The sequence below is a fragment of the Caretta caretta genome, chromosome 6, assembly GCF_965140235.1.
Source record: "Caretta caretta isolate rCarCar2 chromosome 6, rCarCar1.hap1, whole genome shotgun sequence".
NCBI lineage: Eukaryota > Metazoa > Chordata > Testudines > Cheloniidae > Caretta > Caretta caretta.
The window spans coordinates 84,347,409-84,408,356 of NC_134211.1; the positions used below are offsets into that span (position 1 = coordinate 84,347,409).

The window sequence follows — 60,948 nt, forward strand, 5'->3', positions numbered from 1 at the left end:
CCTGCCAATGCATGCATCATGGTGCTAATGGGGCAGGTTCATGCGGTGGAACGCCGATTCTGGGCTCGGGAAACAACCACAGACTGGTGGGACCGCATAGTGTTGCAGGTCTGGGACGATGCCCAGTGGCTGCGAAACTTTCGCATGCGTAGGGGCACTTTCATGGAACTTTGTGACTTGCTTTCCCCTGCCCTGAAGCACATGAATACCAAGATGAGAGCAGCCCTCACAGTTGGGAAGCGAGTGGCGATAGCCCTGTGGAAGCTTGCAACGCCAGACAGCTACCGGTCAGTTGGGAATCAATTTGGAGTGGGCAAGTCTACTGTTGGGTCTGCTGTGATGCAAGTAGCCCACACAATCAAAGATCTGCTGCTATCAAGGGTAGTGACCCTGGGAAATGTGCAGGTCATAGTGGATGGCTTTGCTGCAATGGGATTCCCTAACTGTGGTGGGGCCATAGACGGAACCCATATCCCTATCTTGGCACCGGAGCACCAAGCCGGCGAGTACATAAACCGCAAGGGGTACTTTTCAATAGTGCTGCAAGCCCTGGTGGATCACAAGGGACGTTTCACCAACATCAACGTGGGATGGCCAGGAAAGGTACATGACGCTCGCATCTTCAGGAATTCTGGTCTCTTTCAAAAGCTGCAGGAAGGGACTTTATTCCCAGACCAGAAAATAACTGTTGGGGACGTTGAAATGCCTATATGTATCCTTGGGGACCCAGCCTACCCCTTAATGCCATGGCTCATGAAGCCGTACACAGGCAGCCTGGACAGTAGTCAGGAGCTGTTCAATTACAGGCTGAGCAAGTGCAGAATGGTGGTAGAATGTGCATTTGGACGTTTAAAGGCGCGCTGGCGCAGTTTACTGACTCGCTTAGACCTCAGCAAAACCAATATTCCCACTGTTATTACTGCTTGCTGTGTGCTCCACAAGATCACGGGGGAGACGTTTATGGCGGGGTGGGAGGTTGAGGCAAATCGCCTGGCTGCTGGTTACGCGCAGTCAGACACCAGGGCTGTTAGAAGAGCACAAGAGGGCACGGTACACATCAGAGAAGCTTTGAAAACAAGTTTCATGACTGGCCAGGCTACGGTGTGAAAGTTCTCTTTGTTTCTGCTTGATGAAACCCCCCGCCCCTTGGTTCACTCTACTTCCCTGCAAGCTAACCACCCTCCCCTCCTCCCTTTAATCATTGCTTGCAGAGGCAATAAAGTCATTGTTGCTTCACATTCATGCATTCTTTATTCATTCATCACACAAATAGGGGGATGACTACCAAGGTAGAGCAGGAGGGGTGGTGGAGGAGGGAAGGAAAATGCCACACAGCACTTTAAAAGTTTACAACTTTAAAATTTATTGAATGCCAGCCTTCTTTTTTTTGGACAATCCTCTGTGGTGGAGTGGCTGGTTGGCCGGTGGCCCCCCCCACCGCGTTCTTGGGCGTCTGGGTGTGGAGGCTATGGAACTTGGGGAGGAGGGCGGTTGGTTACACAGGGGCTGTAGTGGCAGTCTGTGCTCCAGCTGCCTTTGCTGCAGCTCAACCATACACTGGAGCATACTGGTTTGGTCCTCCAGCAGCCTCAGCATTGAATCCTGCCTCCTCTCATCACGCTGCCACCACATTTGAGCTTCAGCCCTGTCTTCAGCCCGCCACTTACTCCTCCCGGTTATTTTGTGCTTTCCCGCACTCTGACATTATTTGCCTCCACGCATTCATCTGTGCTCTGTCAGTGTGGGAGGACAGCATGAGCTCAGAGAACATTTCATCACAAGTGCATTTTTTTTTCTTTCTAATTTTCACTAGCCTTTGGGAAGGAGAAGATCCTGTGATCATTGAAACACATGCAGCTGGTGGAGAAAAAAAAAAAGGACAGCGGTATTTAAAAAGACACATTTTATAAAACAGTGGCTACAGTCTTTCAGGGTAAACCTTGCTGTTGACATTACATACATAACACATGTGCTTTCGTTACAAGGTCGCATTTTGCCTCCCCCCACCGCGTGGCTGCCCCCTCAACCCTCCCCCCTCCCCGTGGCTAACAGCGGGGAACATTTCTGTTCAGCCACAGGCAAACAGCTCAGCAGGAACGGGCTCCTCTGAATGTCCCCTGAAGAAAAGCACCCTATTTCAACCAGGAGACCGTGAATGATATCTCACTCTCCTGAGGATAACACAGAGAGATAAAGAACGGATGTTGTTTGAACACCAGCAAACATACACTGCAATGCTTTGTTGTACAATGATTCCCAAGTACGTGTTACTGGCCTGGAGTGGTAAAGTGTCCTACCATGAAGGACGCAATAAGGCTGCCCTCCCCAGAAACCTTTTGCAAAGGCTTTGGGAGTACATCCAGGAGAGCCGCGAATCCCAGGGCAAAGCAATCCTTTCACATGCTTGCTTTTAAACCATGTATAGTATTTTAAAAGGTACACTCACCGGAGGTTCCTTCTCCCCCTGCCAGGTCCAGGAAGCAGCTTTGGGTGGGTTCGGGGGGTACTGGCTCCAGGTCCAGGGTGAGAAGCAGTTCCTGGCTGTTGGGAAAACCGGTTTCTCCGCTTGCTTGCTGTGAGCTGTCTACAACCTCATCATCATCATCTTCTTCATCCCCAAAACCTGCTTCCATGTTGCCTCCATCTCCATTGAAGGAGTCAAACAACACAGCTGGGGTAGTGGTGGCTGAACCCCCTAAAATGGCATGCAGCTCATCATAGAAGCGGCATGTTTGGGGCTCTGACCCGGAGCGGCCATTCGCCCCTCTGGTTTTCTGGTAGGCTTGCCTCAGCTCCTTAAGTTTCACGCGGCACTGCTTCGGATCCCTGTTATGGCCTCTGTCCTTCATGCCCTCGGAGATTTTGACAAAGGTTTTGGCATTTCGAAAACTGGAACGGAGTTCTGATAGCACGGATTCCTCTCCCCATACAGCGATCAGATCCCGTACCTCCCATTCAGTCCATGCTGGAGCTCTTTTGCAATTCTGGGACTCCATCATGGTCACCTCTGCTGATGAGCTCTGCATGGTCACCTGCAGCTTGCCACGCTGGCCAAACAGGAAATGAGATTCAAAAGTTCGCAGTTCTTTTCCTGTCTACCTGGCCAGTGTATCTGAGTTGAGAGTGCTGTCCAGAGCGGTCACAATGGAGCACTCTGGGATAGCTCCCAGAGGCCTATACCATCGAATTGTGTCCACAGTACCCCAAATTTGACCCGGCAAGGCCGATTTAAGCGCTAATCCACTTGTCAAGGGTGGAGTACGGAAATCAATTTTAAGACCCCTTTAAGTCGAACTAAAGGGCTTCATCGTGTGGACGGGTGCAGGTTTACATCGATTTAACGCTGCTAAATTCGACCTAAAGTCCTAGTGTAGACCAGGGCTTAGAGACTAACAAATTTATTAGAGCATAAGCTTTCGTGAGCTACAGCTCACTTCATCGGATGCATAGAATGGAACATATATATATATATATATATATACACACACACACACACACACACACACACACATACAGATAAGTTGGAAGTTACCATACAAACTGTGAGAGGCTAATTAGTTAAGATGAGCTATTATCAGCAGGAGAAAAAAAACTTTTGTAGCGATAATCAAGATGGCCCATTTAGACAGTTGACAAGAAGGTGTGAGGCTACTTCGCTTAAGGAAATAGATTCAATATGTGTAATGACCCAGCCACTCCCAGTCTGTATTCAAACCCAAGTTAATGGTATCTAGTTTGCATATTAATTCAAGCTCAGCAGTTTCTCATTGGAGTCAACCTCTGTGGCCACTCAGTAAAAGATTTAAGGGTGGCAATTTTGCAGCAGAAAAGCTTCAAAAACAGACTCCAACGAGAAACTGCTGAGCTTGAATTACTTCAGAAAGCCTCCCCAGTACTGCCTAGGAAACCCACTTCACACAAATTGCCCCAAATGATTTTTTGAAGTTCCTAACGTTTACATTAGTCATGTCCCTAGAAAAGTTACATGCTGTCCCACAATAAAACATAAGCAATTGCATTTAAATACAATGGATTACCAAAGCTATTAAACCTAATTCAATAAACTTTATCTTAATTCCATAAGGTTTATTCTGGGTATTGCGGGATATTGTCAGTCTGCCACACCTAAATGTTAGAGGTTTGCTTATGCCCTGAAGTATGAGTATTTATATCACTTTTGCAATTTAAAAAATAATCCTTGCTTTTATAACTCTGGGTATTCTCATACATAGAAATGTCCAGGGTTTTTTTTTAACTCTGATAAACTGTTGGCCTGAATGAGCATCTTGAAGGGGCAACCTAAGGAAGGCTGCTTCCCCAGCTCCATCTCGCTAAGATAGATTGTAAAGTGACCCATCTAGACCACAGTATGGGTGGGATTTTGAAAAATGCTCTTTGTCGACCTAACTCTGCTTCCATTGAAGTAAAATGGGAGTGTTATTATTGACTCCAATGGGAGTTCAGTTAGGCCAGCTCTGATTTTATAAGTACAGTCAAGCCCATTTCACTGCTTAAACTATTCTGAACACCAGCCCTTCTTGTATTGCCCCAAAGCTATTATATCCATTTAATGAGTTGACATTGCATCATTTCCCATCACGTGAAAGCACAGTTATGCTCCCTCAGACAGTACTATTGTTAATTGTCATATGGAGCTTGAGTGAGATTTTCAGTATTTTGTAGCAAGGAATGTAGCTAAAGCCTGTTCTGTCATTTGAATTTAGTGTTTTATGTTTGTATGTGAACTTTCAAACCTGAGTTGATGAAGTGAATGAATGCTACTGTGGCTTGCTTTGGACGCAGTCAATCAGGAAATACTGCTCATCCACTTACGTATCCTGGCAGGAGCAAACAGAATTGTGCTAAGCCAAAGTGTTTCAAGAGTCATTGCACTGGCAACTGTTCATTCTCTCCAACAGGTTGGACAAGTCCCAAAGACAGGGATAGCTAAAATATTGGCCCAGCCTCGTGGGTAAATAGCCATCCTACAGTTTCCTAGAGGCCTCTTAACTATTCCACAAATTCTGAAGTGGGAGGTGGGAAATTCTGTATCCTCCCCTCCATTTTATTTCCTAAATGACAATGGCCCTAAAAACAAGCATAATCCTGCCATTGAAGTGAATGAAGAGTCCTTTTAAAACTCCAATGCATGACAGTCCCATTTGCTTGCAGAGCACTGGGTTTTCTTCCAAGTATGGGAATGACTCTCAGCTTTGGACAACTTCTCCACCAATGCTTTCCTATGGTTCTTACCCTCCTTTTCAGGACTTGCTTGTGCAACAGTGCCATTCTGCCTCTCTTCAGCACTTAGGCCTCGGAATATGACATTTTAAAATGTCCAAAAAATATTGGAATGCAACTTTCCCACAGTGTCTTGTTCGCTCCCCAGCCCAACCTCACTTCTACCATTATATATGTTGTAGCTCCACTCTTCCTACCTCTCCTCAAAAATGTTTCCTGCCCGCCTTGGCTTCTGCTCTCTTAGGTCCCACATCTCCTGGCACTAGAACCTCTTGGCTCATAGTAGTAGTAAATGGTATAAATACCAAGTATGTGGTGAATGATTTGTTCATATGCATGAAGCAGTAGAGCATACACAGTAAGGCAGTGTGAGGAACTGAATGACTTCTCATTATGTTGCAAAAATTTTAGCAAAACCCAGCAAGTAGCAAATTGCAAGATTTGCTGTTAATAAAGAAACACAGTCGCTTATCTATTATGGCTTAGATAGGAAGCTGTGCTGAGCTGAAGAGTTTAGCTCTTTTTAGATACCTCAGACATCCAGATTTTTTACATTGATTCTTTCTGGGACCTTCCTCTGCTCTTGTGTAGCTTCAGAATAGAGCATCATTTAAAAATCAATCAGACTTATACAAGAAGAGGATGACACCCTGACTCTCTCCTGGAACATGAAAACATATCAAGTTCAGGCTGTTGGAACAGGAAAACAACAACACAATACCAGCCTCTGTGCCTGCAACAATATTATTAGGGAAAGACCCTGTGCAATTTCAGTTTGATAGTGGGACCTCCTGCAAAAAATGTGATTCACTGGAGGGGTGAACTGGACTCGAACATTGTCATTGCAAAGAACAGTCAATCTATCAGACGATAGCCGTGTTAGTCTGTATCCACAAAAACAACAAGGAGTCCGGTGGCACGTTAAAGACTAACAGATTTATTTGGGCATAAGCTTTTGTGGGTAAAAAACTCACTTCTTCAGATGCATGGAGTGAAAGTTACAGATGCAGAGATAAATATACTGACACATGAAGAGAAGGGAGTTGCCTCACAAGTGGAGAACCAGTGCTGACAGGGCCAATTCGATCAGGGTGGATGTAGTCCACTCCCAACAACAGATGAGGAGGTGTCAATTCCAGGAGAGGCAAAGCTGCTTCTGTAATGAGCCAGCCACTCCCAGTCCCTATTCAAGCCCAAATTAATCGTGTTAAATTTGCAAATGAATTTTAGTTCTGTTGTTTCTCTTTGAAGTCTGTTTCTGAAGTTTTTTTGTTCAAGTATAGGTACTTTCAAATCTGTTATAGAATGTCCAGGAAGATTGAAGTGTTCTCCCACTGGCTTTTGTGTGTTACCATTCCTGATGTCCGATTTGTGTCCATTTATGCTTTTACATAGGGACTGTCCGGTTTGGTCAATGTACACGGCAGAGAGGCATTGCTAGCACATGATGGCATATATAACGTTAGTAGACATGCAGGTGAATGAGCCTCTGATAGTGTGGCCGATGTGGTTGGGTCCTCTGATTAGTCACAATCTAATAATGTACAATGAGAGCATAATATAGCCCATAGGAAAATGTGACCTCATACTAATTAACCTGAAAAATAACAGACAACTGAAGTTTGCAGTGGTGGATGGTAAGTACCACAGATACCTCTTGGGGAATATAGCCATGCAAGTCATGGATTTGATCAGAGTGCAGCAACAGAATTTTATAGCTACAAGGCATGAAGCAAAAAGAGGAGTCTCATAGACAACGGAACACATGGGGATGTTTTCAAAAGCAATGGGTGCCTCAAACGAAATCTGAGACTGGAAGTAGACCCAGAATGGAACCTGAGTGCTTACCAAGAAGGAAAATTCCAGTGGCATTATGTAATCCAGTATGCAAGAAGCTTGAAAGTCTGCAGCGCAGAAATATTATAGCACCTTCAGAGGCCAGTACAGGCTGGGTAAGCAGCATGATGTTGGTAAAGAAGCCATCAGGCAAATTATGCATCTGTATAGACTCAAAGCCACTGACTGGGGTATTGAAAAGATGTCACTGTCCACAATTGATGACGTCCTGCTAGAACTCTCCAAAGCCAGAATTTGTATTGTCTGTGCTGTGAGACATGGGTTTTGGCACATACGCCTGGATAAAGAGTCCAGCATGGTGACAACCTTTGCAACATCATTTGGTCATTACAGATGACTGTGAATGCCGGTGGGCATAGGCCCAACACCATAGGTATTCCAGGGAAGACTCACCCAAGTGTTGGAAAAACTGTCTGGGGTGAAAATAATTGCAGATGATTTTCTTATTGTTGAAGGGCACAGTGATACAAAAGCTGAACAAGACCACGACAGAAAACTACAAGCTTTTCTACAGCAATGCAGGGACAAGAACATAAAACTCAACCCAGAAAACATGATTCAAACTGTGTGAGGTCTCATTGGACATCTGCTCACAGTAGAGGGACAGAAAGCAGATCCCAATAAGATCATGCCAGCTCCAGTGGATGAGAATAGAGTACAACATTTCATAGGAATGATAAATTTTCTGTCCTCACCTACTTCCTGTAGCAAAACCCACAAGTCAGCTCAGAAGGCAGGATGTTGAATGGGACTGGGCAGGTTCCCAACAGCAAGCATTTGACACTCTGACACAAATGACAATGGATGTCCTTGTCCTGAAGTATTACTAGCCAGGAGAGCCACTGACCTGGGGGTGTATCGGAGAAAGGACTGGTCTTTCGCAGGAGCAGCCAGTCACCTAAGCCAGAAAAGGCCTGTCAGAGACTGAAGAGGGGTATCCCCAAACAGAAAGAGACTTTCTGGCTGTGGTATTTGTAGTGAAGAAAGTCCATTGGTACACCTATGGCCACCCAGTAATAGTACAATCAGACTACACACCCTTTCAGACAATCACTGCTCCAATGAGATCACAGCTTGTGTTGATGCACCTCCAGCACTACCAGGCAGAGATCAGATATTGTCCAGGAGGATTACTGGTGTTATTGTTGTGAACAGTCCAGAAGAGATGAGTTTTCAGGAGGGACTTAAATGAGGTGAGGATACGCATTTGGCAGACCAGAGCAGAGAGGACATTCAGTGCATAGACATCAGCATGGAGAAGGCTCAGAGTTGCTTGTGGGAAGGCAGGACAAATGGTGTGTCAAAGTTAGTATCATTAGTGGAGTAGAGGAGGCAGAAGGGTGACACAATAAGAGATTACATCGGATAAATACAGGAGATGGAGTTCTACAGGGTCTTGAAAGCAAAGGTGAGAAATGTTTTGTTGAAATATTTCCTTTGGTTTTAGATTGCTGAGTCTTGCTGGAGGGTAGTAGACACAAGGTGGTGGATCCATTACAAGCAATTCCGTGACGGTAATGCAGATTACAATCAGATCCACCAGCAGCTCCATATTCTTTCTGGGCAGCTTGCTAGCGATGTGCTGATTGTGAATCAGAGCATGCCTACTTTAATCAAGATAATATATGTCATCACTCTTGGTTTCTTTTTTACAATATTAAGAAAGAGAAAAGGGAAATAGGATGGCTTAGCTAATTAATAATGGGATACATGGACTTTCACTTCTAGGTCACTGATTCAAGTCCACAACAAGTCAAAAGTAGAGCTGATTGGGAATTATTCAACAAAATGTTTTTCTATCAGAAAATGCCAATTCAAAAATACGTATGCAAACAAATTTCAGTCTATGACTAGCTTGCTTTAGATATGTGATTTGGTCATCTAAGTCACATGATATTGTTTCAGACTGGATCACACATTTTCTAAACAGGAGAATAATTAAATTATATAAACAAATAGTGAATACTTCTATTTGTATGTGAAGATAAGGTATTCATATAAAGAATAGCCCCAAACTCTTGTGCAAACACCCATTCACTGAAGTGTTCATGAATAGTGAATAATAATCTTATCCTGGAGGAATCTTTAGAAGACAAAGGCATAAGATCCAATGTCTGAAATTTGACTGAGTAAAATCCAAACAGCAATGAAGATGTACATTTTAACAAGGAGGGTAATTAACCACTGGAATATATCAAGGAAATTGGTAAATACTCCGTAAGTTGGGGTCTTTAAATAAAAAATGGATTTTTTTTAAAAAGGTCTGGGATAAAATTTTCAAACAAACTTAAGTGACTTAACAGTCTAAATTTTCAACATATTTAGGCACTTAAGAACCTTAGGCTTCTCTTGACTTTCATTAAGACTAAGTCACTTAGGTACTTTTGAAAAATTATCTGTTCAACCACAAGTTAATGTGTTAGATACAGGAATCACTGGGTGAAATTCTATGGCCTGTGTGATTCAGGAGATCAGATTAGATTATCATTCTGGCCTTAATCTACAAATACAGGGAAACCAAACAATCATCTGGAATCAGAAACAATGTTCATAAGCACTATTTTTGCAGTACTCAACCAGGCCTACTAACAAATATGGAAGCTAAATAATTAAAGTAGCTTCTCACAAATTTAAGATCCCATCTGAAATCTATAATTAACTATAACAAGTTATGATGTGCCCTTTTCTGTTGCTTCATTCAAAAGCACAGAATAAGATTAGATTCCAAGCTGTGATAATTGTGTGGAAAAGGATTTGAAATTTTAGGACTTATGCTAGGTGACTGAGACGACCATCATGAAGTGAAGGGACTCCTGTACCCTGGAACTTGGTCCTCTACCAGTTCTGTCCTCTTGTCTGTAATATGTATATGATCAGAAATTATAAATGACAAAGATTCTGTCTGAAAATTCATAAATAAAGGCAAAAAATTGATTAAGCCTAAATTGGATGGACTTGTGCCTCAGTTTCCCATTTTACATATCTTTGCTCAGCAGATACTGAGCCTCACAGTTGACTTGCCTTGTCCTGCTCGCATTTTCAAACCTTCCACCAAAACAGTCAGCTTCAAGAAATTTGCTCTTTTCAAGTTCCATAGCAAACAGCCTCACAACTAAATAAATTAGTAGAAATTCGATTCTTTTTTCTTTTCCCTTCCTGAGCTTAACCTTCATAGGAAATGGAAAAGGATATCCGATTCCCTCATCATTGTGTCATTCATGGTTTGTGACATGGTAAATCTCATCTACAGAAGTCCTTCGGTGTGGATAATAATGATTTAAAGTTCAGCCTCATTTGTCTAAATGCATGTGAAGGTTTCAACATATATATTTGTAGCCAGACAGCCAGCCCCCCCCCCTCAGACCAGCATTGCTGGAAACACAGGAGGAAGCAGGAACAGGGCACTTAACATATATTCCAGCACAGCCTTTGAAGCACAGGTGTGCTGCTACAATGTGCCTCTGGGAACAGATACGACGATTAAGCTCACAGCAGGCAGAGGCCCTGTGACAGACATGGCTCTTAGCCCCTACTAAGTAGCGTGATGCACACACACCAACATCCTAGGTGGGAAAATATTTACCCTGATAAAAGAAATGTCCAGTAGTCGAAACTTATTGTTTCTCTCCCTTGCAAGTGTAAACTACTCTTGCAAAAGCTGGCGTCACCCCGACAGACCAGCCTCAATTTGGCATAAGAAAGGAGAAAGAGAATAAAGGAGTACAGAGGTATAAGTAGGGGACCTACAGCACCATGATTTTTGAGTGCTTTTCACTATCTATCTGCTGGTCAGATAAGTGACAGCCTCCCAAGGCTTCTGCAGCTAAGAGGGTCCCTAAGCCTTGTCCCTTATTCGTCTTTCCGTGGAATTGAGTGACCGATCCTGGCTTGGCACCGCTGGAATCGAGAGATGCAAGGAGGGTAAGAAGCACCCACACCTGATCTCCTATCTTTAGTGTACACATATTTTGAAATAGAGCTCTATACTTTGTTTTCTTTCTTTGGGATTGTGGCTTCAGTTTTGTAACTTGTTTGTGTGTGTAACATCTCTACATTTAAATAAGTAGGCACTAGCAATTTTGTAACCACATGATTAGAATCTAGCTTAATAAATTTTGGTAACCATTTATGCATAAGCCTGACTTGTTTTCTCTGGTTTACTGTAAAGCAGCCATCACAATTAAAGAACCTCAGCCGTTTTGGCTCTAAAGCCTGGCCATTAGGTGAGAGTACTAAGAGCCTAGCGTTGAGTTGTGCCGCCTCCACGGGGCAAACTCTTGGGGCACCTGTCAGTCAATCCTGGCTGCCCGCTGCGAAGGAGCTCTGAGCTCTAGCAGTTAAAGTCACGGGTGTGGAGAGGCTCTTAGTGCTGCCATTGGGGCACCTGTCAGTCAGTATTGACTGCCCGCTGCGAAGGAGCTCTGAGCTCTAGCAGTTAAAGTCACGGGTGGTTAGGACCTTGGGGCATCCGTCAGCCTAGCCCGGGCTGCCCGGCGCGAAGGGACAGTGCGTCCTAGCGGTTAAAGTCACGGATGGTATAAACGGGCATAGCTGGCACCTCACCAAACATCCTTGGCCGTCGGCTAACAATATTTCAAGGCGAAAGAGTCATCATGATGCCTGCCTGCCAAGAAAAAAAAAGGAGGGGAGGGTACATAGGAAATCCACACTATAAACAATGAGGTTAGTGAGAAGGAAAGGAATTCTTTTCCTAAATCAAACTCCATTTTATAGAAAGAGTAGATTGTAGTTACTATAAAAGCAGTAAAAGGCAATCTACACTTTTCTTAACTGTTTTCTAATTACCGAAGCTCAGCAGATAGTTAAACAATAAGACATGTGACGGTATGAAAATACAATGCACTAAAGTTTTAATTATGTTAATTTTAATTCATCTATAACAGAACCTTGTTATAGAGGATCTAGAATTATCAGTTATTATTGGTGCATACCTCAGAGATATCATCACATTACACAGCCAACAAGTGAGAGACAAGTAGTCTCATCAGTTGTAATATAATTCTCTGTGGTCCTTGAAAAAACAAAAGTTATTCCCCAATCCTATGTGTCATTCAGGTTCACAACCCTTGGGATTGTGTTTAAACTTCCCTTTCCTTGTCTTCTCACAACTGGCTCTTGCAAAACCTTGTTGTTTCCCCCTCATCTTGCTAAAATCTTCCTCTTTCCCTTAGTCACCATTGAATCATACCATGGCTCTATCCTGCCGGGACTATTCTATCATCCTCGTGTCAGGAATCCCCAACTCTCTCCTCTTCATTCTAATCATCATGCAGCAGCTACAGTTTTCTTCTGTTGCTACTTGGACCACTTGACACTCTCCCCATCCCCACTCTCAATTCCCTGCACTGGCTCCCAGACTCCATATAAAATTCAAACTCCTTGTCCTCAATTGTAGGGTTCTGCACCACTCTGTTTACATCTCATGTTGCTCCCCATGTTGTCTGCTGCCCACTCTTTTTCACCTGCTGCTCCTGTCTCCCTCATCCCACTCTCACCTTCATGCCCTCTCTCATGCTGCTTTCTTCACCTGGTACACACATGCCCATTTCTGTATATCAAGCATCCTCATTCTCCTCTTCCAACTCACTCATGAAAACAATCCTGTTGATCCTTGCTTTCTGCTGGTACGGTTTCTTCAAGAGTTCATTCTCCTCTCCCCTTTCCCAATCTCAGTCTCTATTAAAAGTGTCAGAACTTACATGATACTCTGTCTAATATGATCCATATTAGTTTTGTTTGTTTTATTTTTGTCCCTCCTTTCCCTACTCTCTTTATGTTCCATATCTAAATTAAAGCTGTACGCTACTTGAGACAGAGTTTGTTTATTAGTTTCTCTAAAGCACCATACAAAGTAGTGGTACTGTATAAACGTTTATTAGTAGTAGTAAGAATAATTCAACATCCCTGGTCCTCCATGGATCAGAGTTTAGGATGCAAGCTTTGTACTACACACTGTTTCTCTCTCTCTGATATTTATAGAACACCAATCAATATATTATCTAATCTCCCCAGATAGATGTGTCAGCCCAAGGAACAAGAAACAAAGTTGAACCTCTGTCTCTACATGTCTGCAGAAGGCATAAGGACTAAGTTACTGAGCCATCCCAAGCTACTAGCATTGGAGTCAGTTTCTACTATCTTTGTATGAGAGGTAGTAGAAGGGCTAGTAAATTAAAATAAATATTGCATTATAGGACAAAAGTTATGAGACAAAGTTCCACCATTCAAGTCTTCCTGAAATTAAATGTAGTTACAATAAAATTTAATTACATAATTCATATGCTGGCTTACTAAAAAAAAAAAGAAAAAAAATAGAGTCCAGGGATGAAATAGCTTCATAAATCCATTAAAGTAACTATAATACTTTTGATTTGCATAGTAGCTTTCATATGATCAGAAAGGATAGGTAATGATCCCTCAACAAGCAATAGCCTAAGTTCCATTTCCTAACAAGAAATTCTCACAGACTACTACAAATTTCCAAATCCAATAATGAATATATTTATTATTTGAACCAGTTGAAAAATAGTTTCACAAAAAATGGAAATTTCAGTTTTCATTCTGAGGGGATTGAATGGACACATTTTTCAAAATTTGTATCAAAAACATTATTGAAATAGTTACCACTTTTTTGTTTGTGCTTTTGGCAAACAAAAAATTTGATAACCATTTCAATAATGTTTTCAACTATATTTTGAACAAATTCATGCAAAATTTCACAGTTTTTCACAAAAAATGTTGACAACTTTTTGTGGAAAATTTTGTTTTTGAAGAAAGGCCATTTAATTATTTAAAAAAATAAAAACTTTTGGTACAAATATCCACTAGTTCAGATGTGGGGAATTATCTGATAATTCTGACTACAATTCAGTGAATATTTCCAAGCTATGATATCCCTTCAGGCACTGGATTCATTATACCAAGTTGCTTGACTGTCTATCACTTTTGGTCTGGTAATTATTTATTATTTTTGTTACCTTAGTGACTAGAGGCCTCATAGACCAGGACCCCCTTGTGTTAGGCACTATACAAACAAAGAACAAAAAAACACGCACATGACTATGAACCTCCGTACATCCCTGGTATTACAGCCACACAATCAAATTCAGAACAAAGTGCGTATTTAGTTAGCAGGTCATCTGAGGGGCTGGCACAACCCCACTGTGTCAGCAAGAGTATTATGCAAATTTACATTTTCCACTGCAATTTTACACACGACTGGTCTGTAATTAATAAAGACATGAAAAGTGTGTTCTGAGCCATCAACCTCGTGCTTAAAAGCTGTGGATGGAAAAGTAATAGCTACCCACTAAGGAAGAAGCAGAAAGACAATTCTGACCCTGGGATTTTTTTAAATCACGCAAAAAATGCTTCTAAATGGCCTCAAATCACACAGGAAATACCCCTAAGCAGGAAATACCCTTACATTATCAAAAAGAGAAAAGAACAACTTCAGGCTGATTTATTGTCCAGAGACCTTTCTAGTTCTCAAGTTATAACAACTCCTCTTCTAGGCCTCTTCTCCATTAGTAGATATTGGGATGATCTTTAGTAACAGAACCAACACATTAAAAAAAAGATAGGCACTTTAAGAGTGTATTTATATTGTGTGAGGTTAATAACAAAAACAATTATAGTTGGTTTATGGATCAATACAACTTAGGTTCCAAACTCAAGAAATAAGAATTAAAAAAAAAAAAATCACACAACCTGCCATTGTTTACATTAAACATTCCCAAACCAGTCTGATCAAAAGTTACTGTGGGGACAGAGCAATATGGCATGTACCCTTGTGAAAGTCAATGCATGGCAAAAAAAACAAACCCTCCTCCGTTAACCCATAAGGCAGACGTGAGCCAACACAGTTCAAAACAAAACCACCCTTTTGGTGTTGCCATTACAAATATGCAGCAAATAAGGCTTGAGGGCCAGTCCCTGAGCAGTGTCTTTTCTTAGCTCCTTGATGTTTAGGATGCCAATAACAGATCTACCATGCAATCTCAAATTCAGATGTTTGTGCCTCATACGGCTAGCCTAAAAGAAGTATCAAGGGGTTCCAGAGAATGATTTTTACTGCCCTGCTCTACATGAAAGATGGTTGATCTAATGTGGAGCTGAAATAACAGAGCTCTTAGTGTTTCATTGACTTCAACTGCACCATGATAATTTACACAACTTGAGGATGAGGTCCCTAATGTGTTGAATTTCAACAAATGTGTATGATTTTTTTCTCTCTCTCACCCCCTCTCTCTCCTGTTGCTTCTTCCCATTAGAGAGATGAAGTTTGGATCCAGGTCTGGAATACGATTCCAGGTTTTAGATTCTTGCCCTTGTCTATTCAAGCATATAATCATTATACAAAGGGCAACGAGAACAATGATCGTTGTCTACAGCTACAAAGCTTACAGTGAAGAGATGAATGTAATAATCCATTCATGAGAGAATATGAAATACATGGAAAGATGTAAAACAAAGTGGCATGGGGTAAAATGAGAGGGGAAACTTTTCCCCAACATTAGCATTTCTAAATAAGGTACCAGTAAATCTAGCACACCCACTCTGTACTAAGAAGAGCAATGTAGTGAGCTTACTTTTTAGAAATAACTAACTAATATAATGCACATGCCAGTGGTTCTGACAGCTCCACAGTAACATACACGACACTTCCAAATGTGGAGATCAGAACAAAGCCGCCTGCCTGTGTGTGTCCCACCTATGGAAATACGTATCCGTCATTCTACGGATTCTGTGATTTACCAGTGGTGACAGTGCATTGGTTGAACCATGGCTACCATGTTATCACACAGTCCTATTAGTAAAGCTCCAACATATCATCAGGAAATGGGAGACTGACTGCCAGCTACAAAACAACAAACAGAAACCAAAAATAAACACAGTGCTTTTACATCTGTTGGTCAACATTAAAGAGTTCACCCCCCCTCACATGTGGTTAGTATTGTCTATCTGAAATAATCATGGAAGGCTAAGATGCCTGCTTTAGTGGAAAATAAATGAGTACAGTCAAGAGAAAGATGGCAAATGTGACAAGAAAAAATGGTATGTTCAACAGAAGGTGAATTTGTGCTTCACTACAGATGACCACAGAGAATGAAAAATGACTTCATAAATCCCATTTCAAATGTCTCTGCGAGGTTAGGGAGAAAGGCAAGCCACAACAGGTCTCCATTACATTAAACGCATCTGTCATCTGTCAATCCAAGGTAGGGTTCACAGAGGTATATCCAGTCACAGCTGATATCAGATAAATCATGATCATATCAGCTATTGCCCTACAGTAGGGTCTTTTGCCTCAGCTGAATGGCAATCAGTGGTTCCATCTTATTACAGCAAGGTCAGCATAACTTGTGAGAAAATGAAGTTAGATGAATTCACTGACTAGAGTCAAACAATAGTGCTGTAAACCCAGAAAACAGCATTGCAGAATCAAAAATTCATGGTGGACTTACTAGTGGAGACTATTGTATAATAGCAGGCTGTGCTGGTCAACCACCTGTAGTTAAGATTAATAGAGCATTTTCATTGTATCTACCTAATTCCCATTGCTCACAATTTCCTGACATTTTCATTGCATGGGCTGAAATTGCTCAGGCTCCGGCCTCTGCCTGAAGGTAGAGATTTCTGAAAAGGTTGAGCAGAAATGGTTGAATTGCTTTGGAGAACAGGGAGGGTGAAAAAAAAAAACAAAAAAAAAACAGCCCACATTGCCCATCATAGGAAAATTGAGGTGACTTTCTTTTTTAAAGACATCCTTGGCACCAAACTGGCTGTGTATACAATGTTGATATTTGGCAGGGAAACAGCACTCACTATGGGGAAGTGCCTTCGGGGCGTTCTCATGAAAGTAATTTTTCTTTATCTGATTTACAATGTTTTGAAAGTTACTATTATGTAGGTGCAGTCCATAAAGAAACTAGTTAAAGCACTTTTTAGCAGAGGAAAGAATAGGGTGAAAAGGTTTTTGTTTTTTGTTTTTTTTTGGGGGGGGGGGCAAGAGAAGAGGAGAGATTGGTATGTGGGCGGGAGTAACAGGGCACTGTCTGCTCCTGACTTCTTGCTCTACAGAAACCTGCTCAAATTCCACTGGTTGGATAGCCACACTGTGCTGTTTATTAGGTTCCACTCACCAATATTTTTCCAGTCCCATGCAGCAATGCTATTTACAGTGTCCTCTGTGCTTTTCCCCAGGGCCTGAGAGAAGCAGAGATTCCTTTCTCTGAGAGCTCTGTGAGATAGCTCAGCTAGCTCCATTCCCCTCCCCAGTCTATGCTTCCTTCCTATGCCCTTCATATCTGTCTTGAGCTGATAGGCTAATAGGCTCTTTAGCTCACCCAGCCCCTGCCTCACACCAGATTAGATAATTAACTCCAATTACCCCATTCAGCCTTCCAAGGCTACCGGTAGCAGAATCACAATCCTGAGCAAATCCCACGGGTAGCAGGGACACAGTCCACTCCTGCCTTCTTGCACTGCAGAAACCTTCTCAGGCGCCACTGGTCAGATAGCCACACTGTGCTAATTATTTAGGTTCCCACCACAGATACCTTTCCAGTCCTGTGCAACCTTCCTCAAAGATCTCTGTGCACCCATGCTCAGCTAACCCTGTTCCTTTCTTACTACTCTTTAGCTCAGGCGTTATCAACCTTTTTCTTACTGAGGCCCAGCAGGGGGGAGGGGACCCTGGGCATAGGTGTAATTTGACTTCTATTTTGGGGGGAAAGGTCTGGCAGGGCTCAGGGGTCCAGGGACAGAGCACCACCTCCACCCCCTGACTCACCTCAGCAGGCCACCAAATAGTATAACTCAAAGGAGGGAGTAGGCTCAAAAAGTTTTAAAACCACTCAGGGTGCAGGAAGGGAGTAGCTAGGAGTTGTGTGCAGGCAGGGGGTAGCTCAAAGTGTAGGGAGAGGGTAGTTAGGGGCTGTGTGCCAGGAGGGCTCTCCCTGCGGTGGCTGATCCCCACAGGCTCTGCCAGCCCAGGAGCCAGATCCCCTCTCCCAGGCTGCTCTTACTGGCTGCATGAGCAGTCAGAGGGGACTGGGAGCTAAGGAGCAGCCGCAAGCCCGTACACCAGCAGCCGACGGGGGAAAGGCACAGTTACCTGCTCCATGGCACCACCACGCAGAGGAGCAGTTGCTCCGCACTGGCTTCCCACCTACAACCTGGCCAGAGGGCTGGGCCTGAGTGGGGCTGGGGGAATGTGGGGGTTGAAGCTGCCCCCAGACTGCCCCACTCTGGGTAAGATACTGCAGTTTGGAGGGCGAACACCATTGTGCCCCCCCAACTCTGCTGGGGCTCAGGGCTTCAGACCCATGTGGCTCCTACTTCGGGGCGGAGGGCCAGCAGCTTCAGCTCCGCGCTGCTCCCAGCTTCTAGGGAGGGGCCTGCCGACGAGCACCCCCGGGAGCACCAGGTTTCTGAGGTGAACCACTGCTTTAGCTCACCCATCCTGTCTCCCCCACCTGATTAGGTAATTAACTTCAATTACCGCAATCAGCCTGGGGGGGGGAGGGAACTAATCAGTGGCAGAGTGATCAGAATGCAGCCTTACTTATTAACTCCCTGCGCTCAGGGAAAGGGTCTTGGGAGAAAGAATAAACATTGGTGGGATTTCTGGGAAGTAGGAGAGAGTTAAGATTTCATACAGATAGAAGTCAGGATGGAACAAAAAGAGACTAAGGGATTGGGGTGGGGAGGGGGTAGGATGGAAACTAGGTACAGTATGCTGTCTCAAGCAGGCTGGTGAAGCACTTTTTGGAAGCTAAAGATTTCACCATAGGAGAGAAAAAAGGAGATCACAGTGCAGGGAGAGGGGAGGGTAGGAAAGACTGAAACATGAAAAAGAACTTGTGAAGTTGGAAATGTTGAGTTGTGGATGCAACTCTTGCAGCACTTCAGGGAGGTGTCCCTAGTGTTAGGGCCCTGCAAGGCATATGCCATTCCTCTTTCCTTCCTATGGTGCAATAAGGAAGACTTCACCCTCTGCTTGTATTTATGATGCACCTGTCAGCACAGTACTTGAGTGAAATAGCACACTATTTCAACACACCACTTGTATCAATCTAGAGCAGGGATCTCAAACACACGGCCAGGGGGGTTATTTTCTGCTGCTCGCCAAGCCTCCCTGCCTAACTCCAGGTTCTTCCCGCCACCAAGCAGCTGCTGGCAGCACTTAAAAGCTTTCCAGGAGGGAGCGGGGAGCCGCTCACTCAGGGGATGAGGCGGGGATTTGGGAAAGGGGTTGGAATGGGGGCAGGGAAGGGGTGAGGCCTCATGGAAGGGGTGGAGTGGGGGCAGGGCCGGGGGGTGTCAGTGATGCAGCCCTCGGGCCACTGCACTAGTCCTCCTCACGTGGCCCTCGCTGTCATTTGAGTTTGAGACTCGGGATCTACAGTAATACAATGCAATTCTCCCATGCAACCCTGCTTAAACCTTACAAGCCCAAGTTCCTCATATTTTTATATCTTTTCCTGTTTGAATGGCTACACAAAATGTGCATTTAACTAACTTTTTTCTTGTCTAATTTCACTAAGTTTGACCAAGAGATATTTGCATTAAAATTCATTTGTGTTTTCTATCCCAAAACACCTTAAGAAACCAGCAAATGAAAATAGCCTCTATTTCCAGGCAGGCTATATGATATAGTATATAGAATACAATATTAAAGTCTGTCAATATTTATATAGCAAGAACAATTAATACCTGACAAAAGACTCTAACCCTCCCAATCCCCAAAGATATTACAATTGGATATTGCTACAGTTCTGATCCTATTTATGTAGAGACGCATCAGTGTTTAAAGAAGGAATTAAAAGAAACACTAGTCAATCTAAGTTTTCTGATATTAAAGACTAAGCCATTCAAGTTGCAGATAGACAAAATGTAATTTTAAGGATTGGAGAGGCCAGTTGTTATAACAATATGTGTTGTGAAAATATATACAGTATAAGAATATTTTAATTTCGTGTATATGTATGTTTCTTTCATCAAAAAAGCATATCAATAAAAGATGATCACAGTTCAGTTCCTGGCTCTATACAGAATTCCTGTCTGACCTTGGACAAGTCATTTAGTCTCTCTGTGGCTCAGTTCCCCATCTATGAAATGGTGATAATGGCACTTCTCATCTCCCTCCCTTGTTCTGTCTTTATTAAATCTATAAAATCTTTGGAGTAGGGAGTAGCTCTGTGTGTTTGAACAGCACCCAGCACAATGGAGCCCTGATCTCAGCTGGGGCCTGTAGGCTTTACTGTGATACAAATAATCATCACATTTTAAATCCTTTTTTACAGGTATAATCTGGTGATTGAGGCTAAACCCTAGAAGCTGTTACTATTAAAAGGCTAGTTGTGGGCAGTGGCGGATTTAGAGGTAGTGGGGCCCTGTGCCCAGCTTCATTTTCAGGGGCCCCCCCTCAGGACTCAGCCAAGAAAAAGAACACACTCTTCTCCCCCCCACCCGTTTTTTCACTCTTTTTTTCTTCACCCTCTTCCTATATTAGTAGTAATGAGAGGTAAATGAAATAAAGTGAGGTACCTTGATTGGGGCAGCTTCGACTTCAAGCTTATTAGCAGATACCTCAATTAGTTGCATATAGAATGCATATACTTGGCATTCTTGTGGTGGAACACCTGCGGATGTTCCTAACTTAAAATATATGAAGCTATCAACTGGCATCTTATGGTTACCTGTCAGCAATTTAGTCATATTTATTACAGCATTCTATCTTGTGATATCTTATGATCTAAGGTTACTCCTATGTAGCAGCTTATGCCAACGCCCTTTTAGCCTTAGGCCTTGATTTGCTTAGTTAAGCTATTGTCTTACAGGCCTTGAGGTTGTAGACTCATTGCATTACTTTCTTAATTTATACCTATGCCTTACTTAAATACATATACCTATAAGTTGCAATATTACCGGGGCATACATCTCTCAATGATTATGAATCTTGACAAGTTACAAGCTTACTGTAAATACCTTACCTGCTACTCTTTAAGGATAAATACCCTGCAAGATGTGTTTGATGTAATGAGTTTGTCAGGTTTGAGATCCGAGTTGTTTGCAAAGAACCGGGAACCCTTTGCCAGGGACCCTGTGTCACAACATTGCTGCAGTCAGAACATGACAGGGACTCTGATCCTGTTTTGAAGGATTTTGGAACAAAGATAGGGAACGTTTTGGAAGAAATTATTCTAAAGAACTATGTAATGCTTGGATCTCTCATTAGCCATACACAGCAATAAGTTATTAGCATTCACACCTCTCTGTGTATATTTAATGTCTTGGAGATGTGTAGGTGTTCCCTTTGGGAGTGAGGAAATGTTTGTTAACCTGCTAAAAATGAACATTCAACATTGTTGCCATGCTAGATCAATCTTTTTACTGTTGGGGGGCAGTAAAAACTAAACCTTTCCACATATGAACAGTCTGTCTAAGCAGAAACCCAGGTCCTCTACTTCTTCTTTGAATGGAAAGGTCAGGCACATGGGAGTTGTGGGTGGGAGAATACCACCTTCACAGCATCATTCTCCATTTCCCTGAACTTGTACAAGCCCTTCCTACAGCAGAACACATGCAGCTAGATAACTAACTATCTTTAATGTTGGATCATATTAAAGAAGTTCTGTATTAAAATCACAAATGAGTTTGATTCCCCATAGTTCAAATTCCAGGGTATTACTAATTAAGAGGTCTCTTGGTTTTTGGTACTGTTTCTCTCCCTCTATGTGTGAAACTTGCAAGCTGCTAACAGTGTTAGTACATTCTAAGACAGAGTCTGTTCTCAAAGCAATTCACAGAGAGAGAGACTCAAAACAATACTCTAACAACAGAAACAGCACCCAGAGACTCCCCGCCCGTTTGTTGTATTAACAATTGTGATTAAAATAGAGATAGAGGATGTATGTGGATGGATGCTTGGTGTGGATAATAACTGAATGATCAGGGAGGTGCCAGCCTAAGAATCCAGTGTCCATCGGCTGAAGAAGGCGTCAAGTGGAAATAACCAGAGGACCCCCCGGAGGGCAGACTGGAATCCACCCAACAGCCTCAAGAATGGGAGAACCAAAGGACAAGATAACATCTTGGAGCTGTCAGGAATGTGCTATCTGCTGATTGATTCAGCAACAGCATGATGAAGCAATTCCCATAGACTGGCATAGGAAGAAATTCCTATAAAAATAGACTCTAAAAAGTGAGAACTTTGGGGGTCTGATTCTGCAAACCAACTTCCAGGAGCATCAGGTGAGCATCTGACAAGGCCCTGCTCCCTCCTCATGTCCAGGCCACCTAGCCAGTGGCTTGGCATGAGCAACTCTAAGGCTGGTAACTATGATAACAACCTTGCAGAACCTGTGTGTGTGTGTATGTTTGTATGAATGAATGTGAGAATAAATTTGAGATTGAATGGAATGTTATAACTATAACTAACTGCTTACTATGATTCTTTCTGTATTCACAATAAATGTGGTATTTTGCCTTTTTCCCTTTAATAAGATCCTGCTGGTTTTTATTTTATTGGTACAACATTAAGAGGTATCAGAAGGAAGGAACCTGACAGTGCTAGCAGCCTTTCTACTGGCTCCCTGACCTACTGGGGGGCACTGTCCTAGCTCATGCAAAATTGACACACACAGGTGATTGCAGTCAGAAGGCACCATTTTTCTTCCTGTGAAATATATAGTAAATGCAAAAAAAACTATCCCAACTTGTCCCCTGCACAGACAGGGGAGAAACAAATGAATACCTGCCTGCGGGAGGCTTCAAAAGGATGTGTGCACTTAAGAGACATTCGACCAACCTGACATAGCCACTCCGTCAGGTAGAACAGCTTTTTCTGTACCCCAAATAAAACAGCAAGGATTCCCCATCTAGATGTTCTCACTCTTTCCACTAAGTGAAGGTCCTGCAGCCAAAACAGGAATCCCTAACACCACAGCTTGATAAAATGAAACCAGCTATCCAGCCAAAGGGGGCCAAGGGAGCAGCTAGAAGGAATACAGAAGCACAGGGGCTCCCATTCAGATAGCACCGGCAACTGATGGCTTCCTAAAAATCCATCCAATTCTAGCAGGTACAGTCCCTGCTTCCAACATGGGAATGATCCAGTGGAAAAACTCTACAAGAACCTCATTGTTTCCTGTCCCCATTTTGTGTTCTTCCCCATTTAAAAGGATTCCATCAGTGTAACAGTGCTCGATACTCATGAGAATAGTCCCAACTGAGTGAGGGTAAGGGGTGTAAAACTGGGCCTAAAAACCAGAAAATGCACAGCTTAATTACCAGAGCAATGTAGCCATGAGTATTCTACATATAAACCTTCAGTGCAGCATTATGGCAGTGCAACTGGGTCTTGATCCTGCAAGATGCTGAGTGCTCTCAGCTCCCATTGAAGCCAATGGGAAATGAGAGCCCTGATAACCTCAAGGAACTGATCAGCACCTTAGGGGACTGAGTCATTTTTAGACACACAAATTATATAATGTTGAGTTACGGTTGAGCAACCTTAACTCTGATGCCTTGATCATATACATCCCAAAACTGCATCTGTGCTCCTCATTCACCATACAATGTCCAGAAATAGTCTAAGTATAAAAACAGCATTCAGGGTTATTTTTATTTATTTGTACCACCTCAGGTATACATGCAAAACATTGCAAATGTATTGTAAATGTATTCTACATCTGTTTTCATGACATTGCCCAATTCTAACTTGATATATTGCTTCTGCAAAATGGTTGCATATTTTTAATTACATAAGAACATTCCATTCTTTACACACACAAGATTAGCTAGCACCAGCAGGAGAGTGAATTTGTGTGGGGGGGTGGAGGGTGAGAAAACCTGGATTTGTGCTGGAAATGGCCCACCTGATGATCACTTTAGATAAGCTATTACCAGCAGGACAGTGGGGTGGGAGGAGGTATTGTTTCATATTCTCTGTGTGTATATAAAGTCTGCTGCAGTTTCCACGGTATACATCTGATGAAGTGAGCTGTAGCTCACGAAAGCTCATGCTCAAATAAATTGGTTAGTCTCTAAGGTGCCACAAGTACTCCTTTTCTTCTTACACACAAGATTGTAAATTCTAAAATTTACAGGTATAAGCCTTTAGAATTTTTTTAAACTGAATTATACCCAAAAAAGGAGGGGGATCATTAATTTCAATTTTTGATGTGAGTTCCCCTAAAATGGTATTAAAGTTCATAAATTATGTTTGTATCAAATGTGATGTTCTTTTTGTGAAAGGTAATAAAATGGTTTATTTAAGTAAAATGGTCATGTGAAGAATTACACTGCTGTAAAATATTGACCTGAAGCTCAATTTATTTCTGACATCCATAGATATTAAGGTCAGAAGGGACCATTACGATCTAGTCCGATCTCCTGCACAACGCAGGCCACAGAATATCACCCACCACTCCTGCGAAAAACGTCTCACCTATGTCTGAGCTATTGAAGTCCTCAAATCGTGGTTTAAAGACTTCAAGGAGCAGAGAATCCTCCAGCAAGTGACCCAGGCCCCATGCTACACAGGAAGGCGAAAAACCTCCAGGGCCTCTTCCAGTCTGCCCTGGAGGAAAATTCCTTCCCAACCGCAAATATGGCGATCAGCTAAACCCTGAGCATATGGGCAAGATTCACCAGCCAGATACCCAGGAAAGAATTTTCTGTAGTAACTCAGATCCCACCCCATCTAACATCGCCTTTAAAACTAAATTTCTCATATGATGCATAATTTATATTCACAAGTGCTAAATATCTAATTATGTTAAAATTATAGCACATGCACAGTAAGCAAAAAAACAGAATTAAATATGTTGTAGTCTATTCTACTTAATAGTTCAAAACACTATTACATGAATCCACATATGGAGGGTCAGATTTTAATCTCACTCCAGTGTAATTAGCTGTTATGCCAGTGTAAAACTGGCTGAAGTAGGATCAGACTCAGACCCATAATTTTCACTTGTATCACATCTTCTGTCCAGACATCCTAAAGTGCATTATAAATATTAAGGGCCCAATATTTGTTCTTTTGAATTGTTAAGCATGCAAAATATATTTAGTTTGCACAATTACTGTGACTCAATCAAATCAGGTAATTAAGCACAAACTCAATCAAAACTGCACATTGGCTTCCATTATTTGCTTTGCATGTACAATCACGGTAATTGTATGCAATTCTATAACTATTTTAAAAAAATTAAGCTTTAAGAACCTCTCCATTTTCATAATTGAAACTTGTAAGAGTGAGGCTACAGCCCATTTCTCCTGAGACCTAGTCTTGTGCTCAATCACAAGAAGCCAACCTGCAAGTTTTCCTGTTGCTCTTTCATTGTAGTGCTTTTGCAGTACAGAGAAGAATTTTTATTGTTTTTATGTAAATAGATTATTTCAGTTATAAGCATCTACAATATTACGAGACTTCTAGTAGCTGCAGATAAAACGTTAAGCTACATTACTGTATTTGAAAAAAATAGTATGCTACCACATAACTAAGCACATAACATAATTCAATGGCAAAAAAAAGTATGTTAACAGAGTTAAGGTTGCTTGGTGGTATATTGTCCCCACACAGAACTCAGAGTTTAGTGAAACTCAAACTTCTGAAAACCAGGAAATGCAGAATTGTGTACTTGGTATAATTAGTAGGGCACAGAGGTTTTATTCCAAAGGGTATTGTCAGTAGCGAGCTGGCTTCCGAGAGCAGTCTATGCATTTAGACTCCTCCCAAGAGGAGGAGAAGGGTGGTGGCGGTTGGGGAATCCCTCCTAATGGGGACAGTCATCCATCTGCCATCCAGACCAGGAACCCTGAGCTGCGTGCTGCTTGCCTGGAGCTAGAACTCAGGATGTGACTGAGAGTCTGCTGAGACTCATCAAACCCTCAGACCACTACCCCTTCCTACTTATCCACGTGGGCAACATACTGCCAAGAATGACCTTGAGCGGACCGCTGAAAAAGGTGGCTTTGAGAAGGAGGATAAAAGAGTTTGGGGCACTAGTGGTGTTCTCATCCTTCCCCCCCGTTGAAGTAAAAGACGCAGGCAGGGACTGCTGAATCATCAAAGTTAACGCGTGACTATGCAGGTGGTGTTGGAGAGAGGGCTTTGGCTTCTTCGACAATGAGCTGATGTTCCAGGAAAGAGGATTACTGTGCTAGGATGGGCTCCATCTATCAAATACTGGGAAGAGCATCTTTGGACACTGTCTGACTAACCTGATAAGGAGAGCTTTAAACTAGGGGGGATGGTGACAAAAAACTGGCCAATGCCCATCTAGATTTAAGTAAAAAAAAAAAAGATAAGAGGGGCTAATTTCTGGAGAAGGGTCTAGAAATCACAACTACATGAAAAAGACAAAAAGGAAAGCAACAGGGCAGTCTGCAAAATATCTCAATGCCTGTATACAAATGCAAGGAGTAGGGGGATGAACTGGAAGTCATAGTATATGAAGAAAATTATGACTTAACTGGCATCACAGAGAGTTGGTGGGACAACTCCCATGACTGGAGTACCAGCATTGAGAGAGAGAGAGAGAGAGAGAGAGAGAGAGCGCGCGCTAGCTTGTTCCAAAAGATTATGTATGGGAAAAAAGGAGGAGATATTTGAGCTTGTCATAAATATAAAGGGAAGGGTAAACCCCTTTAAAGTCCCTCCTGGCCAGAGGAAAAATCCTCTCACCTGTAAAGGGTTAAGAAGCTAAAGGTAACCTCGTTGGCACCTGACCAAAATGACCAATGAGGAGACAAGATACTTTCAAAAGCTGGGAGGAGGGAGAGAAACAAAGGGTCTGTGTCTGTCTGTATGCTGCTTTTGCCAGGGACAGAACAGGAATGGAGTCTTAGAACTTTAAGTAAGTAATCTAGCTAGGTATGTGTTAGATTATGATTTGTTTAAATGGCTGAGAAAAGGAGTTGTGCTGAATAGAATGACTATTCTTGTCTGTGTGTCTTTTTTGTAACTTAAGGTTTTGCCTAGAGGGATTCTCTGTGTTTTGAATTTAATTACCCTGTAAGGTATCTACCATCCTGATTTTACAGGGGTGATTCCTTTACTTTTATTAAAAGTCTTCTTGTAAGACAACTGAATGCTTTTTCAATGTTCTAAGATCCAAGGGTTTGGGTCTGTGGTCACCTATGCAAATTGGTGAGGATTTTACCAAACCTTCCCCAGGAAGTGGGGTGCAAGGGTTGGGAAGATTTTGGGGGGAAGACGTGTCCAAACTACATTTCCCAGTAAACCCAGTTAAAGTTTGGTGGTGGCAGTGGAAATCCAGGGGCAAAGGATAAAATTAATTTGTACCTTGGGGAAGTTTTAACCTAAGCTGGTGAAAGTAAGCTTAGTAGGTTTTCATGCAGGTCCCCACATCTGTACCCTAGAGTTCAGAGTGGGGGAGGAACCTTGACAGAGCTGTACGTCAAGAATGTATACTCTTGCTCTGAGGTCCATGGGGAAGTGAGCAACAGACCTATTGAGAGTCTCTGGGTGAGGATAACAAGGGATGAGAACAGTAGCAATGTTAGCTACTATTATACACCACCAAATCAGGAAGAGGAAGTGGTTGAGTCATTATACAAGCAGATAACAAGATTAGCTAACACACATGACCTAGTATTAATGGAGGATTTTAATTTTCCTGTTATCTGATGGAAGACTATTGTAGCAAAACATGATATGTCCTGCAAATTCTTAGCATGTGTAGGGGACAGCTTTCTGATTCAGAAAGTTGAGGAAACAACTAGGGGGTCACCTATTTTGAATCTAGTTTTGACCAACAGGGGTGAATTAGTTGCAAACGTGAAGGTGATCAGGAACTTGAGGGGAAGTGATCATGAGCTGATGGAATTCAAGATCCTATGAAAAGGAGGACATGGAAACATCAAAACAGACACTGGACTTCAAAAACAGCAGATTTCAACCAACTCAGAGAAATAGTAGGCAAGGCCCTATGAAAAGACCAATTAGGAAGAAAAGGAGCTGAAGGGGGCTGGCCGTTCTTAAAAGATGTACTAGGAGACGCTCAACATCAAGCAACAAAGGGAAAAGAACCACCACCACAGGAAGCCAACGTGGCTGCACAAGAAGCTTTTTAGCTATCTAAAAACCAAAAGAGATACATACAGGAAATGGAAGGAGGGGCATATCACCAAGAAGGTATACATGGGAATAGTGCAAGTGTGTAGAGACAAAATCAGGAAAGCCAAGGCAAAGAACGAGTTACGGCTGGAAAAAAATGTTAGAGACAACAAGTAGTCATCAGGGGCAGTGGATGAACCCCCTCTTTAGGGAAGCCAGCCTGGCAGCTGTTCCCCTTCCACCAGACCCTCATGGGGCCCACCCCACACAGCCTGAGGAGCCCCAAGACACCCCCCCACACACACATAGCTGGAGCAGCTCTGGCCAGCCCCCTCCCCCTACAGTGCCAGGCCAGCCCCAGTGCCTCCTCATGCGAAATTCCCCCGCCCGCACCCACTAGCCCAATTCGGCCTTCCCCCCTCCCACCTGGCCCAAGAGAAGCCCTGTTCTGCCAACAGGCCCGAGCTCCAGGCCACTAGCTGCAGCTGAGCCCCCACTGGCTTCAGGGTAGAGTAGGAGGGAGTCTCCCGGTGGAACATGGGCGGGGCCACATCACGGCTTAGGGGAGGTTCAGCCTGCCCTGGCCTTTGATATCCACCGTCCATGGAAGGAGTTCTTCAAATATGTTAGACAAAAAAGAATGATCAAGGACAGTGTGGGTCTACAGCTCAATGGAGAAGGTGAGCTGATAACGGAAGATGATAGGAAGGCAGAGTTGCTCAATGCCTACTTCGCTTCTGTGATAAATGGGGGGGGGGGGGGGGAAGAGTAACTCCTTTTGATAAGACACCCAGCCAGCCAGTTAGCTGTAAAATTCCTCTTGGTAGCTGTTCTCTACTTTCTTTACCTGTAAAGGGTTAAAAAGTCCCCCATGTAAAGAAAAAAGTGGTACCTGACCAAAAGAGCCAATGGGAACACTAGAACTTCTTAAAGTTGGGAAAAGCCTCTCTCTTTGTTTGGTTGTTCTCTCTGGGCTGCAGGGACATGGACCAGCAATGCTATCAGCAGGGATGCTGTGTAAGCTTTGAATCGGGTATGAAAAATTATCTTCCATACCTAGAAGGAATTATTTGGATAGGGAATGTTTAAACAAACACAATCAGGTTTATTTCGGCTTGTGGATCTCCTCTGTGCTAACCCTAGATGCTTGTAACCTTTAAGCTGAACTCCCAAGAAAACTATTTTGGGTGCTTAATTTTTGGAATTGGTCTTTTAAAATCTAGCAAAAGCCTAAGTACCAGATGTATTTTCTTCCTTTTTGTTTTTAATAAAATTTACCTTTAAGAACAGGATTTGGATTGTTGTGTCCTAAGAGGTTTGTGCCTATGCTGTTTGATTAGCTGGTGGCAACCGCTAATTTCCTTTGTTTTCTTCTCAGCTCTTCCCCAGAGATGGGGTGAAAGGTTTTGAGGGTACCTTACAGGGAGGAATTCCCAAGTGCTCCTTCCTGGGTCCAATGGGTTTTTTTGTATTTGGATGGTGACAGTGTTTACCAAGGCAAGGTCAAAGAAAAGCTGTAACCTTGGGAGTTTATTACAATCCTGGAGTGGCAAGTATTAATTTTTTGAGTGCAGAAGGTGGGGGCCTTCAAGGATTCTAAATGCCAGAGTGGGGAATTCAGCCTTACCAGCTTCAGTCTTCTCACAAAAACACCACATGACCAGACAACTAGCAAAGTTACCATAGTCAATAAAGAGGAAGGGATGCAGATCGGCATAAGTAAAGAACATGTCAGAGATCTTCTGACCAATTTGAATGAATTCAAATCAGCACGGCCAGATGCTATTCACCCGAGGGTACTGTGAGAATTAGCTGAAGAAATCTCAGCGTCATTGGAAATAATATTTACAAACTCATGGATGACAGGAGAGGTCCCAGAAAACTAGAGAAGGGATTAATGTAGTGCCCATCTTTAAAAAGGGGAGAAAGGAGGAGCCAGGAAACTATAGACTAGCCAGCCTGACTTCAATGCCTGGGAAGCTACTAGAGCAATGTTTAAAACATTAAATTTGCAAATACCTGAAGGATGAAGGGGTAATCATTAGCAGCCAGCATGGATTTACCAAGAACAAATCATGCCAAACCAGCTTGATTTCTAAACAGGGTAACTGATTTGGTGGATAGGGGAAAATGCTGTGGACATAATAAAGGCTGAAGGAACTGGGTATGTTTAGTTTGGGAGAGGACATTAAGGCGAGATATGATAGTCTTCAGATACTTGAAAACCTACCATCATCAAAACCCATTTACAAATGTTTTCTCACTTAAAGCCATTTTTACACGGACAATATTCTGCAGCATTTCGGTCACAGAATAAAAGAGTTCCCAAACACAGATCATACAATCTTAAAGTAATTGCTAGTTGGCAATGAGAAATACCTCTCACAGGAAAAAAGTCTATGGCAGGGGATTTTTTTCCTTCACCCTCTAGTCTTATGTTTATATGGCCAGTTTTTTAACTGAATGAAGACAATTCTGCACCACTTGCCTCTGTATCGCCATATCAGTAATACTAATGCATTAGCCTATTGTGCAACCAGACAATATGTCCCAAAAGAAATTTTTCCTCAGATGCCAAAGCTTTCATTTGTTAGCTTTTGGGATAGTGAAAATTATTAAATCTGCCGTCTTCTGGATACCAGAGGTGACAGCCTTCTGTAATATCTGCAAGTCAGGTAAAAGTTAAGCCAACTAAAGATAACAAAAATAGTTTTTAATAGAACAAGTTATACTCAGTTAAACTGAAAATAAATGCACACACTATTTTAAATATAGAAAAAGCATCTTACCATTCCTCACTGGAATGCGTATTTAAGGGAATTAAACCTTGTCGTCATGTTGACTATTGTCTAACAGCTGTGCATTAATTAGGCATGATGCATTACGAACTACTTGTGCAACTTCCATTAGCACCAACAGGAGCTGCATATCTTTGGACATAATTTCGCCCACAGTACCTATTCTTACTGGGACAACAAGACAGATTCTTTGGTTAACATCATTCCCTTGCCCCATCACCTGTGTCAGTTTTATGCATTCTGCTCAAAACACATTAACTTCTAAAAATAAAGGAAAAAAGTTTTGCATCAGTTCTGCTTTTAGTTTTTATTTTTAAAAACAAAAAAAAATATCCTCCACCTTAGAAAGTCAGGTTGTTGCCATCTTACATTTCAGAATACAAATCTGAAAAAAGTTAAGAACATAGACAGAATTTCAGCCAAATACTCAGCTTCTTATTGTTGTAGTTTTAACTTAAGTCCACTTATAAACTTATCTTTTGGTCATTTGTAACAAGAATATGTTCAAATGTGTTTGGAACACTAACTGCAATAAAGAAGTCAGCAGTGTAATTATGTCAATGAACATAGGAAAAAACTCCTCTCCATCTGCACAGAAACATAATCCTTGGAAGACTAGCATTATGTACAAGTACAGTTTAGTTAGAACATTAAATTATCACAAAATCTTGAGGGCCTAGATGCAGTTCATGAAAGAATATAAGTCCATTAGTCCTTTTGCTCCAACTTTGGAAAGACTGCATCTATAGTTTTATCCTAAACATGATGAATGAAGTGTTACCTCTGTCTCATCCACCCCTCTTCCTCCATCAGCTGGAATACAAAAGACTTTTTTGTTGCTAAAGTCAAATATAGCAATATGCACAAACATTTTGTTGGACAAAGTCTGGAGAGCAGACAGTACACCTGAGTTGAGGTTTACAAACTACTTTTCACAAAGTTAAGAAAATACTGATATCAAAGTACAAACAATTACAATGTTAAAATACGCAAAACTATTATACAAGGGCAGCTTGTAAAATTAAAGTGAATGAACACAACACACGAAGTATGTCGTAGCTCTACACATCTGGTTTCCTCGTCTTCAGAGTCATAGTTGTGTGTTTCTTGTTCTGACATCTGTAGAAGTCTCGTTAAAACTAGGCAGTTGGATCTTCTTTGCAGAATGAATCTTAAATCACTATTACTTCTTGAATGTACTTTCTTCATCACTGTACAATTTCAAAGTAATGTAATATCGCCATGATGTGCTGAGGCATGAACACATAGCCAGTGTACAGCGCCATTCCAACAATGGAAACCAGCATAGAATCTGAGCAATAGCTAAGGAAAGCTGCAGTTTCGAATTTTATTCAATCACAAAACAAGAATGTTTTAACACTATCCTTCAAAACTATTATAAAACTTGTATAATTCTAAATTGTATATGCTCAACTGTATTCATGTATAACAGCTGTAGGAAAAAATCCATTGTAAATGTGAAAACTAGAAGACTGGTAAAATGACTAACTATATTATGAAAATGCCTTCCAGATTCTCTATTTTATTGCCACATGCCTTGGAGGTAAAAATAAAGTCCCCCCCGGGGGTGTGTGAAAGAGAGAGAGAAGAAACACATTAATGGGAAATAACCAGATTCCCTAAAACTTCTGCAGGTTCTGAGTTTTACCCTGTCAGCAAGAGCATTATATTTATGCTAATTCATAGAGATGGGGAGCTACACAAGATCTTTTAAAGATATCTATCTATATTCATACATATCACACATAGATATAGATGAGATGTTCATATTTGAAGAAACTAGTCTTTCAATGCTTATCCAAAGGATTCTCTTGGAACGGAATGGCCCAAATAAACTAAACCTTAATTTGTGCATACACCTGACTGGAAGGAGAATGGTCGTTGGTATAAAACAGGGAGTGATGAAACCTGGGTTCTGTTCCCAGCTGCCTGCCAGCTTTGGGCAGGTCACTTAGCTTCTCCATCTGCAAAATGGGAATAATACCTCACTCACAAGAGGGTTGTGAGGCTCAATTTATTTTTCAAGAGCACTTTGATAGAAGGAACTATGGTATTAGTATTAATTCCGTTAGACACCTGATCAGTATCTTATAAGTAGAACTGATCTAGATGTTTCACTCAAATCATAATACCTCAAAGCACAGCCTTTGTTTTAATTCAAGCTGTGTTTGTAAACTGTTAACATTTTATTGGAAGTGGTTGCAGCTCTCTGCAAATGTTTTTGTAGTATCTGGCAATCCACAAACAATGATTCTCAGGCTATAGTTTCACTAGCTTATGTCAAATATGAGGAGTGATAGCTTGGAAAATTCACATGATACACATTACCTATATTTGCTAATATTATCACTAGTCCTATGTCCAGTTCCGGGAAACTCAAGCCCAGCCTACAGAAATGCAATGGGATCGTAGTCATGTGGAGGCTGGGTTGACTCAAACCTGAACATTTCTGGATACACACAAAATTTTTTACGAACCCTTTTAAAATCAGACTACCTGGAATTTCCTCCAATCATAACATTAAAATTGGGTTTAATAAGCCTAATAAAAATACAGTACTATAAACAGAGCATTAGGTATTAAAGGGCCTGGCAGAAGTATCCAGTTACCACAGCTTCAACAGGAGCTGCAGGTGCTCATCAGCATCTCCAGAAATGAGGTCTACACTCTGTATATTTAACAACAAAAGCTATATGACTGTTTGGCATATCAGTCAGAGAACAAACATAGAAGTTGTACTCATTCACTAGAGTATTTTTTAGTCATGGTAGGTCATGAAATATTGGAATTTAAAAGCACTGGCGAGGGTCACCTCATAAATCCCTAAACTTTGACATGAATGCTTAGTCACAACCTTGGGATTCCAAGGTATCAGACAATGTACCACACTGATACTAGATCTACTTAGACCGTAAGCTCTTTGGGGAAGGGGCCGTCTTTTGTTCATTGTGCTAGATGCTGTACAAACACAGGTGTCCTGTCCATGACAGGAGCTCCTAGGTACTACCAAAATAAAAATAAATAATCTAAGGCCTTCTACCCTATGATAATGGCTCATCATTGTTAGTGCTAGTGGCAAGTGCTCCAGACATGATTTCTGTAGCAATGCTCTCTAAAGTTGAGCTGTTTTCATCCACAAGGAGAGCCAAGTGGGAATTAGTTGCTCAACTGTTTTCAGCAGCAGGTCCTAGTATCGACAAACTAGATCCTAGAATCAGATCTGAACTTATTGAGGAAAAAATGGCCGTATGATGATCAGGATGTTACCACCACTGAAACGAGCTCACTTCTGTCTATTACCCTCCGATACCCCCCAAATGATATCCAAGATTACAACAGCCAAAAAGTTTAGTTTTTCAGTTAGATTATTTTATGTATTTTACAGCACTTCATATGTAGTCAGTTTCACTGTCTCCCCTTTAGAGTTAGTCAGTTTCTTCTGTGTTATGCTTATCAGCAGCATATGGAATTTTTTAAAGGGGATAAGGCAATACACACCACATTTATTGAGAGTACAATTTAAGAATTGAAATTAGCATATGCTTTTATTTAAACACACACACAAGGTTTCACAGCAGGATTTTATAGTTACCAGTTTTTAAGAGTTGCTCCATCAATTTCAGTGGTTAGCTGAAACTAGGGGGGGGTGGGGAGGGGGCAGGGCCTTTGCTGAACGCATTTGAAGCTCCAACATTGATTCAGAATGAACCCAAAGACTTGTGTGGGAACTTATTCCTATAAAAGAACGGTGTACTGCCATGGGACTTTGGGTTTTTTAAATTGTACTCCATTTTGCTTATTTTGCTTTATACTCCATTTTGCTAGCCTCAAATTATTAAAAAAAAAAGTTCTACGTTTATTCTTTGCTAATTGTGTTAATAATTGTTCTTAAAAAAACTAAAGTTTTATGGCTTTAATTGCCTTATTTACTGTTTGGTATGTAAATAAAAAAAACAGCTGGGCCAAATGGTCCAAAACAAAAAAAAAAGTCAAAAGGCATCAACTTTATTATCAAAATCACCAAAATGGCAAATTAACAACCCTAAAGCAAAGGCAAACACCCCAAGAACAAAATAAAAAGTAAAGCCAAAAAAAAAAAAAAAACAGCTGCAAATAACTCCCAGTAACAAGCCAAATAATGCTAATTAAAAGCAACCTTAACTACCTCATAATTAACAGCTCCGGTGTAACACAGCAAGAACCAAAGACTTGTATGGAAACTTATTACTATAAAAGAAGGGTGCATTGCCATAGGAATTTGGGTTTGTTCTGCATCAACATCGGAGCTTTGAGCGTGTTCGACAAAGGCTCACCTCACCTCCCTCATGTGAGTTTCAGCTGGCCACTGGAACTGACCAAGCAACACTAAGGACTGGTAACTATAAGACTCCAGCTGCAGAACCCCCACCTTTTTTTTTTGGAGGAGGGGGGTTGGGGGGGCAAGGGTAAGTAAATGGAAGCATATGCGGATTTCAGTGCTTAAATTGTACTCTCAATAAACATGGTTTATTGCCTTATCCCCTTTAAAAAGATTGTATGCTTCTTATAAGCATAAGATCTGTTCCTGTGGATCTTATACAGAGGATTTAAAAAACAAAATAAAACTAGAGCTGTCGATTAATCGCAGTGAGCTCACATGATAACTCAAAAAAATTAATCGCGATTAATCGCACTGTTAAACAATACCAACTGAAATTTATTAAATATTTTGGATATATTGATTTCTATTACACAGAAAATACAAAGTGTACAGTGCTCACTTATTTATGATTACAAATATTTGCACTGTAAAAATGATGAAGAAATATAGTATTTCAATTCACCTCATACAAGTACTACAGTGCAATCTCTTTATTGTGAAAGTGTAACTTACAAAAGTAGATTTTTTTTTGTTACATACCTGCACTCAAAAACAAAGCAATGTAAAACTTTAGAGCCTACAAGTCCACTCAGTCCTACTTCTTGTTCAGCCAATCACTAAGACAAACAAGTCTGTTTACATTTACGGGAAATACTGAAGCCTGCTTCTTTATTTACAATGTCACCTGAAAGTGAGAACAGGTGTTCACAAGGCACTTTTGTAGCCGGCAGTACAAGGTATTTACGTGCCATATATGCTCAACATTCATATGTCCCTTCATGCTTCAGCCACTATTTCAGAGGACTTGCTTCCATGCTGATGATGCTTGTTAAAAAAATGTGTTAATTAAATTTGTAACCGAACTCCATAGGGGGAGAACTGTAAGTCTCCTGCTGTTTTACCTGCATTCTGCCATATATTTCATATTATAGCAGTCTTGGATGATGACCCAGCACACGTTCGTCTTAAGAACACTTTCACAGAAGATTTGACAAAACACGAAGAAGGTACCAATGTCAGATTTCTAAAGATAGCTACAGCACTCGACCCAAGGTTTAAGAATCTGAAGTGCCTTCCAAAATCTGAGAGGAACGAGGTGTGGAGCATGCTTTAAGAAGTTTTAAAAGAGCAACACTCTGATACGGAAACTACAGAACCCAAACCACCAAAAAAGAAAACCAACTTTCTGCTGGTGGCATCTAACTCAGATGATGAAAATGAACATGTGTCAGCCCACTCTGCTTTGGATTGTTATTGAGCAGAACCCATCATCAGCATGGACACATGTTCCCTGGAATGCTGGTTGAAGCATGAAGGAACATATGAATTTTTAGCACATCTGGCAAGTAAATATCTTGCGACGCTGGCTACAACAGTGCCATGGGACTGCCTGTTCTAACTTTCAGGTGACATTGTAAACAAGAAACAGGCAGCATTACCTCCAGCAAATGTAAACAAACTTGTTTGTCTTAGTGATTGGCTGAACAAGAAGTAGGACTGAGTGGACTTGTAGGCTCTAAAGTTTTACACTGTTTTATTATTTTTTGTACATAAGTCTACATTTCTAATTTCAACTTTCATGATAAAGAGATTGCACAACAGTACTTGTATTAGATTAACTGAAAAATACTATCTTTTGTTTTTTACAATGCAAATATTTGTAATTAAAAATATGAAGTGAGCACTGTATACTTTGTATTCTGTGCTGTAATTGAAATCAATATATTTGAAAATGTAGAAAACATCAAAAAATATTTAAATAAATGGTATTCTATTATTTTTTTAATCGTGCAATTACTTTTTTTAATCGCTTGACAGTCCTAAAAAAAACAAACAGCAAAATTTTAAAATATATAAAACAAACAGGCAAAGGGAATCGGGGCAGGTGTACTACCTGAAACTACTTTTTTTTTTTTTTTTTTTAAGATGACTAGGTATCAAGATGATGGTATATACTATTAACATCCAATGGAAATCTGACATTCCCAGCTTTCAAGTAGCTAATAGTATTTTAATAAACATAGTGGTTCACAAAATAGGATTATTCATATTCCATTGTGCTAGACACTGTACAGACACATAACAGAGAGCTTACATTCTATGTATAATAGACAGAAACAGGGGAGTAAACAGAAACAATAAGACAATACCAGTTGCATGATACAGTGATACTTAGATAAAGCCTTTATAAAAGTTACTGATTCCCTTCAACCAGCAATACTATATTCAGCGCTGGTCAAGGTCATTTTCGTAAATCTTGGACTTTAACTCAATGGGAACTTCAAAGCTTTAAAGAGATGTTGGTTCAAATTCAAGCCAGATCAATGTTAATAGCCATCTAACAGCTGTTCAGTGGCTTACATGACATAAGTTATTAACATCAGTTCACTATCTAGTGATATCTACCACAATCAGCAAACTCACTGAAGGACTCAGCAGGGAGTTCTTCAAGGACCATGCATGAAGTCGAAATAATGTTCTCAATCAAAGGACCCTAAATGGCTTTCATCTTTTAAAGACCTCTTTGTAGTCAAGTGTAGAGTTCATACTTCTCCAAATGCTTAACACATTACATTCTGTTCATTACATTGGCCAGCATCGTAAAAATTTAATTAAAAGTTACCAGCAATTGCAATTTAGCACACAAAGCAATTACTTCAATACAATAAGAAACCTGAAAGTTACATGTCAAATTAATTTTAAGCTATAACTTACAGGAACAAAAGTTGTTTGAATTGGCAACAAAATGAAGAGAACTGTATGCACACCATTACGTTACTTATATGTTTTGCCACAATCAGAAGATTGCTTAGCTGATATAAAGAGCTCGATGTTCAAGCCTAACTACTCTGACAAAACATAATGCTCATGAAGCATAGAAAACAAAGGTATTTCTTCACTGACACTAGACCTGGCATAAACAGAGCCAGGTACCATTGCTAAGGAATAGGATATCTCCACTGAGAAGAAAAAAGGAAAAGTAACAAAATATATACTATGTGGGTGTATGAGAACATAGATATCAAGTCCATCCCATGTTAATGCATTTCTGTTTTATATGCTCTCTCCATTTTGGAGATTTACATAGAAAAAAATCTACATGATTATGCACCTGTAACTTGGGCAAACAACAGTCCCTACTTTTACTAATGGAAGATCTTTTCTTTACAACTGACCACCACCCCTATAAAGCACCCTTATTATTACTATCACCACATTCTGTTTGTGACTGGTTAGATTAACTGACCACCACCCCTATAAAGCACCCTTATTATTACTATCACCACATTCTGTTTGTGACTGGTTAGATTAGTTTATCTCCTCATCTCTCTCAGTACTCCTTGGAGGTATTTTTAAAGGTCATCCATCAGAGAGTGGCCGCAAATACGAGGTGCCATTTTAACGAAGGATCAAGCAACCACCACATTCAGAATAGAATGAAAAGACATTATATATCACTCTCTAGAACAAGCTGCTCAAAGAAACACAATAATCTAGATACAGGTCTCTACAACTGAACCTTCATGTTAGAAGATTATTATAGTGAAATACATAAAACAAGCACATTCACCAACTACAGGATTAGTAAACATCAATTAAAAAAAGACACAGGGAGACAAAGCAAAATGGAAACCTAGAGTTGCAGGACTATGCACCACACATAAATTACTTGTTATATGCACATTGGAAAGGAAAATGTGTAAGTATGAAGGAATGCATTAAAGGTATTTCTAACTAACAGAAACAATTCCTCAAGTTAACAGAGAAAAAAGTTGCATAATTCTAGGGAAGGAAAAAGAAAGGAGAAATTGCATCAAGGCACAGCAACCTGCCTTCTGACTCAGAAATGAACTACATTGCTAAATGGCCAGAAGGGAGACTTGACACCTTACTGTTCTGAAAGATAATCTGTGTTGCTCTCTCAAACATTGACAACACTTGTTATAGTTTGTTGTAACAGATTGTGAATCTGAACGTAATTTAACAAGCAAGGAATGAGCGGATTAACAGATTCCTCACACATGGGTGAAAGGGTTCCTTCTTTGTTCACACAACAAACTTAACCTGTGGGACTAGGAAATAGTGCCACATTATACACTTTGCAACACTAACCCCCACCAAAGCCAATGTAGCTATAGACTGCTACTATTTATCAGTTATTTTATCTAAATACTCATACCGCCAGTTAGAACTGAACCTTGGGTTTTTAAACCACCAGCATAGCTATAGTGGGATGGCTAACAACCCTCAATGTAAACAAGGGCTAAGCACCTCCCAAGCATCAATTAAACCCATAACCATATGCCTGCGAGGAAAGTGTTATTGGGCCCATTTTACAGACAGGAAGGGGCACATTAAGCACCCATGATCAGAAAAGTGCTCAAAGACATTCTCAAAGTCTGGAAAGGCCAAGAATCAAACCCAGACCTCTCAGGTCCCAGTCTGGTGCCTTAATCATAACAGCATCCTTCAGAACAAAGGGGCTGAACGGATAGCAGGGCAGCTTGCTCGGGACAAAGGTCAGACCTCCCCACCACCACCCAAAAGCACCTCTCGCAGCTCGGCTGAGCTTGAAGCACCTCGCACAGTCCACACCACAGGGTGGGCACAGATACACAGGAGGGCGTTACAACAGCCCGGGGAGCAGAGCGGCGCACTAGGACCCAGCCCCCTCCCTCACGCCCAAAGCGGGGCAACAGGCCCTGGACCATCCACCGCCGCCCCACATCCTACCTTCCACTTCTCCGAGCGCGGCCATGAGCCCCAGCCCTCCGCGCCCCAGCCCCTCCCCCGCTCCCAACCTCCCTTCCCCCCCAAGGCTGGCGGTGGCCTCCCCGCACCGGCCCCGCCCATCCTCCTCCGGCACGCGCTGCCGGCGGCCGCTTAATTAACAGGACCCAGCCCCGCGGCGGCCGCGACCGCGGCCTCCGCCTCCCTCCAGCCCGGCCCGGCCGCGGGAGGATACTGAAGACCGTCCGCTCCCAGGGCTCCAGCATGTAGAGCGCGGTGACCAGCAGGTACTGGTAATACAGCCACGACACCCGCCCCCAGGCCGAGCCCAGCGCCATCACCGGACCTGTCCGCGTGCGGCCTCCGCAAACTGACTGAGCTGGGCCTGGGCGCGCGGGGAACGCCCTCCACCGCGCCCCGCGCCAGGGGCCGTGCCACAGCCAGGCCGCTCCGCCCCGTGGCGGCTCTGTTGGTAGCGAGCATGCGCTTGAGGACTGAGCATGCTCCAGAACACCCGCCGACGCCGCTGCCCTCTCTTGGGGTGACCACGCGCGCCCTGCTGGTGGGCTGAGCCAGCTGCAGTGGCTGCAACAGAAAAGTGGTGTTAAGGTGTACCTTAAGGTGCGCCCCAATGTATCTGGTGATGCCACCTATTGAGCTGCTAAAGGACACTTGATTGATTCCGTGAAATATTTTACATACGCCCTCCTGTCCAAAAATGATCATTATCAGTGTTTAAAAGAATTGCTTATCCGTTTATATGTCCCCGTAACATCTTATAGCAGGAAGCATATTCGGCTTGCCCTTTATTCGGATTCCTTGGACTGGACTGCATTTTTCTTGCAATCCACTGTTAAATGGAGTTTCACTCCTTTATTTACTTTTTGAAATTATATTTTTATTACTCTTAGATCTTCATTTACTTTTGTTAACATTGTGCAGATGAATGTCATGCTAGATAATAGATATTTTAATAGCAATCACTGGAAATATTAACAGTTGCTAGTAGCTTCTGCAATCACATCTCAGAAGTCACCTACTACAGGACAGGCCCAACAAAGATAGTAACAGAACGCTACTAGCCATCACCTTCAGCCCCCAGCTAAAACCTCTCCAACGCATCATCAAGGATCTACAACGTATTCTGAAGGACAACCCATCACTCTCACAAATCTTGGGAGACAGGCCAGTCCTTGCCTACAGACAGCCCCCCAACCTGAAGCAAATACTCACCAGCAACCACACACCACACAACAGAACCACTACCCCAGGAACCTGTCCTTGCAACAAAGCCCGTTGCCAACTGTGTCCACGTATCTATTCAGGGGACACCATCATAGGGCCTAATCACATCAGCCACACTATCAGAGGCTCCTTCACCTGCACATCTACCAATGTGATATATGCCATCATGTGCCAGCAATGCCCTTCTGCCATGTACATTGGTCAAACTGGACAGTCTCTACGTAAAAGAATAAATGGACACAAATCAGATGTCAAGAATTATAACATTCATAAACCAGTAGGAGAACACATCAATCTCTCTGGTCACTTGATTTCAGATCCAAAGGTCACAATATTAGAACAAAAAGACTTCAAAAATGGACTCCAATGAGAGACTGCTGAATTGGAATTAATTTGCAAACTGGATACAATTAGCTTGAATAGAGACTGGGAGTGCATGTGTCATTACACAAGGTAAAACTATTTCCCCATGTTTATTTCCCCCCCCCCCCCCCCCGCGCTCCTCGGACATTCCTGTTAACTGCTGAAAATGACCCACCTTGATTATCACTACAAAAGGTTTTCTTCCCCCCCCCCCTCGACCCCCCTGCTCTCCTGCTGGTAATAGCTCATCTTAAGTGATCACTCTCCTTACAGTGTATATGATAACACCCTTTTTTTCATGTTCTGTGTGTATATAAATCTCCTCACTGTATTTTCCACTGAATGCATCTGATGAAGTGAGCTGTAGCTCACGAAAGCTTATGCTCAAATAAATTGGTTAGTCTCTAAGGTGCAGCTAGTACTCCTTTTCTTTTTGCGAATACAGACTAACACGGCTGCTACTCTGAAACACATCTCACAGTAATTCTGCTACAGGTCCTCCTGTTTGCATTGGATATTAGGTTTTAGTTCTAAATTTTTGTTCTGTTCATATTTTAGGTAAAAGTTTATTCTTTTAGGGATCACATGACTTCAAGGCTGACTGAAATCCTGGTTTGCTGTCAAAACTTCAGTTTTCTTTGAGCCTCCAATGGGGATTGTCTTTAGCAACTGTTATTTTGCCTCTCTGAGTGCATTTTCACATGTCACCACTTGTGTGTAGAACTTGGTTCTCAAATATTCACCACAGGCCAGATTTGTAAAGTTTAAAAGCACCTAGATGCTTTTGAAAATACCACTAGTTGACTAAATACTTTTAAAAATCTCGCCCTAAGGGCACTGTACTATCTTGCATGAAATCCTTCTCAAAGGCAAATTTCTTCTGTATTTTTACTAAATATAGGTATACAACCCCAAGATACAACCACCAGTATTTAAAAATCATGAGTTATACACCCAAAAGTTATGATATTAAAATACATAAATATATACATACATACCTTTGGGGTTCTTTTAATTTTCCTTTTTGTTTCTGAGCCTTTAGAGCACACTAGCTTCATATTTATGCTGTTACCTCTCCCAAAGAATCCATATATTTGAAACAGTTGTACATGCCTATAACATTCAATACTGTTTTGGACTTCCAGTATCATGATTCCCCACTCCCTTTGTAATTGAAAACTTATTAAAAATTCCTATTTTTGTAAGTAATTCCTCACCCTGCAAACACTGAAATTCACACTTGACTCTTCTTGATTACTTCATTTGTTTCATACATAAATGTTGATTTTTCTATTGAATTGTTTATACTTCTAATTGCAATATTTTAATTTCATTTCCTTTTTGTATGCTACATATTTGGTTATCAAGTAATCAGCAGACAATGATCTTCAGGGTGTAGCTTCAAAAGGCTGGGATTTTGCATAACCAGAGATGAGAAATTTACATTCACCTCCCCCTAGAGATTCCCCAGAGAAACCACTTGACTGTGTTTGTCCCAAAAGTCCATTCTTATCTGGCACATTGTTCAGTTAAATATTAGATAAGTTCATGGAAGATCGGTCCATCAATGGCTGTTAGCCAAGATGGTCAGAGACAGAGCCCATGCTCTGGGTGTCCTTAGGCCTGTGACTGCTAGAAGCTAGCAGTGAACCACAGAGTGCATCACTCGAAAAATTGTCCTGTTCTGTTTGCTTCCTCTGAAGCATCTGGCACTGGCCACTGTCAGAAGATAATATAGCAGGCTAGATGGACCATTGGTCTAACCCACTATGGCCATTCTTATGTTCTCCATACAGTCCTTTGAAGTCACAACACTTCCCTGTGTTCATCTCACATCTCCCCCTAAAAAGAGGTTACATACAATTCCAGCCCACAATAATACATAAACCATTCATTTAATACAATGGACTCCAAAGATAGTTAAATTTAATTCAATAAAGTTTTCCAAGGATCCTGCAGGAAATTTCCCCATCTGTCACAGCTCCCTCTTTATACAGTCAGAGCTGAAGGACCAGTGAAGTTATCTGGACAGTAGTAACAGTTGCGCCCTTTCCTATCCCCAGTGGATTTACTGGAGTGTTGTGGTACCAGCCTTTGTTCTGTTACAGTCCTTGGTAGCACTACAGTGCACCACAACTCAGACAAGCTTTTTAAGGTGATTCATTTTCTAAGTCCTAAGGCCCTCACACCATGTGTCCTAATGAGCACTCTGTCAACTGCATCCAATTGTCAACTCCACTTTGTCAACACTCCTCCCAGAGTCCCCTACCTCATTTCTTCATCAGTCCACCACCCCACTGTGCCAGAGCCTTCTCTTTCCTACCGACCCATCGCTCTTCTAATCAGGAGAGAGAAAAGCAGCAGATTCACTTCCTGGCAGACTTATCACACACTGCCCTCTGCTGACCTATGACTGCTTAGCCAATTCATCACATGCGCCTTTCTGTGAAAAACAAGCATCCTCTCTTCCATCATTAGTCCACATGAAAGCGTTGGTACCAAGAAAAAACTCTGTGCTCTCTTTGTGGTCTCCGTTATCCCCTCTTAGCTCTGGGTTCACTTTCTTCCTCACCCGTATGTTAATTTCAACTCAGACTAGAAGGCTCCTCCTCACATATTGGATCTTCTACCTGCTCAGTGGGTTCACCCTCACCTTTCGGATCAAGTTCCAAAGGTTGGGTTACTCTCAGAGGTTCTGCCTCATGGTCTGATGCAATTCCCTCCAATAAGATTTACTGGCTTGTCACGCTGCAGCACATGCCAGTGCTGTTCCTTGCTTGGTCCCCTTTACTGTCCAGGTTTCAGAGTAGCAGCCGTGTTAGTCTGTATTCGCAAAAAGAAAAGGAGTACTTGTGGCACCTTAGAGACTAACCAATTTATTTGAACATAAGCTTTCTTGAGCTACAGCTCACTTTCATCGGATGCATTACTGTTCACGGGCTCAGCCCTCATGATGACCAGAATATGCCCAGTCATTAGCCTGGTTTGGTTGTGGTGCATTGGCCAGAGTTTTGGCTCAGTCAGAACATAGGTAGGGATATACCCTGTTGTAATGCAGAGCAAAGCAACTTCTACCAGGCTAGAAATCAGTACACTGATGAATTCTGACATCCAGGTGACCCACCCCATATGGACTTTTGTACTTCCTGTAACAACTTAGCACTCAAGCTCCTTTTCCTTTCGTGATTGCTAAACCAAACCAGTTAACACTCCTGATACACTTGAGCAGACATATTCTTAAGTAAGTGTGTGTTCCTTCTGCTAGTGGCCTTACCCCAGTGATGTTTCGCTGCCTGTTTGACATTACTGAGAACACCTGCCACCTGGGTTACATACTTAGGGATTAGTATACCCTTCAGTAACATCTGCCCCATCCAATAATTTTAGCAGATGAGCTCATACCTGAACTTCATATATGGCACGTACACCACGGATAACCATACACTAGTTCTATAGGCTATCCTGCCAAAGGGAAAGAAGTAATCAGCTATTACAAACACATACGGCTGATCCTCCAAGATACCATCCGATGAAGTGAGCTGTAGCTCACGAAAGCTTATGCTCAAATAAATTGGTTAGTCTCTAAGGTGCCACAAGTACTCCTTTTCTTTTTGCGAATACAGACTAACACGGCTGTTACTCTGAAACCTGGATACCTATAGTCACTCTCTCTTGAGGATAGATCCCAAAAATGGAAAACATATTGCTTGGGGTGTAGCACTAGCCATTTTATGGACCCTGCAGGCATAGCACTCCACCTACTCTTTAACAGACCTGCACCAACTAAGCCAGTAGTACTGACTCTGGACCCTTTGGACTAGCTTCACTCTTCCCAAGTTGTGACTCGGTGGTGCCTAGGGCAGCCCTCACTAGAAATGACAAGGTCAGGGCAGGCTGCAAAAGAGAGAGCAGATACTCCCAAGACTGGTAGGTAACACTGAAGTTAAACTCAGGACTGAAGGCAAAATGGAGATGATGCAGCTGCCCTTTATAGTCCTTTTGCCATGTTTCTGGTACTTCCTCTGTTCCAAACACAAACTCATAGCACACGGCCTTGAAAGGCCTTAGAGGTCTCTCCATAGGCAGGCCCAACAGCTAATACTGATAGCATATGTGCTACGCCAAATACTAAATATCAATATTGTATTTTGACTTAAGTAAGCTCCACAGACAACAGCCCTGAAAATCTGTTAGACCTTTCAGAATGGGTAGACACAGACCCAGAGGTATGTTGATACAAAGATGCCTGACCAGACCTGGAGCAAGAGTTACTGATCTGGAAGTTGAGGGCATTAGAGTAGAAGGGCAATCACACTTAATTAGTGGTCTGAAAGGGACTGGGACCTGTCATTTTGAAGATATTACATAGTAACAAGATTAGGGCTCACTTGTGTGATGATGTATGGACTATGTGGGACACTTCATGATATTGTTAATGCCAATATTATAAAACTGGAAGGAATCTAACCAGATATGCCGTGTGAGGTATCTGCGAAAATGTTATAATCAGCCAAGTATGATAATTTTGTTTCATCTTTGTATTATGACATAGATAGGTATGGTATATCTGTATTCCAAACATGTCCTATGTTTCTGGGTGACATTGCCAGACAGATTGGCATCAGCACTAGGCCTGCTTGATTGCCTTGTGTAGCAACCACTAAGTTATTACATTGGCCTTTTATACACAAGACACCTAAGTAGGCACATACCATTGCTGCCTTGCAGAATTCTACAGTAAATGTGGCCAGCGTTAACTATACCTAGCCTATCTTGTACATGTGATGTCTCTGGTAGACAGTCCTATTTTAGGCCTTGTCTACATCACACTGTTTTGTCGGCAAAAGTCAGCTTTCATCTACAAAACAGTTGAGGTGTACACACTGAAATGCTTCTGCCACCAATGTAACTTCCCTGCTATGCCGATATAATAAAACCACCTCGATGAGACAGGTAGGGCATATGCTGCTGCAGCCATGAAATTGACAGGAAAGCTGACTCTCAGCTCCCCAGCCAGGCTGCTGCTGGGTCTCTGCTCCAAGCCAGGCTAACCACCAGGTTCCTGGCTTGGGCTGCCTCCCGGGCTCCCCACTCCCAACTGGGAACCCTGCTACCCCTGAGGTCCTGGCTCCCCACCAGGAGCAGAGCAGCCAGCCGGACTCCCATGGGTGGCAGGTGGAGTCCCCTTTTGGGGAAGCCAGCCCCCCAGCTCTGCCCGTTCTGCCCATGCCCTGCTATAGCTGGAGCCTCAAGACCCCTCCCCCCCCATAGCCAGAGCCCCGAGACCCCCTACCCCAAGAAACACCCCCCTCTGCTGGAGGAGCCCTGGGTTGACCAAAGCCCCTCACCCAGAGAAGCCCCAGGCTGGCCAAAGCCCAGAGCCTCCCCCTCACCTGCCCAGAGGACCCCGGGCTGGCTGAAGCCCCCCAACCTGGAGGAGCCACGGGCCTTCCCTCCGCCCCCCGTAGCCGGAGGAGCCCTGGGCTGGCTGAAGCTGTGCCTCCCCTCCCCATACCCAACCCCCACAGGGGAAAAAGCATCTGTAAGAAGACTCTTTTGATATGCCCCATGCAGGTTCTGAGGCATCCAAGGAGGCAGGTATGTACCTCCTCAGCCATCCCGGAACCTGCATGGGGCATAATAAAGCAAAAACTTCACTGCCAAACCCCACAACTGGGGGTCTGGCAGCCACGGCTATTATAGAGCAGAGCCTCCCCTGGCCTATTATACGCACCACCTGTGCGGATTCTGGGCATGGATCTCTCTGCCAGAGCGAAGAAGCCCCTGGTGACTCCTGGCTGGGAGCGCAGAGGTGAGAAGCCCCACGCTGTTGCCCCTGGCTGGGAGTGGGGAGGCAAGAAGTTCTGCTTAAGATCTTCAACTGCTCCTCTGCCAACACGAAAGCTTATGCTCAAATAAATTTGTTAGTCTCTAAGGTGCCACAAGTACTCCTGTTCTTTCTGCCAACAAGATTTTCTCTTCCCTCTGAGACTCAAACTGTCAATTCTTTTCCAGCTGGAATTCTGCTATTATAAATCAATCACTGTTGCTATTTAGCAAAGTAGATTTCTAACACTTCCAGAAACTGCTAGAAAGTGATGAATTTTACTGGAAACTGCCAAATGATTGCTGTTGTCTGCATTTCACAAAAAGCTTGCAATAATACACATCTTTGCAGTCCAGTAAATAGAGGCTACAAAAAATTGTTGGTTCATATTTCCACCATCATCAGCTGCAAGTAGTTTCCCTAAAATTCATAGGATAAAAGGGTGACTATTACTGAAACTTGTGTTAAATTATATTCCCCTAAGGTTGAATGATTTTTTTTTAAAATAAATGTTAAATTTATTTACAAAATAAAGTCAGTTAGTCAATAGTACACAAAAATTAATTTCACAGTTTGTATGAATAGCTTCATATACAGTATAGCCATATCTCTATGCACAATGTCAAGCCAAACCATGGGATTTGTTTTTTGTTTTTAATAGCAGCAGCTGCAGTTGTGACATACACAGTGCAATTTGATGTGGAACACCATTTGATATTTTAATATTATGAAGATAATGCAACAACACAACACTGTGCACTATATTTTAGCTAGCTTCAGAGGGGTAGCCATGTTAGTCTGGATCTGTAATCGTCTGGATCGTCACATGCATCCAACGAAGTGGGTATTCACTCACAAAAGCTCATGCTCCAATACATCTCTTAGTCTGTAATTGTAAAATGTTATTAGTAATGCAAAGAAAATCTCACTCCCTATCCACCTTTACCCTTCAAAGTCAAGCATTCTCTGTCAACTTCTCAAAATACATACACTATAGGCTTATAGTGATATGTTTACTTATAAAAGTGAGTAAAAGGTAAGGAGGTAATGACAATATTTTACTTTGAATAAGAAGTCACCAACCTGAAAAGTCTGAGAAATACTGAGAAACACAGCAACAGAAAAAGTGCTCTTAGGTAGTCAAAACCAAGAGGTTAGCTTCTGGGAGTATGCTTTGTCAAGTAGATTAATGGATCAACCATTAACTTGACAGTGACTTTGTATTCTGGTTGACAAAAAGTCCAAACTACCAGATAAGAAAAGCCATTCATTACTTCCATAAAAAAAACTGTCAGTCTACTAAACAAAGAGGAAAAATAAAAAAAGCTATTTCCATGACAACAGAATAGATTGTATACATATCTTTTTTCTTAAGACATGTCCATCAGCCACCACAAATGGGAAAAAAATGTAAAAGAAAACACAAAAAAGCCTCTCTTACTTACCTACACTCCATAATTAAAGCTCAGGGATTTTTTAAACTCCAAGTTTAAATATTTTTGCTTAAATGAGATGTGCAGGGAACAAAGCAAAAAGAAGAATACAAAACCTTCCAATGTGCATAAATAAAAACATCCCTATTTAGACACTTTAGTGGGGTCAGTATCCAAATCATAGAATATTAGGGTTGGAAGGGACCTCAGGAGGTCATCTAGTCCAACCCCCTGCTCAAAAGCAGGACCAATCCCCAAATACATCAACACAATCCTCTCCTCTGTCAAATATGCACCTCAACCAAAACCATACTAATTTACCACCCCAAGCAACCACCACACAGATTCAGAAATACTGATACAGTCTCTATCAGCACCCTAAAAAAATCACTCAACCGAAGTATGGAGAAGATCTCTAGTTTACAGCGTTTTTATTCTAAGCAACAGTTTAACACATGTCAACATACTACATATGTACATGAGCAATGGTTCTAATACACAAAAATATTGCATAATATGTACATGAATTTAAACTCTCTATGCTTTTATCATTATCTGAGGGCCTGACAGAATATTGCTCCCAAATGTGAACAGTTAACTGTATCTCTTCCATGAAGTTTTACAAAGATTCTTTCAATGACAGTTTAAGACTTTTTTTTAAAAAAACAAAACAAAACACGTTTTGTATCATTTGAAAAGGATAAAATATTGTCCATATTTTTGAGACTTCATACAGTTTTAAACAGCACAGCTGTTTTTCCACATTAACAGTGGCTTGCTAGAACATTGAAAAAGTGGAAAACTTCATCTTTATCCAAGACTGCAACTTCAGTTGAACATTCGGTACATTTGACTGGATGATATACTTCCTCCTCTTCCTGATTTGCTTGCACAGTGGTGATCTCGTTGCTGTGTTTCATTTTCTTATGTCCTTTCTTTATCTTCTTGTTCACTGGGCCTTTGTATTTTAGAACCTCTTCTTTGTTAACTGAGCAGTTCATCACAAACATTGCTCTGTACTGTGTTTTGTAGGATTCATGTCTAGGAAGAAGAGAAGAAAATGCAATGGTCAGATTCTCCGATAGAATTCTGCTTCCACAAAATTGGTTAACACTACTGAAGGTAGGATTGAAGACCGGAAACGCCAAGTCAAAGGACTAGCAGCCAGTCAAAAGTGAAGTCTTATAAACAAAATAAAAAATCACAAGTACAAAAGCCAGGAAAATGTAGCATTTCTTTAGTTTTGAAGTTAAGCTGTTTAAAAATAAATAGATGCTTATTTTGATAAGCATCCCTGAACTACATAGCTATATTACTATGGAATCATGAATGGTGATTTATGGCTAAAAATGGGACAAAGATTAGAAGCCAGAATTTAAATATTCAAAATCATTTTAAGCCTGTCATTTCTCATGATTCAGATCAGTCCAAAACTAATTTTGTTTTTCAGAAAAAATGTTTATGAACCACGAATCTCATGCCAATTTAAATTTAGTATCTTAAATTGTTAAATTTTTGAGCCAATATATTTACCCTAGAAAGATCAATTCAGATCCAACCTTCAGGACAGCTTTCAAGGAAGGGGTGACTATATGTTTTTTGTAGTTTGCCTGTTTCCATCCTAATAAAGTTCTGTTTTACTGTTCCTCAACTCATCTCCATGCTGTATGTTCCCAACTCTTCCCTGCTAAGATGATCCCAAATCCTTGCATCTGTTATTCAACCATGAACCTGACCCAGATATACCAAGCTTTTCTCATTCAGTTTTGGCTTTCAAAGACCTTCTCAATATGAACAGAGACTTCCTCCATTTTTGCCAAGCTGTCCTTTCAAAGCCTGAAACACGAGGCAACTACCATTAAGGTAAACAGATAAGAGAGCTCAACACTTCGCAGGACTGGACCTTTGTTAGCATCATTATACAGTCTCTAAAATCTAGATCTCAAGAAGAGTGTTGAACTTTTGTATGCAGCACAGAGCCCAGAAGGCTAAACAAGACCAAATGAGAAGTACAAAGTGTAGCAGATGGAAGCCAAGGGTTCAGAGAGAAAGGCGTTCATTTCCCCCCCCTCTCAAACAGATAAGATAATGTGTTTTTGTTAAGATTTCTCTGTTCAAAATCTGGGACAAGGTGGCCACCAACTCAGTTACAATATTAAGAACATTAATTCCTAGTGTCAAGAACATAAGACTAGGCACCAAAGATCATTATAATGCTTAGAATAGTGAAGTCCACACTGAGTTAAAATCATTTGAACACTCCAGCAAATTGTTTTGGGCAACAACAGAGGCATTTTCCTGCAACTCAGTCAAACATTTACTACTATACATGAACACAGTACCCTCATCTCAATGTCCTGTATACACTCCAGAATACTAGTTCACTGTGACCCAATATTCTTTCATAATGTCAACATATTGCTAGGGATATTTAAGAACATAAGAACGGCCATACTGGGTCAGACCAAAGGTCCATCAAGCCCAGGATCCTGTCCTCTTGACAGTGGCCAATGGCAGGTGCCCCAAAAGGAAAAAACAGACAGGTAATCATCAAGTGATCCATGCCCTGTCACCCAATCCCAGCTTCTGGCAAACAGAGGCTAGGGACACCATTTCTGCCCATCTTGGCTAATAGCCATTGATGGACCTATCTTCCATGAATCTATCTAGCTCCCTTTTGAACCCCATTATAGTATTGGCCTTCACAACACCCTCTGGCAAGGAGTTCCAGAGGTTGACAGTGCATTGTGTGAAAAAATACTTTCTTGTATTTGTTTTAAACCTGCTACCTATTAATTTTATTTGGTGGCTCCGTGCTTTTGTATTATGGGAAGGAGTAAATAACACTTCCCTATTTACTTTCTCTATACTACTCATGATTTTATAGACCTCCATCATTATCCCCCCTTAGTCGCCTCTTTTCCAAGCTGAAAGGTCCCAGTCTTATTAATCTCTCCTCGTACGGAAGCTGTTCTATACCTCTAATCATTTTTGTTGCCCTTTTCTGAACCTTTTCCAATTCTAATATATCTTTTCCGAGATGGGGCAACCACACCTGCACACAGTATTCAAGGTGTGGGCGTACCATGGATTTATACAGAGGCAATATGATATTTTCTGTCTGATTATCTCCCTTTCTTGATGATTCCCAACATTCTGTTCGCTTTTTTGACTGCCGCTGCACATTGAGTGGATGATTTCAGAGAACTAGCCACAATGACTCCAAGATCTCTTTCTTGAGCAGTAACAGCTAATTTAGACCCCATCATTGTATATGTATAGTTAGGATTATGTTTTCCAATGTGCATTACTTCGCATTTATCAACATTAAATTTCATCTGCCATTTTGTTGCCCAGTCACCCAGTTTTGTGAGATCCTTTTGTAGCTTTTCGCAGTCTGCCTGGGACTTAACTATCTTGAGTAGTTTTGTATCATCTGCAAATATTGCCACCTCACTAATTTTTTTTTTTTTTTTTTACTAATCTGCCTGTGACTATCACTTCCTCCCCCCATACTCAAACTCTTGCTAGCTGAAAAACTATCAACGTACCACAAAGACTGAGTATCATTTGAGAATTTGATCATTTATTCATTAGGAGGTTGATCCAAACCTCTAACAAACTGACTGAAAATACAGCTGACTGGTTTGCAAAATAGACAGGATCTTTAAGATTAACGCTTCTGAAAAGCATTAGATATAGTGAAAATCACTGTCTCATAAATATTCAATGAATCTGCAAAACACTTCTACATATTGCTTATTTCCATACTTGTCCCACCCTGATCTCTCTACAGAAAAATCCTAGATTTGCTACTGCTGAACTAAGGTGAAATATAATTGCATGCATGTGTTGAATCCACACCTTTACTTCCATAATGACACATCTGCTGTTTAAAACTAATAAGTGTAAATTACATATTTCACTGCAACTGAAAATAAGACATTACAGAATGATCACTTCATGTTTATGGTTCAGTAATTACCTCTGACAGTCAAAGCACAATGTAGTCATGCAAGCAGGGCAGTTCAAAACAGCATCACTGTTTGGAATGGCTGGAGGTTTGAACGGCTGCTGCTGAGTTCTTCTTATATTTTGGTACCTACCAAGGGGTAAACAAAGAGGTGAAAATATCCATCCCTATGGATTAGGCATGTAGACTGAACCTTAAAGCTGTATTTACAACCAAAAAACCCCCACAGCAAATGTTTGATACCTCCTGGAACCCTGCTCTCCAGTACAAAATCCACAGATTCAAATCCCTGGAAACCCTCATTTTTATATTTTATTGGTATGAATGGGTTTTTAATTTGCTCTGGAATTTGAATCTTAACAGAGTGTGGATTTTTGTATGATGAGCCTTTGCTCTGCGTGAAGTAGGGTGCATTTTTTCTAGGTGTAATCACCACCAGCCATTTAATTCTGCTTTCATCAGTTCTTGTCAAGTTGTAGAGTCTAGTTTTCCTGCAGTCCAGAGGTTTTTTACTTCATACACACCCCCAAAATCCCACAGAAAAGAAGCTCCAGGCTCTATCCATTTTATCCAAACACACTTTTTCTGCCTCACTAAATTCCAAGCCTGTCAAAAACAAAAATGCATTCACATTAATTTTACCTAAACAGTGACCTATAGCTACATAATCTAGTGATCAAAATATGCCAGGACATAAAAAAAATATTTGATGTCACCTAATCCTGCAAGATCACTGTATGTGGAATGCCCTTTGACTTCAATGGGAGTTCTACACATGGGTGACTTGCAGGGTCAGGCCTTTTTTAATTTTTGTAAAAAGAATAGAAATATACAGCAAATGGGGTGGTAAAGAAACACTTATAATCATTACTTTCTCTGGTGGAATTTGCAGGGTCAAATCCTACTAGAACTCCCATTAAAGTCAGTGGGAAGTTCATGTGGAGTAGGATTTGGCCCCAGGCAAGTACCTACAGGTTCAGAGCATCACAAAAAGGGACCTGTAAATGACACCTGCAAATGTGGATAAGTGAATGCTGTATTAAAACAAGCTTTTTTATTTCATATACTTCAAATGAAGCTCTGAATCAACAAAATAACTTTTAGACATACTGCCTTTACAGCACAGTCTTAAGTTACTCGGCATATTCAACAATATTTTCAAGGGTTAAAACATTTACAGCTGCTTACCCTCGTCTCTGTGAGTCCACCCATTCTTGGTCTCGATCATCTTCTTCTGGATCATAGAGTAGCTCATCATTAGTAGGAATCCGGCGTTGCTGATGTCTTCTTTTTTTCCTGGCCGCCTGTGTACCTGGGAGATTTGTGCAAACATAGTTGAATTCTACCTCCCAAATAATACGATCCATTAAACAGAGAACTATTATCTATTCCAGGGATCCTTTTCTGAGCCCCCCGCCCCCCAACATGCTGTAAAACTTCCATGGCCCACCTGTGCCACAACAACTTTTTTTCTGCAAATCCAATAGATGAAAAGCCTCCAGCATTAGGGATAGCATGCAGGGCAGTTGCCCAGGGCCCCATACCACAGGGGGCCCCCCGCGAAGCTAAGTTGCTCGGGCTTCGGCTTCAGCCCTAGGTAGCGGGGCTCAGGCTTTGGCTTTCTGCCCTGGGCCCCAGTGAGTCTAATGCCGGCCCCTCTCTGGTCTATTTTGGTGGACCCCCTGAAACCTGCTTGCGGCCCCACAGGTGGCCTGGGACCCCTGACTGAGAACCACTGATCTATTTAACTAATTTACCAAAGCAACAGTTTCTACTTCATTTTTGCTGTGCTACAATCACAAAAAATCCCTATTAAAACAAAGCCTTGGATTGCTCCCTTCTGCAGAACACTGCCGTAGAAGGATTAATGCAGCACCAGGCTATATAAATTATCACTTTTTTTCAGAGTTTTGATGATGGTGTGAGATGACATATGTGCCCCCAACCTAACCACCTGCCCTCAAGACCCTCTCCAGCCACAGTCCCAGACTCTAGAGAGGACTCTTCAAGGTCTGGAGCAGGGTATATTGCTGCAGAGGTGGCCACCTCTTTCCTCAGTCATTTACCTACTTTATCTTCATCCTCCGAATCAGAGTCAAAATAAATGTCGTCATAGTACTTTGTAGTGGTGACTGTTCCAGCTTGTCCAGTACTCGAGGAAGTACCTATTTATGAAATTAAAACCAAACAAAATAAGAAAGCACCAGAATTAGCTGTCATGAGCCCAATATACAGAAACAGACTATCTCCAAGAATGAATTCAGGAAGAGGGATCACCATAGGTACATTCCCTGTAACTGTTTGTAAACGTAATTGGGATCCCATTCTTATGCACATGAGTAATTTCACCCTGTGAGTAGTCCCACTGAAATCAATGCATGGATGATGATATGGTTAGTTTAATGTTTAGGAGATTTAATAGCACTTATATAACACTTTATTTAGAGGTGAATTTACACACATTAACTTTATCTCGAAAATAAAGTGTTATATAAGTGCTATTAAATCTCCTAAATATTAGACATCAGCTAGCGGGTTACTGGTGTACACTGATATGTCTCAATTTAGACCGGTTCTCAATTAACGTGATCGTACTGTGCTCCATACACTGACTTTGATGTGACTCTTCACACTGCATAAAGTTACACACACTGAAGTCTTTGCAGGATTGGGGCCCAATTTATAAAATGCATCTACATCATCTTCTCTAGGCACAGATATACCAATCATAAAGCAACTAATGGACATAATATCAGCTCAAAAGGATGGTCAGAGTATAGTCCAGGGTGAGCTATCATTTCCAAATTATGGAACTCTACCCAGGAAAGTGCTACATGGCCTCTTTGGTAATACAAAAGATAATTAACTGGAAACTATGCACAGGTTCAGGTCTGTCCAGTTAACTGGAAAAACAAGATTTACCTTGCTGAAATGTCTGCAAATCAAAGATCCTGTTTAAAAATGGACCTTTTAATAGGTGACTTGGGAGGGTAATTAAGAATGCCTCACTATGCATTTTGTAACAGGAACAAAAACACATGCTCTCCTGAACAGTAAGAAACTAATCCCCCTGGCCATTGTCACTCTGAATCAAAGAACAGAAATATATCTGAGAGAAGCACTCTGGAGATGGACAGCTTTGGCTATTCAGATGCAGCTTTTAGTCCTGCTGTGAGAGAGGTAATTATACTCCCAGTTCATAGACTAGCTTTTGAAATATTTTTTATCACTGTTCTCTCAAGGGGCTAAGGTTTAAAATCTGTTTTTTGCCTGTTAACACATTTTGATTTTAACTAATTTCAATCTGATGTCATTATTTTCTCAAATAGCTACTGTTTGAAGTGTATGTTATTCACCCTAATTTATTACATTCAAATATACTCCTCCTACCAGTACCAATTTCCCTTATAAAGCACAAAATGGTTGTTTGCTATATAATGAGACTTTATCCAATACCAACGCTTTAGAATTATGGCACACCTGGGGACTGAGGTTTACCAAGTTCAACACATCAAACACTATTCCTTTCCTTCTGAGAAGAGAATCCTTGTAGCTGCTTAAGATGCCTTAAAAAGCACTTGATTTTCATGTAAGAAGTCTTCTGAACATTACAAGTGCTCAGAGAAAAAGCAAACTTTAAAGCCTACAAAAGCAGCTGTGAAGATTGCTCAAAGCCACTAAGGTTAGACCAGCACCACTGAGCTTAAAAAGTGGCTGTGTTATCTAAAATGCTAGTCAACAACTAGAAACATTTATTCTGTGACAGCTATGGTAAACCACAAGCGTGTGTGTCTTGGAACAAATATTTGTAGCATGTCCAGATTAGCATTTGCAATTCTGTTAGTTAACACAATTTAATCAGCAGTCAATTCACTGAAGTTAAAATAGAATCACAAACTCTACTCTAGAAAAACCCTTTAGTGTAGCTCTATTCTCCAATTAAACTCTTCTAGCTCTGGGGGCTCCTGGGTAGTAAGCAATTTCTTTTTCACTTTGTAACATAAGTAGTATTTTATTTTTACTTCTTTCCTCTCTATTGCCAGTATGTGACCACTTCCTAAATCCTCATGTCATAGGGGCTTAGTCCCATAGGTCAGAAGCGGCAGCTGACAACTCTCAAGAGGATCTGCAGCAGATGGAGGGGATCTGCCGCCTGTTGTCCCTTCTATGGGAGGTTTCAGAGTAACAGCCATGTTAGTCTGTATTCGCAAGAAGAAAAGGAGTACTTGTGGCACCTTAGAGACTAATGATGAAGTGAGCTGTAGCTAACAAAAGCTTATGCTCAAATAAATTGGTTAGTCTCTAAGGTGCCACAAGTACTCCTTTTCTTTCTATGAGAGGGTGATTCAAATCCTGGCAACATCAGGGAGTCACTGGAAGCAGGGGGAGAAGTACAGCCACAGCCCCCCGTGTACATGGAGGAAGGGCAGGCTGAGAACAGGACTGGAGACCCCCTAAAAAGGAGAAGTGGACCAAGGAAGACAAGCCACTAAATGAAAGAGCAGAAGAAAAGTCCTGGAAAGTGTGAAATGCCCCATTCATCTAAGTGAGCACTGGGATATTGATAATAGTTTAAATTTAAATGGCTAGGTGAACTGTTTAATTGCTGATCATTTTAGCATAGATGTCCAGCTATGATTATCAGTCAACACACCGTAATCATACTGAAGGGTCAAATAATGCATTAACTCAACTCATCAGCATAATCGAACCCCAGTGTAAAATAATGCATTAATTTAGCCATCCTGTAATTGACTATTTTATAGAAGAGCAGATATTAAAACAGATAATTTACCTGTTTCTAGTGACTTCCACTTGCCCTCCATAGTTTTCATGGTGCAGTTTAGTTCCGCCTCCATTTCCTTTTGGAACTCATCTTCACTTGAAGATTCACTTTCTCCAGTAAGGCACTCTCTTATCAGTTTGCGCTTCTGATCGGGAGTGCCATATAAAAGCACATCCACTTCATCTTCTGAGCTATAGGATATTTAATTATTAAAATCCATTATTATTAGTTTAAAATATCAACCCTTCTATTGATGCAATAAAAATATCTTTTGAATTGTTCTGAAGTATTGGAACAACATATCTGCTGAATGACTGGACATATTTTAGCATTTTAGTTGGATTACTGCTCCATTTTGGCCTATATACTAAGGCCACAATCCTGCAATTGACAGTGAAGTCAGTGGGTCTGTGGGTAAGCACAACAATCTACCTATGTATTGTCAGCTGCAGAACTGGAGTCTTTTGTTTAAACTGAAATATTTAAAACTACTCTGTTATTTTAAAAAAAACAAAACAGCAAGCTCTGGAAAAAAGTCCTAGAAAATTAAATTTCTTTTAAAGAAGGAAACTGCATTTGAGTGACATCGTATACTGTTCACCATAAATTACAGCTTGCCTCTCTTCCAGTATATGCTCCTTGTGGTTCATTTCTTGGCGGTGTACAGCAACCGTGCAATAAGAAACTTTTTTGTGTGGTGACACAGTGTGGAAATGTAGGAGTCAATAGTGCACGAGACCGTTTTTAAAAAGTCTTTATGAGAATGTAAGATTTGTGTTCCTGTAGCAGTCTTGCAATGAACCATGTATGCTTGCTTACACTTATACAATCACAATGCCAATAAACCTATGCATTTCATTTTACACGGTGTTACAAGGCATTAGAATAACCCAAATCAAACACTGAAAGTAAAACAAAGTAGGACTAGAAACTGAGATGGGAATATGTATATATATATATATATATATATATAAGCTTGGCGGAATTCTATTTTTAAAAGAAATAATTTCAACAGCTAATACTAACATTTACTTTTAAACATTTTTCAATGGAGACATTCATAGTCGTGCAAAAGGATTTTAAGGGTTTAAGGGTTTTAAAGATTTGTTATTAATTTATATTTTCACAGTGGCAAGAAATGATGGAGGGATCAGATCGGAGATTGAAAAAGGTAAAGGCATCCTAAGCGGGTTGTTTCAGCAGAGCTGTAAACAGGAACTTCATGCAGCATTTGTTACATCACGCTTTGTGCTCATGAAGGTGGGACTCTACGAAGTTCTCATGCAGCCGCTTGCTCACTTTGCCTGTCTGCACATTTCGGGTAGTATCGACGGAAATACTTTACGCTGTGGGTGTGGGTGCTGGGGTCATTTCTAACCCTTCCTGGCCGAATTACGGACCTTTATTAGAAGGGGAGAGTAAAGAAGCAGAGGCTTCGCGTGACACCTCTGAGCCCGGGCACGGGCGTGTCTCTGCCTGCGTCAGTCATGGGGGCCCCAGGCCCGGTCAGGCTCTGCGGGGGACTCCCCCCCTCAGCCCCGCGGGTCGCTCGGTACCTGCTCTGCCCCGGCTCCTCGTCGCTGGGCTCCTCGATCACGTAGGGATCATCGTCCTCCTGCAGACGGCTCATGGCGACACCCAAGCAGCCCCCGCCCCGCTCCGATCGGTGCTGCAGCGAAATCGGCCCCCAAACCCGGTCCACCCAGAAACCTGCCCCGCCGCCCTCTTCCGCTCCTGCGGCTCGGCCCGGCCTTGCTGGGCCCCTGCGAGCGCCTTCCTGGGGCCCGATCCCCGGGTCGAGGAGGCCGCCCAGCTCCGCCTGCCTTTTATCCCAAGCGCACCGGCACGGGAGAGCCACGCACGGATCGTGGCCGAGTGCTGTGCACGGGGTGAAGGTGCGAGCCCGGTGCGAGCCCAGCGCCAGCTCGGGCCAGAACCTGCCCTTGAAAACGGTGCAACATCCCCCTCCTCCCTGCATCCCTCAGCGCTGTGACATACTTCGCGCTCTGACCCCGGTAAGGGGCAGAATTCTTCCATCAACCTACCTACCGCCTCTTGGAGGAATGGATTAACTACAGGGATGGACCAAACACTGCTTTTACTCTGGGAAGTTTAGATGTCCTATTTTAACTATTTACTTTTTTCATGGAATCATAGAATATCAGGGTTGGAAGGGACCTCAGGAGGTCATCTAGTCCAACCCCTGCTCAAAGCAGGACCAATCCCCAACTAAATCATCCCAGCCAGGGCTTTGTCAAGCCTGACCTTAAAAACTTCTAAGGAAGGAGATTTCACCACCTCCCTAGGTAACACATTCCAGTGTTTCACCACCCTCCTCGTGAAAAAGTTTTTCCTAATATCCAACTTAAACCTCCCCCACTGCAACTTGAGACCATTACTCCTTGTCCTGTCCTCTTCCACCACTGAGAACAGTCTAGAACCATCCTCTTTGGAACCCCTTTTCAGGTAGTTGAAAGCAGCTATCAAATCCCCCCTCATTCTTCTCTTCCGCAGACTAAATAATCCCAGTTCCCTCAGCCTCTCCTCATAAGTCATGTGTTCCAGTCCCCTAATCATTTTTGTTGCCCTCCGCTGGACGTTTTCCAAATCCTTCTTGTAGTGTGGGGCCCAAAACTGGACACAGTACTCCAGATGAGGCCTCACCAGTGTCGAATAGAGGGGAATGATCACATCCCTCGATCTGCTGGCAATGCCCCTACTTATACATCCCAAAATGCCATTGGCCTTCTTGGCAACAAGGGCACACTGTTGACTCATATCCAGCATCTCGTCCACTGTAACCCCAGGTCCTTTTCTGCTAACAGTATAGGCATTGTACTCCTTTTCTCCTATAGTCTGATTGTAGATTATGAGCTCCTCCGAATGTATACATCAAAGGAATGATCCCTAAAATGAATAGCATATTATTTATAGACACAACTGGAAAGAATTATATGCACCAGTAGTCACTGGAAATGTTGATTTTCATACTTGGAAGCTACACAATCCAATCCATGATACCAGCAGCATTTTCAGCATCAGCATCCCTTTCAGGACGTGTCTATATCAGGAATTTATACCTGTATAGCTACATATCTGTACAATCCCCCAGTGTAAATGGCTGCATCAAAGTAAAGGAAGGCTTGCACCGTGCATCTTACCCATGTTTGAAACCACTTCTGTCATGAGATCCAA

The 60,948-nt window shown here is 41.8% G+C and overlaps 2 protein-coding genes across 2 annotated transcripts; both read right to left on the reverse strand.

The window, feature by feature from the left end:
• Positions 1-31,295: 31,295 nt before the first annotated feature.
• On the reverse strand, positions 31,296-40,587 carry SPTSSA (serine palmitoyltransferase small subunit A). The gene is made up of 2 exons (XM_048854044.2): positions 40,362-40,587; positions 31,296-32,326 (listed from the first exon to the last, which is right to left on the reverse strand). Exons 1-2 carry the CDS (start codon positions 40,462-40,464, stop codon positions 32,223-32,225), a joined length of 207 nt encoding a protein of 68 aa, XP_048710001.1. The 5' UTR covers positions 40,465-40,587; the 3' UTR covers positions 31,296-32,222.
• Positions 40,588-49,408: 8,821 nt separating this feature from the next.
• On the reverse strand, positions 49,409-59,467 carry EAPP (E2F associated phosphoprotein). The gene is made up of 6 exons (XM_048854038.2): positions 59,310-59,467; positions 57,763-57,944; positions 55,034-55,132; positions 54,156-54,279; positions 52,980-53,096; positions 49,409-50,035 (listed from the first exon to the last, which is right to left on the reverse strand). Exons 1-6 carry the CDS (start codon positions 59,381-59,383, stop codon positions 49,759-49,761), a joined length of 873 nt encoding a protein of 290 aa, XP_048709995.2. The 5' UTR covers positions 59,384-59,467; the 3' UTR covers positions 49,409-49,758.
• Between the last annotated feature and the right edge of the window lie 1,481 nt (positions 59,468-60,948).

Coding starts and splice junctions, on each gene's coding strand:
- SPTSSA (XM_048854044.2), bottom strand. CDS start 40,464: ATGGCGCTGGGCTCGGCCTGGGGGCGGGTGTCGTGGCTGTATTACCAG. Junction 32,327..40,361: donor CTGGGAGCGGACGGTCTTCA/GTATCCTCCCGC, acceptor GCTATTGCTCAG/ATTCTATGCTGGTTTCCATT.
- EAPP (XM_048854038.2), bottom strand. CDS start 59,383: ATGAGCCGTCTGCAGGAGGACGATGATCCCTACGTGATCGAGGAGCCC. Junction 55,133..57,762: donor GTGGAAGTCACTAGAAACAG/GTAAATTATCTG, acceptor TTTCATAAATAG/GTACTTCCTCGAGTACTGGA. Junction 54,280..55,033: donor GGAGGATGAAGATAAAGTAG/GTAAATGACTGA, acceptor CAAATCTCCCAG/GTACACAGGCGGCCAGGAAA.